This window comes from Trachypithecus francoisi, unplaced genomic scaffold (assembly GCF_009764315.1).
Source record: "Trachypithecus francoisi isolate TF-2019V2 unplaced genomic scaffold, Tfra_2.0 Lachesis_group21, whole genome shotgun sequence".
Classification (NCBI taxonomy): domain Eukaryota; kingdom Metazoa; phylum Chordata; class Mammalia; order Primates; family Cercopithecidae; genus Trachypithecus; species Trachypithecus francoisi.
The window spans coordinates 1,122,785-1,192,419 of record NW_022681467.1 but is presented as its reverse complement, the minus strand read 5'-3'; the positions used below and the strand labels follow the sequence as shown (position 1 = coordinate 1,192,419).

Sequence of the window (69,635 nt, the reverse complement as noted above, 5' to 3'; positions counted from 1 at the left end):
ATTATCTGCTGAAAGGGAAATGTCCATACTAGGGCATTGTTCTGACTTTTCTGGACGTCCTCAACCCAAAATGCCTTGAAGAAAAAAAAAAAAAGACACTGAGGGTTAGGGGAGGGTCTTACTCTGTCTCCAGGCTGGAGTGCAGTGGCACGATCATAGCTCACCGCAACCTCTACCTCCTGGGCTCAAGTGATCCTCCCACTTCAGTCTCCTGTGTTGCTAGGATTACAGCGTGAACCACTGCCCCAGCTACTTCCAACTCTTAAGAGTTCACCCCAGGCTGGCTGCCCTTTTCCTCTCTTTCCATCATGAGTGACACACGGGCATCCCCTTCGGCCAGTGTGGCTGACCTGTGCCTGCCTGGGCGCTCAGCTCGGCACCCATGTGAGTTCACAGCCTGAAATTTTAAGCGGAGGAGTTTCTGTGCTTTTCTGCCCTGGTCCCTCTTACTGACCCTCTAAGTCACCAGCCGTGGTCGTCTCCTCTTTGACCCCTGATCTCAACCCGGGCTTTGAAATGTGTTTGTTCACATAATTGTCTGTTACCCACCCTTCCTGTCATTGCAGAATCTGTTGTCTCATACTGACATTTTAGGACTTTTATTCACTTTCTTCTGTTGAAGATTGCCTACTAAAAAGGAGTACTTCCTCCTTTTCATTCTTTCTTTATAAGACTTACATTTTAATAGATAAGTTAAAATTGTATATATTTATGGTGTAAGACATAATGTTTTGGAATGTGTATACATTGTGGAAGGATTAAATCCAGGTAATTAACATAGCATTACCTCACATAATTTTTTTTTTTTTGGTGGTGTGAACACTTAAAATGTACCCCTTTAGTGATTTCGAGTACCTAATACATTGTTAGTAACTATAGTCACTGTGTATACAGAACTTAAACTCATTCCTCCTGCAGAACTGAAATGTTTTGTTCTTTGAAAAGCCAGGTTGCCTCTTTTCTATTTCCCTCTTTAACACAGTCAATTTTGTGCAGTAACTAAACTGGAAAGCGGAGGAGATTCTGGGATCTCCTTCACTGTCCCATTAGAGAGCCCTTGGAGGGCCAGGGATTCCATAACAATGACCAAGGTGAAGCCCAATATTGCACAGGAGTGTGTGTGTGCAGGGGGTTGGGGGGCGGCATTCCTTTTCCCAAGTAATGCAATGAGTCTTGCAAGAAATTCCTGCATGGTACACTTCTCTGCCCCGGATCACATCTCCTCAAATATCTCTTACTCCGGCCATTGCCACAGCAACTGGTCTTGCTTCCTGCTGTTAAATTCAGTTTAGTCTAAAGCTGCCTCCTTACATATTTAAGTCTGGCCAACAGGTTTCTTTGTACATAGTAAACTATAACCTAACTGGATGTGTAAACAGGCTGTAACCTACTCTCGTGCTAATCACTGAGTTTTGGCCAATCACAGTGGGCCAACTGTTCAAACCATGTTCAAATAAGACAACATCAAGCTGTAACCAGTCTAACTGTTTCTGTACCTCACTTCCATTTTCTGTGTGTGACTTTCCTTTTTCTGTTCGTGAATCTTCTTTGGCCATGTGGCAGCACTGGTGTCTCTCTGAACCTATTCCGGTTCAGGGCTGCCCAATTCACAAATCAACCTTTACTCAATTAAACTCTGTTACATTTAGTTTGCCTAAGATTTTTCTTTTAACACTGCCCTGGGGCTTCTCTGACTTTGAGATGTGGACGTCTTAGGTACCCCTGCTTGGTACTTCCACCTGTGGACCCTGAAGGGCTTCCTAGAAGAAGTCCATAGCACACACAAGGCAGCCCGTGACCAGTCAGGGGAGTTCTTGTGATTAATTCTCCTCTTTTGCCTTTGTGATGGAGACCTCTGAAGTCATTCTATGCAGCAACATGAAGATCCTGGTGGCACCCAGCCCTGGTTGCCCTTGGCGTTACAGACTGGAGAAGGAATACTTGCTGGGCATTCTGCCCATCCCCTCTCCCACTCCTCAGTCCTGCATCCTCTCCCAAGTCAAGGCACCTGCCCACAGGCCCACAAGACTGGGAGCAGGAGTGGGACAGGATGCCAGGGCCAACAACCCCAGCCATGACTGAATGCATCACAGAATCTGAAAGAACTATTGTGACCTAAAGTTCCATCTGTACACACAAACTCGTTTTACCTAGTTCCGTTTTGTAAACAAAGTTTGAATCCAGTGAAATAGCCACTTTTGTGGATTTAGATGATATACAGTTACTGCCCCAATTAAAAAAATGATTTCAGGATTTCTTATACATGGCCTGAAAATACTATGACGATCAATTTTTCAGTTTCCCTTTGTATTTCCATCAATCTTTGCTCATATTTTTGGAGTTGTATTATTAGGTGTCTGTAAGTTAAGAACTTCTAGATCTTCCTGGTGAACATTTATCATACAAAGTTTCCCCTTTTAACTTTCTTGCATTTTGTCTTACTGTGCATTTTGTCTGATATTTAATTCATATTTATTTGGTAAACATTTTCTATACTTTTACTATCAACATTTCTAAATATGTTTTAGGTTTAGGTTTGTCTCTTGAGGAGTATATACTTGAGATTTTGAAAATCCGTTCCAAAAATCTTTTCTTTAACTAGAGAATTTACTCCATTTATATCAATTATAATTGTTGATATTTAAATTTTATTTTAACAAATTTATTTCTTGTATTTGCAAATGTTTTTTACCCTTTCTTTTAAGTCTATCTCTCCTTTTTTTTCATTTTTTAAACTGCTCAGTTTTCTTGCCTCTTGTCCCCCTCTACTAGATTAGAAGGTATATATTCTGCTTCTATTTGTGGTTAATCTAGAAAATTTGACATGCATATTGATGTAAATGTAAAACTGTCCTGAACATTCGAGGAATTATAGGATGCTACTTTTGATTTCTTAATTACTTTCTACACTCTTGTTCAGGACTTTTCTTTTACCTTGTTTTTTTCTTAACTCCATGATGCAGGCGTTATTGCTATAATTTCATATCACTAATGTTTCTTTAGATTTACCCACAAGTGTAACAATTTCCTTGCTCACTGTCCTTCCATTGCAGGCACACCACCCTTATTATCCTCATTTGGGGGATAATTTTTCTTCTTCTGGAAGTAATCCTGAAGTAATAGGGTGAAAAGCCTATTAGTTTTTGTTTGTCTGAAAACGTATTTTGTGCTTGTTTTTGAAAGATGATTTCGCTATTCAAAGTTGACAATTATTTTCCTGAAATACCTTAAAGATTTTACTCAGCTGTCAGCTGTCAGTCTAAACACCATTCCTTTGTAGGTAATCTGTCTTCACTCTCTGACTTTTTAAAGACTTGCTGCTTATCTTTGGTTTGTGACAGTTTCGCAATCATGTGTTGAGGTGCTGCTTTCATTTTTATTTAGGTCAACTGGAATTTGTGTACTTCCTGAGTCCGAGTATTGTCTTTCATTAATTCTAGAAGTGTTGCAGCTTTTAATTCATTGAATATTTCCTCTCCCCATTCTCTCCTTCTAAAACTCCAAATGTTCGTATCTTTGTGTGCGCGCGCATGTGCATGTGTGTGGTGTGCGTGCGTGTGGTGTGTGCGTGTGGTATATGTGTGGTGTGTGCGTGTGTTTAGTGTGTGTGTGGTGTAGTGTGTGTGCACACGTGTGTGTGGTGTGCACGTGGGCATATGTAATGTGTGTGAGTGCGTGCGTGTGTGTGCACATGTTTGCTCACAAGTGTGTGTGTGGTGTATGTGAGCACGTGTGTGTGTGAGCATGCCCGTGTGTGGTGTGTGTTTGCTGTGTACGTGCGTGTTGTGTGTGCACGTGCGTATGTGTGGTGGTGTGTGTGGGTGTGTGCCTGTGTGTGGTTTGTGTGCATATGGTGTAGTTGTGTGGGAGTGTGTGGTGTGTGCATATTTGTGTGTTGTATGTGTGTGCGGTCGCATGTGTGGTATGTGTGAGTGCATGTGTGGTGTGTGTGAAGTGTGTGTGTGGTATGTGTAATCTGTGTGTGGTGTTTGTGCATGTGTGTGTTAGTGGTGTGTGCAGGTGCATGTGGTATTTGTGACCACGTGTGTGTGTTGTGTTGTGTGTGTGTGCTGTGTGTATGTGGTATGTGGGGGGTGTGTGTGTTGTGTGTCTGTGTGTGCATGTATGTGGTGTGTGTGTCTGCAAGTGTGTGGTGTGTGTTAGTGATGTGTGCGTGTGTGTGGTGTGTGTGTGCGAGTGTGTGCGGTGTGGTTGTGTAGGTTTGTGTGTGGTGTGTGTGCATGCTGTGTGGTTGTGTGTGGTGTGTGCGTGATGTGTGCGTGTGTGTGGTGTGTGTGTGGTGTGGTGCCTGTGTGTGGTGTGTGCGTGGTGTGGTGCCTGTGTGTGGTGTGTGCGTGTGTATGACGTGTGTAGTGTGTGTGTGTGGTGTGTGTGTGGTGTGGTGCCTGTGTGTGGTGTGTGCGTGTGTATGACGTGTGTAGTGTGTGTGTGGTGTGGGGGAGTGTGAGGATGTGTTTCTGGTGTGTATGGTGTGGTGTGTGGTGTGTGCGTGTGGTGTCTATGCATGTAGTGTGTGTGGTGTGTGCATGTGTGTGGTTGTGTAGTGTGTGTGCGTGCATGTGTGTGTGTGTGGTGTGTGCATGTGTGGTGTGTGTAGTGTCTTTGTATGTGCGCACGTGTGTGTGTGTGGTGTGTGTGGTGTGGTGCCTGTGTGTGTGTGTGCGTGTGTATGACGTGTGTAGTGTGTGTGTGGTGTGGGGGAGTGTGAGGATGTGTTTCTGGTGTGTATGGTGTGGTGTGTGGTGTGTGCGTGTGGTGTCTATGCATGTAGTGTGTGTGGTGTGTGCATGTGTGTGGTTGTGTAGTGTGTGTGCGTGCATGTGTGTGTGTGTGGTGTGTGCATGTGTGGTGTGTGTAGTGTCTTTGTATGTGCGCACGTGTGTGTGTGGTGTGTGCGTGTGTGTGGTGTATTTGGTGTGTGCGTGTGTGTGGTGTGTGATGGGTGTCTGTGTGTGGTGTGTGCGTGTGTGTGTGGTGTGCATGTGTGTGGTGTGTCTGTGTGTGGTGTATGTGTGGTGTGTGCGTGTGTCTGGTGTATGTATGGTGTGTTTGGTGTGTGCGTGGTGTGTGTCTCTATGTGTGTGTGGTGTGTGTGTGGTGTGTGTGGTGTGTGTGTGGTGTGTGCGTGTGGTGTCTATGCATGTAGTGTGTGTGGTGTGTGCATGTGTGTGGTTGTGTAGTGTGTGTGCGTGCATGTGTGTGTGTGTGGTGTGTGCATGTGTGGTGTGTGTAGTGTCTTTGTATGTGCGCACGTGTGTGTGTTGTGTGTGGTGTGTGCGTGTGTGTGGTGTATTTGGTGTGTGCGTGTGTGTGGTGTGTGATGGGTGTCTGTGTGTGGTGTGTGCGTGTGTGTGTGGTGTGCATGTGTGTGGTGTGTCTGTGTGTGGTGTATGTGTGGTGTGTGCGTGTGTCTGGTGTATGTATGGTGTGTTTGGTGTGTGCGTGGTGTGTGTCTCTATGTGTGTGTGGTGTGTGTGTGGTGTGTGTGGTGTGTGTGTGGTGTGTCCGTGTGTGTGTGGTGTGTGTGTATGTGTGTCTATCCCATGCCCCATGTCTTGCATCCTCTTTTCTAAATTTTCTTTCTTTTTTACTCTATGCTACAATTTCTATTTAATGGGAAAATTTAATTAATTCAGTTATTACTGATATGATGTATGGACATATCTCTTTATCTTATTTTATATTTCCCAACTTGCCCTCCTTGCTTGTTCCTTCCCCACTCCACCCTTTCCTATTTTGTTTCTTTAAAACTGACCAATTTTTGTTCCATTTCTTTCACCAATGGTTTGGAAATCACATACTCCTTTTAGTTGTCTAAGAATTATACATAAAATTTAAACATACCAAATAAACATATGTTTCTACCACTATGTAGAGTTAGCCTGCATTATATCATTCCTCCACCCAGACAAAAACTTTTGCATGGCTTTACTTTACTTTACTTCTACTTCTGCCTGGTCCCCAGCCAAAAATCCTGACAGTTTCCCCAGAGCACCTTCCCAGTGCTCCCAGCTGCCCTCTCAAGCCACTTCCCAGGTCTGGCTGCCATTGTCAGAAGCTACTGGACGGGAAATCTACCAAAACATCAATGCCTGCTTGCACAGTAAGTCCAGGGTAAAGTTAATTCTAGTTAAACTAATATGAAAAGAAAACCACAAACGGTGTTTCTGACTATATCCGTCAGTTATAGTTTCTGCCTTGAATTCCAAACTATTTGCCTGCTACCTGCCAGGGGCTCCTCCTCAGAATTTCTCTTCCACCAAGGGATTTGCGTTTTTCCAATTTATTAGACCTTTAAAGGAATCTATTATCTATCTATCTATCTATCTATCTATCTATCAATACACTTTCCATACCCCGTCCTCCGTCTTGATGCAGTAGGTATCTTTGCCAGGGCGAAGAGATTTCTCATGTCCTCATCCGGAATTCCCCTAGCTCAGGACTATCACACTGCCCTGGCCATAGTCAATCTGTGTTGATTCATTTACTAAGGAGACACAGGCTATTCTGAGAGGGCTCATTATTAGGGAAATGCTCCTGGGCTTCCTTTGATGGCGGTATGATCTTAAGGAATGCGTGAGTTCTTCTGGTTGGCTTGTCCTGTGGAAGACTTGACAGATTGCTTAGACAGGCTGGAAAGCAGCATCAGTGACAGCGCCAGGGGGCAGTGTTGGCCAGCTTTACAATTTCTCACCATTCAGCCCGGTGAGAAATTTGACTAATGCTGTTAGTTCCTCATCAATAGATACACATCCTCTTGGGTCCCCGCTGATGTTTTCAGGGCTGGGGCCATGTTTCATCTCTCTTTGGGACCCACAGAAACTGGTCCCTGAGAAAGCCATGTCCAGCCCTAGCGATCAGCACCTTTGCAGACAAATTCCTCCCCTGCCTGTGATCTCTGCTCAAAGCTGTAATTGCATCATAAAGCTTCACCCTTGAGTTTGAGCTGAGAGGCTGGGAAGCCCAAGAAGTTCCTGAGGGCGTAGGCAGAGATGCGATGACAGTTTTAGTGGCCTTTGCCTTCTCAGGACGGGGCAAAGGGGCCAACAGCTCACATCTAGCCAAAGGCTATTCCCTGGTTTCCCTCTCCCCCTTGTAGCCTCTTATCATGGAGGGGTCAAGGAACCAGGTGATTGCTGCAAAACAAGCACCTGGGCAATATCTGCGTGACCGCTCAGGCAGTGCATCTGGCTCCAAGATCACTCAGGGGACAGGGTGGGCCACCAGCAGACAGCAGGACCCCTGGCCCTGCGTGTGTGTGGGGACGGGTTCAGGCTTCTGCTGGTCAATGAAACCACAGGACAAAGCCATGAGGGCAGGGAGCCCCTGGTCTTTCTGGTGCAGTGGAAACCCTGCTGCTGCCGTGCCTCTGCCTGGGTGTGGGAGTCTGTTTCTCCGAGCACAGTGTTGAACTTGGGACTATCCCTTTTGTCCTCTGGACTATAAGCCTCCTCCTCTAAGCTCCACACTCTAGTTGTCACTCAAATTCAAACTAAAGCAAACGCCGAGTTCTAGCTGAGGATATATTTCCTAGCTTCACCTCTCAATTTTTAGTTTTATGCAAGTCAAAATCCAAACCTTCCCAGCCAGAGCTGGCTGTCATTCTCAGAAGCTAGCTTACTGGAAATCTACCAAAATGTCAATGCCTGCTTACACTGAAGTCCAGGATAAAGTTAATCCTAGTTGAACCAACATGAAAAGAAAATCACAAAGGGTGTTCCTGTGTATATCGCTCAGACATGGGCTTGGGTGGCTATGTCTCTGCTCCAGCCCTAAAGTAGTGTAAGAAACAGTGGTTGTCCCTGGCCCAGAGTGACAGCTCCCCCTTGATGAGGGTGGGACAGTTGTGAGCCAAAGAAGACATTGAACGGAAGGAAGGAAGGCAGGAGTTCTCCAGAGCCAGAGTCTGGTAGTCCTTAGGCAAATCTGTGGAGGGCCCCACACTGGCAGAGGCTGTGATTTTAGGAAAGGAGAAGAAACTCTGGCTATTAAGTCTGGCATGTCCTTAATGGGACTCACACACCTCTTGGAATTTTAGAGCTCAAGGATTCAGAATTTGGATATCACTGGTTCATTTTGCAGATGAGAAAACTGAGGCCTAGAGATGTCAGGGGCCTTGCCACATGGCAGGTTGGAGGCAGAACAGAGGATAGAAGCCAGGAGGGGATCTAGGCCTCTCTCTTGGCTCCCTGTCTAGTGCTATCTGTACACTCAGGGGGTCCATGAAGGAGGAAGCCATTTTTGATCCACACAGGAGGCAGGATGGTGGCCACAGCTCAAAGTTCTGAGAGCTTTGCCCTTGGAGTGACCCCAAGATGTCCCTGTGATCTCAGAGACTTATGGCTCTCAAGTAGCACTAAAAGTGACACCTGGTCTTGAGTGACAGCAGGCAGTATAGCTATGGCAGTGGGGGACCCCCAGGAGAGGCAGCTTGGGAACGGGGAAGGGGACATTGGCATGTAGGGGGTCTTGCTATGCCCCTCTTGGCCCTGCAGACCTGGCAGTTAGGAGACTGGTTCTCCCAGGTGTAAGATTCTCATGGTATCTTCCTTGACCACTGAGGGCTGCAAGGGGTCTTGTGGGGAAGTCCTTTCTATGGGTGGATGGATAATGTCTCCAGCCTTGCATGCTCATGGATGGCTGGGGTGAGTGATTAAGAGTTACCATGATTTGGTGCTGCTGGAACTGAGTTACCATGTTGCTTGTGCTGACCAGGAGCTGGCCCCACCACAGAGCCCAACTGTTCTGCCTCCTGCACCGCCCTCAGAGCATCACACAGCATAGCTGCCTGGCCGGGCATCCCGCAGCCCCAGGAAGGATGCTGGAGAGTTGCTGGATTGCGCTTTCACTTCCCAGCCCCTTTTGTGCTTGTGGCCACCCTCTCTTGTCCTGTGCTTCACTGTGTGTTGTTGGGTTGACACTGCAGGGTCGGGGGCACACTGCACATCTGCAGGGCTGGGTGCGTGGTGCCACAGTGCATGAGGTTATGGTGTGTTGCAGCCATATGGGATCCTCTAGCCCCCTGCTGAAGCAGATGTATGCGCAGACTCCACATACCTCATGATCACCTGGAACTCGTGGGCACATTGAGAAACATGAGCCCGAAGGAAGGGAGCCCTGTCACCTTGTGAAGCTGCTACCAGGGCAGCCCTGGAGATATAGCTGAGAAAGCTCCTTATTTTTTATTATGCAATTTTTTTTCTAATCCCCTTATCTATAGGCAAGCTTGCTTAAAAGAACTGCGGATGGCCTGGGAACTTCAGGACGTTTCACCAATGACCAGAGGAAGATAAGGCCTGCACAAAACCAGAGCAAAACAGAACCAGTGGCCCCTGCTACCTTTAGATCATTGGCATGCCATTATAATGCTAAAGTCCCCACTCACAGAAGAGAATCGCTGCCACTTTCTGCACACGTGTTGTATGAAGAGCATGTTCATGATCTGCACCTGCGTGTCTGCAGTTCCTCCCCACACAAGCTGACATAGCCCCTGCTCCATATCTAACCCTGTAACATTCCCCAGCTTCCCACTGCTCTGGAAGAAGCTGTCTTTAGAGCAAGCGCTCGCTCCTTCTCCATGCCTGGCTGAGAATAAAACCTGCTTGCCCTTTTCCCCAATCTGGTGATCTTTCTTTGTAGCCGATGCAGAGTTGAGAAAGAACTCAGTGTACTGGTGATGAAGCCAATTCCAGACTCCCAGCATTTGCGCCCTGTACTTGCTCTGAGCTCTGTCATGCTCTTCTAAATTCTGTGTTTTGGTTTTACTATGCATTTCAGCTGTTTGAACAGTGTCTGTCCCTCCCCAATTTGAATTGTGACCTGCTTGCTTGCAGGGACCATAACTGGACCATCCTTTTCCAACTGACAGCCCTCAGCTCTTGGTGGTGCACGTGGGAGAAGTTCACAGTTTCTTCTGAGTGTCATTGGAAAGAGGTGTGTGTGTGGGGTCACAGAGACAAATGAAGAGAACAGGAAGAGGGAGAGATGGAGGAAAGAAGAGGAAGGGAGGGCTTTACCAGCTCTTTGGAGACCACAGAGTGCACAGGGAATGGGTGGGGATCCGTTATCAGCCAAGACTGTTTCTCAAGCACCCGAGCACTGCGACTCTGGAGTAATGGGCATGGCAGGAGCTATGAAGGCAAATGGCGAAGGTGGTGTTGGTGGGCTCTCCCCTAAACCTGTTAAGTTAAGATGCTCTGGAGGCTATGGCTCTGCTACCTGCTAGCTGGTGGTCTCGGGTGAGCTCCTGTCCTCCTGCTCATTTTCACACATGTACAGTGAGGGCAAGAGCATTCACTGCTGTGGGTCGTAGGGTCAGTAGTCACAGCTGTGCTGGCATTTCTGGCCTAAACATCAGTCTCAAGACAGAAGCGAAGCCCGGATTCCCAAGACCCTACCTCCCAAGCCCTTCATGTGTCTGCAGCCCCAGCCTGACAGCATCCAGTGTTCCAAGGTGAGCTCTCCTGAAGTTGAGGCCACGGGCTTCTTGGGGAGAATATGTGACCAGCACTGCCCTGATAGCCTGTTGCCCTCTCAACACCTCTGAGGGCCTTCCGGGATGCAGGGCCAGGAGTGGGTGCAGTGGGGTGGAGTTCAACCTTGTGCTTGTTCTGTGAGAGTTGATGACTGGCTGCCAGGAGGGAGGCAATGGGGACGACCTTGGCCTGGGCTGTGACACTCAGAAGGAAGGTCTCAAGGCCACCTCTAGGTAACTCAGGAAGCAAGAAGTGCAGTTCTGCACCCCCTGGTTGGTTCTGACATGTTTGGTTCTGAAATGATCACTTCCTCTTATCCAACCAGAAAGAATGAGGTAGTATTTATTTTAAAACAGAGTTAGTTCTATGTACTTTTTTTTTCATTGCAGTTGTAGAAGACTTTAGAAATGAAGGTAGTGGGAAAAAGGAGCCATCGCCGTGCACTCTCCACGGAGTGGCTGTCGGTGCCGGGCCCAGTCACAAGCAGCGTAGCTGGTGTCTCTTCTCTCACAGAGCTCTCTCCTGGTAGGAGGACTGGGAAGATAAACACAGAGCTAATAAGTAAGAGCCATGGAGAAAAATCAAGTCAGGGGTTGGGACTAGGGAATGAGGGCAGAGGTATAACTTTATGTAGGTGACAGGGAAGGAAGGGCTCTTGGATGAATGGATGTTTGAAGACACCTGAAGGAGGTGAGGGGGAGTCTCTGTGGACGTCTGGGTGGAGCATTCCAGGCAGAAGGGACAGCGTGTGGTGGTCATGAGGTGGAAGCCTGCCTGGTGACGGGAAGGACAGGAGGAGGTCAATGTGCTGGAGCCCCAGTGAGTGAGGGAGAGCAGAGGAAGAGGGGACGCTGGATCAGGAAGGGCAGCGCTTCTCTAACTTGAATGCACATGTGGCTCCCCTGGGGGCTTAAGGTGCAGATTCTGAGGCAGCAGGTCTGAGATGGAGCCTGGCATTCTGCATTTCTGCAAAGTGTCCAAGTGATGCTGCTGGCCCATGGACCACACATTGAGTAGTAAGGCTATGGCCTGTGGGCCAGGGAATGATGTGGCCTTTGTTTTAAGGAGACTGGGGAGCCCTTGGATTGCTCTAAGCTCCAGAGCAAGTTCCTCTGACTTTTGTTTAAAAGGAATTGCACTGCTGCTGGTTAGGCTGTCAGGGGCAAGGGTGAAAGCAATTTGAAGCCTACTGAGTAATCCTAAAAAGAGATGGGTGTGATTGGGATGGTGGCAGGAGAGGATGGTGATAGGGGAAGAGGTTAGTGCTGCAGGTGTTCTGAAGGTGAGCCACAGGATTTGCTGACAGGCTGCATGTGGAGTGTGAAGGGGAGGAATCTAGGATGACAAGGGTATGAGCCCAAACAGCAGGAAAATGCCATTTCCATTCACTGACACGGAAGATCCGTGTTGGGGGGAAGAATCCCAGGACTTGGTATGTTTCAGATGTGAATGAGACATTTGAATACAGGACTGAGATGTGGAGGAAAGGTCCAGGTGGGAGGTGTCAATATGAAAGTCAGAGATTAGAGAGCTGGTTGCTGTTTCCTAGGGGGCAGGGGAGAAAGGGGGATTTGAGGGCTGAGCGCCTGGGCACTTCAACACTTGGAGGGCAGAGAGAGGAAAGGCACCCAGTACGGGGCACTGAGAGGCAGAGGTCAGTGTGAAAGAACCATGCATTTTTCAGCCTCAATTGTTGTATCAGTTACCTACTACTGAGTTACAAACCACCCCAAAATTTAGTGACTTAAAACAACAATGTATTCCTTCTACAATTCTGTAAGTGGACTGGGAGGTTCCTTTGCATCCTGGGCGTTATCTGGGGTGACTCATGAGGCTGCCTTGGCTGGAGCGGGAGCCTCCACACTGGCCTCGTTCCTGTCTGGGATTTGGTCCTGGCTGTGAATGCGGCAGCTTCATCCTCTCCCTTGGTCCCTTCCTCTGGAAGGCCAGCCCTGCTTCCTCACAGCTTGCAGCTGGGTTCCATGGGAGGACAAGCTGGGGCTGCAGGGTCTCTCAGGGCCTCCACATGGAACTGTCAGAGCATCCCTCCCACCAGGTTGTACTGGCCAAAGCAATACAGCCAGCCAGGGTCCTCCTCTGGACAGAGCAGCATGCTATCACGTGCAGGTATGGGAAGGAAGAGTTGGTAGCCATCTATGTGACCACCTGCCACAGTTAAGAGCTTTCTCAATTTACAATTATCACTACTTACTGACCACTGCCTCTCAGTGCCCTGTACTGGGTGTCTTTAATATTCTATTCAAATGGGAATTTAGGCCAAAGAGCTCCCCACTGGGGGCACTGGGTATTAGTCTTGCTCTTCCCTTAGCCAGTCGAATGCTCTTTAGTAAGCCCTTTTATTTGTTTGGGTTCAGTTTCCTCTTTTGTTCCACCTGGAGTTTGACAGTCGGTGGGGGTGGACAGCACTAGATAAGTTTTAAATTAAGTAGACTAGCCGGATGTCGTGGCACACGCTTGTAGTTCCAGATACTCAGGAGGCTGAGTCAGGAGGATCGCTTGAGCTCAGGAGTTCCAGGCTGTAGTGAGCTACGATGGGAACCACTGCACTCCAGCCTGGGCTACAGACCCTATCTCAAAAAAAGTATCATAAATAAATAAACAAAGGAGAAAATGCAGGTCAAGTGCGAGCACTGTGCAGGGCATGTGTTATGCTAGTAGATGTCACTGATTCTCTAGCCCTTAGGTACACTCCTGTCTTCTCTGGCAGACAGCAGCATTCCCCAGCAGGGGCTGGTGGCTGGCCCACGCAGAGGCTCCTCTAATGGCAGGCTCCTCTCCTCTGCAAGCCCTACAGCTCAAGGGAAGGAAACTTTCCCATCAGAAAGAACTCAAGAAACCAGTTTTCCAAAACCCCTCTTCCCCTGTGTTTACCCCTTTGTTATGAATTTACTTCTTGGGTGTCGAAATATTTAAGAACTCGGTGGAGACCAGTTTTATACGTTTCCTTTTGTCCTTCCTGGCTCCACAGCTGCAAAAACATCACCCCCACTACTGAGCTTACTATGGGGCCACGCAAGGGTAGACGCTTGACAGACATTGTCTGATGTATTCCTTACTGCAGCTCCCCACCCCCGCCGTCCCCGCCCCCCAGGGAGGCATTACTTCCGTTTTCCCCAAAAGGAAAACGAGGCACCGAGAAGTTAAGGAACTTGCTCAAGGTGACATAATTTGAACTCAGGCCACAGATGCTGGAGCAACTGGAGAAAGTCCTCATCGCCCCATATCACCCACCACCGACCCCCAGCAGAACGTGACCCCCGCCAGGACGGAGGCCGGCAGCTGGGGGGCTGGAGCATGGGACCTCAGACCAAGGACTCAGGCCTGCGCAGCTTCCCGACTTCTGGGCTCCCCGCCAACCTCCTTCGTGGGCCGCTGAGAAGCCAGGGGAGGGGTTCACTCTCAGGGGCGCACAAAGTCATGAAAACCTTACTTCAGCCTCTGAGATGCGGCACTGACCGACCTATCGTCTTGGGACCCAACAGTGCGCTTGGGTGCACCAGCCTCCTTAACGTTGGTGCCAGCTCCCTCCCGCCTCCTTCCCATCCCAGAGGGGCCCCTCGCCCTGGGCCGCACGTGCCTCTGGCAGCTCGAAGAAGCTGTCGGGGCTTGCAGGAGAGCGCGCAAACTGAAACCAAAATAGGCCGACGCGAGGAACGTCCGGGTGGGACTGCAGACCCGCGGGAGCACAGCGCCTGGGCCAGTGCCTGGGAGCCTGGGCTCCGCCCCGCGCTCCCCTGCACCCCTTCCCCACGCTGCTCCCCTCTTCCTAAGCGTCCCCCCCTCTCCCGGGGAGGAGAAGAAGGGGTGGGACCGGGCGGGCTCCGGGAAGGGGCCCTGGAGGAATGGATGGTGGCCGAAGGGCGGAGCAGGGGCGGGGCTCGCGGAGACTCCAAGGGGCGCCCCGGGCGTGAGGCACCCACTCTGGGAGAACAGAGAACTCAGGTAGTCGGGCTAGATGGCGGCGCGCAGCCTGGGCCGCGGCGTCGGGAGGCTGTTGGGCAGCCTGCGAGGGCTCTCGGGGCAGCCCGCGCGGCCGCTGTGTCGGGTGAGCGCGCCGCGCAGGGCGGCCTCGGGACCCTGGGGCAGCGCCCCCGCAGTTGCTGCAGCCTCACAGGCCGGCTCGTACCCCGCGCTGAGTGCACAGGCAGCCCGGGAGCCGGCCGCCTTCTGGGGGCCTCTGGCGCGGGACACTCTAGTGTGGGACACCCCCTACCACACCATCTGGGACTGCGACTTCAGCACTGGCAAGATCGGCTGGTTCCTGGGAGGCCAGTTAAACGTCTCTGGTGAGTGGGCTTCGGGAGACCCAGGACGCCCCCAACTCTTGCGTCCAGAGGGAACTGGGAGCCTCTCGCCTGCGGCAGCCGTCCCTGGGCTGCGCGGATCGCACCCCTGCAGGGGCCCCTCCTCCGGTATTCCGTCAGCCCCAACAGCTCTAAGCAGTGGCTCCACGTCACCCCGTCCCTCATCCCATCCGGCCCCAGATCCACGTGCCCAGCTCAGGCCGGTGCCCGGCGGCCGCATGGGACGCCCCGCTGCTGGCCTTGCTCGGCGCGGCTCCTCGCTCTGCTGACTCCACAGTTGCGTTAACCGGGTGCATAGCGCCGCTGAGCCAGAGCCGGCGGGGAGCCGCGGGCTACACCCGAACGCCCTGGAGTCGGGACTTTCCCGTTGCTATACCTGGGTGGACGGAAAAACAAAGCGGTGGCGGTTGTCACTGGGGGCTGCGGTGCCCGGGGATCAGCCTGAGGACAAGCCCTGCCCACATAAACAAACAGAGCTGTGGCGGGAGACCTGGGGAGGAGGAAACCCGGCGTGGCAGCTGGAACCAGTTATTTCCTCGCTGCCGGCCTGGGGCCTGTGGGCGGGAAGGAAGTAACAGCGGCCTCCCGGTTCTCGTTCTCGGCCTCAGAGAACTGCACCCCAGCGACCCAGGGCCTGCTTTGGACCCGCAGGGTCTGAGGTTCCGGGAAACCGGCCCCAGCAGCCGCGGGTGGTCAGTGGTCTGAAACTTGCTGAGTTGAGCAGAGGCCGCTGGGCTGGGGGTCGTACACCGCACCCTCACCCCCACCTAAGGCGCTGACTGGGCAGTGAGGGGGAAGCCCTGAACTGCAGGCAGGGCTGGCCACGCAGGGTGGGTGCCAAGTGCAGGGTGGGCCCTGGATGCAGGGTGGGCCTGGGTGTGGGGCCTGCGGGGAGGGCCTGGCAGACACGGTGTTGATCAGAGGGATACAGGTCAGAAGGGTGGCCATAACCAGCTTGCTGGATTTGGGAGTGTTTAAGAAAGGACTTGAGGGTCTTTATGGCAGGGTCACCAGGGCCCCATTTTCTCCAGCTCCTCCCTCAGTTATCCCTGTTGTTCTGCCCTGCTAGCCCTCAGTGTCCACATTGTGAGGATGGGGGCAGTCATGCTCAGAGGTTAGGCTGAGTGCTGCAAGGTATGCAGCAGACCCAGCTCTTACTGGTGACCCATAGGCAGTAGCGATTTTAGTTTAACTTCAGATATAGCCATACAGTTGTAGGTAGTGTCTTGTAGTTATTTTTCAAAGAAATTGAAAGGAACTTTGGACCTCCCCCCAATATTGTATATTACTTTGCTGGTTTAATTAAAATGAGTCACTTACTAGATAAGTGTTTTCTTTAACCTTGAGTCAGCAGCAAGTGCCCTCTAACTACTGGGAAAAAAAACCAAACCCTTTGGTTTGCAGAGCTGGTGCAATGTGCCCTTGAAGGGGACTAGAGCAGCTTGCCCAAGGACAGAAATGGAAAGTGACCTGCTCTGGACTTGTGAGGCCAAGGTCATGGGGAACATTCACAGTTGGCCTGTGCACAGTTGCAGCCCCACTGAGATAAGAGAGTGGGGCGGACCTCCTGGGGCCAACAGCAAGGACCTTCTGAACCTCCCTGGGTCAGGATCAGGGTGTGGTCAGCAAGCACTCTTCTGTCTCCTTTTCCTTCACTTATTTCTCCTGATAATATGGCCTTTACGGCTACCTTAGCCAGGAATTGAGCTTCAGAGAACTAACTTGAAAAACAGCTTTTCAGCAACTTTCTCCCCGGGATGTGCATGCCCACCTGTTCATGGGTCAGCAATATCTCTTTCCTCTGCCGGTGTCTTCAAACCATAGTGGGGACAGTATGAAAAAGGGCCAGGCCAGGCCATGACTCCTCTGGGAGCCCCTAGAAAGTCATGGGATAGGTGAGAACACTTTGGCCTGATCTGTCAGCTGTGTGTGATAAAGTCAGATGCCTTGTTCCAAAGGAATATCACTCTTGAAGAAAACTTCACCTCACCCCTTCAAGAATACCAGTGGTTCTCCACGCATGGTCCTCAGACCAGCAGCATCAGCATTACCTGAGAACTTTTGAGAAACACAAATTCTGGAGCCCATCCTGGATATCAGCAATGAGAAACCCTGGGTGGGACCTGACACCTGTGTTTATAACGAGCCTTTCAGGTGCTCTAGAGGACACTCGGGCTTGAGAACCACTGGTCTGTAGGCCTCAAAACAGGGCAGATGAAGGCACTTCTGAAACAGAATTGGGATTAGTGCCCGGCCATGGCCCTGTTAAACAAGCAGCAGGCAAACAATGGGCTGTGGATGGTGCAACACCGTTTCGTGGCTCCAGGTTCTTCAGAATCAGGACTCGGGTTGATTTCTTGCTTTGCCTGTACTGCACTTTGCATGTTTCCTCATCTGTAAAACAAGGGCAGTATGTAACTTAATTATGTCCTAGTTACTATCGATGCACATCAAACTACCCCTAAACTTAGTGGTACAAGATAACAACAATTTTATATTCCTCGCAGAGTCTGTGGGTCAGGACTTTGGACAGGGGCCAGATGGGGATGACTTGTGTCAAAGGGCGAAATTCCGACAAATTTAGTTTAAAGATCTTACTTCACTTTTTTCGTGATTATAGAATTGGGAAACACCTAATTCCATAAAACAGAATGAATGTTTGATGAGTTGAGCAGAGGAGGATGGTTTTATAGACAGAAGGGTCTGAAGAATGCGGACACAGAGAACAAAAAGTGGACTGGTTATTTCAAAGCTACTTTTGCTGTAAAGGTGAAAGTGGAAGGAGCTCCCTTATCACGCCAGCTTGTTTGGAGATTTAGCTATCTCTCACTTTCCTTGTTTCTTAGAAGGCTGGATAAACAACTTAGTTTCCATTTGGTGACACGGCACTTTAGCAAGAGTGACTCCATTTTTATGTGATCTATTGGGCCTGATGCGGCTTAGTCCAGATAAGTGGCCTCCTATACATTTTATTTAACACTTGCTTCTGCTCCTCAGTGTCTGAGGTTGGTGTCATCTGCCTGTTTCGCACTCCCAAGTCTGGGGCCTGGTTTGGGACAACTTGCAGGCTGACTTCAGCCAGACCTGTGACCCAAAGCACCTCCTGGGGCTTGTCACAGTGTGGTGGCTGGGCCCAGGCAATGTCCGGCAACCAGAGGTCCAAGAGACCAGCACAGACACTATTAGGCATCTTCTGACCTGGGGAAGGGGACCTGACTGTTTGCACCTGTTTTGTTATCCATTGGAGTATCTATCAGCACACATATCCCAGGGCTGTTAGAATGAAATAAGAAAACGCTTGTAAGGCACTCAGCACTTTCTTAACACGTTATACATCCCCAATCACTGGCCATTTGTTATTTATTAATGAAGCATGTGGGGAGGCTGTGACCTTGTGCTTGGCCTTCAGCAGTGCTGCTGAGAGAGCTGAGCTCCATTTGAACTGGACCACATGAGCTTGCATCTGATCAGCCTGGGATAGGTGGGGAATAGGCTTCGGAGAGCATGCAGGTGGCTGAGGTGGCTTTCAAAACACCACAGTATCCTGCCCATCCCGCAACTCTAATAGCCAGACGAGGTTATGGTGTCTGAGGCCCACCGGGCAGGGTAGACAGAGTGTCTGTGCCCTTCCGTGACTTACTTCTGTTGTGTAAAACTGCCTTGCAGAAGGTTCTTTGGGGAGCCAGGTTCTAAAAGGGATTCTTTCCCACCTGTGAAATTTGGCTCTGTCCTTTCTAGGGCTCTGCAGCTGTTTTTGCCCTGTGGCATATCAACTCAAGATGTCAGGAAGTTGTAAATGCAGAACCAGAGGGTAATCACATGTGTTACTTTCAAAACACACAGCTAAGCTCTATTTTTTAAACCCCCAATTTTAAGTGATGTTTTTCAGTGTGTGTACTCTTAAGCAAGAGTGTAAAAATCCTCTTTGTAACCAAGCATTGAGCACTGGGAAATTTCTTGGATGCTTTTTGGAGATGAATTGCAGGAATAGAGGCCCTTTTGCTGTAGTTCCTCTCTGTTGGCTGTAGTTTCCTCTCTGTGGCATGCCTCCAATAGTTCAGAAGGCAGGACACTGACGGCAGCAAGACGCTGTGTGCCTGTGCTTCATTTTCCTCCTAGTCACTCCAGTGATTCAAGTAACTTTTTAAAGGTTTTTCAGGTAACTCTACATGAAAAAGGAACCCTAATCTTAGGAGGAGGGTCCTCCCAAGGAATCCAAGTCCTCCCCAGCTGTCAGGGGCACAACTTATTTTAAATAACAGATGCTTTGGGAAAATTTTCCAAAACAATTTTTGTGACTGACGTAATATCTCAAAGCGTGCCAGGGAAGATTGCTATTAAAAGAAAGTCCATTGTGGGCCAGGGGCCGGGGCTCATGCCTGGAATCCCAGTACTTTGGGAGGCTGAGGTGAGCAGATCGCTTGAGCTCAGGAGTTTGAGACCAGCCTCGCAACATAGTGAGACCCCCATCTCTTAAAAAAAAAAAAATTAGCCAAGCATGGTGGTGCACACCTGTAGTCCCAATTACTTGGAAGGCTGAGGTGAGAGGATCCCTTGAGCCCAGGAGGTGGAGGTTGCAGTGAGCTGAGATCACGCCACTGCACTCCAGCCTGGGCAACAGAGTGAGACCCTGTCTCCAAAAAGAAAAAGCCCATTGTGAATAGTAACTCCCTATTCAAATTGAATTTCCGTATGCTGGGTTCCACTTTCAGTTAGGGTGTGTGAGTGTGAGGGATGTATTTCAATAACCAACAAGAGTACTTGAAGATTCCTACGTGTGTGTCAGGTTTATAATGGAAATGCCAATACTCTTGTAATGCTTTTTAAACAAAATACCAAACCCCTGCTCCAGCCACGGGCATTGGCTGACTGCCTCCAGCTGTGTGAGGCCCTGGGCGGGGCCTTGGGCGTCTGTGAGCGCGGTGGAGCGCCATGGCGGGACGGCCCTCTGCTCTGCATGGCTTGTCGCATCCTCATGACACCAACGTGAAGCGGTTGGTGGTCCCATTGCACAGCTGTGGAAATAAAGGCTCTAGTTCATGTACAGCAATGAATAATCCAGAAAATGCTCAATACCATAAAGCCCACATTCTAATGAGGAGGTGAACCATAGGTCAGTAAATGAGTAAGTCCACACTGGGCTGGGCAGGGAATTGTGATGTAATTCCCAGCCCTGGTCCCCATGATAAAGGAATCTTAGGGACACGGTCCCTGCCCTTAGGGAGTGGCGTTGTGTCCCATAGTGGAGACCACTGGACAGCATGGGGCAGTGTGAAATGGTGTGGGCCACTGACAGGGGAAGTACAGGTCATCATGTGCTGGGAAACATGGGAAAGACTGGAAATAGGAAGTGGAGTTTCAGCTATACCTTAAATTGCCATAGGTCCTTGCCCGTCTCTTTTTGGAAATGCTGAGAAATGGAATTTTCTTGTTCCACTGCCCAGTTCTTTGGGCAGATTTTTAAAAAATTTTCTTTTCCTCCTTCCTCTCTTCCCCCCTTCCTTCCTCCTTTCCGTCCTTCCTCACCTTCTTACCTTCTTCCTCCCCCTCCCTTCCGCCTTTTCATCCTGAAATTGAAGCACCAGCAGGAACCATAACTATGTGCGAAGAGCTATGTGCACATGGGTGTTAGTGCCACTGTCCCCCCAAACCCCGCATGGAGCTTTCTCCAGGTGCTTGTGTGGTCTGGGCATCAGCCATGGTGGCTAGAACAAAGACGGGGGAAGGGTTATTCTGTTTGTCTTCCTGGGGACACCTTGACTCCATCAGACCTACAGTCAGCAATAATCCAGTGGCACCTAATCCTTCCAGTCCCACCCGGACCAAGGATCATTATACCCACTCCAAGGATTAGGAAATGGGGTTGGATTAAATGATACATGCATTGTCTGTGGTTAGTGAGTGGCTGGACAGGGGCTGGACTTTGGACCCTGAGTTTTTAGTGATGACTCCAGGCTGCTAGCCAGTGGCTCACGAGGCTGGCAAGTGTGTGTAATCACCCCTGTCCTAGAGGAAAAAGAAAACCACTGGAAATCTGGCATCTGCATAGAAAGTGGACGTGCATGTAGGTCCACGTGCACACATCGTCAGTTGGGTCCCAGGACCAGCAGCGGTTGCATCACTAGGATCTTGTTAGAAATGCAGATGTGCAGAGCGGGGGCGGGGCACACCAGCTGCAGCTAACACACCCTCTGGGGATATCTGATGCCACTCAAGGTTGAGAAGTGCCAATTTGGGCCCAAAAAGAGAGCGTCTTCTATTTGAGGGATGAAGCCACAAAGACAAGGAGAGGTCTGCTCCCTCCCTTGGGTGTGAGGGGACCACCTGTCGCCAGTTACACCCCAATAGGAACCTTTGGCTCGAGGACGCAAGTGGTCTGTTTCTCGGCTCTGTGCTCTGGACTAGGCTACCTAAACCTAGACCTGAGCAGGACACTCGGCCGGCGCCCTAGGGAGCGCAGCAGGCAGCGAGCATCTGGAAGAGTTGGGGGGTGCACAGGGTCCCGGACAGTGAGGTGCTCGGGAGAGTGAGTGCGTTGGGCTGAGACCTGCAGTGTGGGTGTGAGCAGGGCACAGCGCCCCAGGCAGGGAGAAGCCACAGCAAAGGCCCCAGGGCAGGGGAGCTCACCAGATGTGGCCTGGCCTGCAGGGACAGGCAGTCACTGGGGCCTTGGCGGCCACTTTTTGAGCACCTTCTGCATGTGGTGAGGCACCTGGGGGACACTGTGTTTGGGGCTCCGTTCTGATCTGCCACCTCTCAGTCCTGGAAAGAGAGGGACACGTGGCTTATCTCACGGGCCACCCAGCCGCACCTGGGTGCTGTCCATCCTGGGGCTGGCCTGCCCCTCTCCACCTTCCTTAGCTCTGCCTTCCTGCTTGGTATAAAATGGTGCAGGATGTCATGCTGGGCTGGGAGGCTGTGAGGGCCTGTTTGAAGTCGGGCAGTCACTCTCTCTGAGAGAAGTGTCCTGGTGCCCTGGCTGCTGTGGGAGCAGGTGAAGCGATGAGATGAATGCCAAGGCGAAGTGTCCAGCGTGGTTCCAGCCCTTCCTGCTTAGTCCTGGCTGGGGCCTTGGGCAGGTCACTGTGCCATTCAGAGGCATTTTCTCATCTACGCCTGGGCAGGCCACTCTTCTGGGGGGCTCCAGGGTCAAATTTGGAGTGGAGCAAGTGTGTCAGGCAGAGCTTTTCAGATGTGAGAGTGGGTTCACATCTCCTGGGGCTTCTTATGAGGCTGGTCGGGACACAGCAGGTCTGGGTGGGACTGACGGTTTGCATTTGTGACCAGCTGCCAGGGGGTATGGCGGGTGCAGACAATGTCTAACCTCAGCGGGGCATTCCCAGGCTTGTCATAGCTGCCCAGAGTCACTGGAGGTGACAGGCAGGCAGCGGGGTATAGGACCCTCTATGGAGGGATGATCTGCTGATTGTTCAGAAGCCGGAAGTCCATCGCTTTCATGTGAAATCTCTTGATTTGTAAATATCGGACTGGATTCGCACACACACGCCCGCACACCCTGGTCAGGGTGCTTAGCATATCTGTATGCTGGACTCAGCCTAGGGACCACGTTGGCTAATATCTGCTGTACCTGTGTTTTAATTTTCTCCCTGGCAGTTGTGTTGTTTTTCCATCTCCTTCAGGGTTTACATGTTCCTCTTGCCTGCCTGAATTGGCCTCACTATTCTTATCAATTGTTCTGTCTCCCCCCGTCTGTAAGACCAAGCCTGATTCTTCCCTCCTCCCCTCTTCCCCCACTACTGGCAAAGCTTGCTTCCCTCCCACTTGTTGCATAGAGCAGTTCTCCACTGCCTGGTGAAGAACTGGACTGTTATCAGGTGACTTTGGAGGGTAGGATGGTGGGACAGACTGGGGAGCCAATCTGCCTGCGTTGAATCCAGCTCCGCCTCTGTGTGACCTTGGGAGGGCAGGTTAACTTCTCAGGACCTCTGTTTTCCCATCCGTAATGGGAGATGCTGGTGGTGCCGGCGCGCTGTCTCCGTGGAGGCTCTTGCAGTAATTATTGTTTCAGCCCCAGGCTGCTCTTAACTTCCTAGGGTTTGCCTCCCCAGGGTAAATTCAGCTCCATTTCCCTGTTTGGACAAGTGTTATGAGCCTGCCACCACCGACCTTGTGTGTTTGGTCACTTTGCATGTTTCTTACGTTTGCATCTGTCTCCTGCACCCATGACAGGGGTTTCGAATCTGCCCTGGTATTTCCCTCAGTGCTCAGCATGGTGCCTTGATCAGGATTGGCGCCCAGGACTGGTTGGATTAAACCATCTCAGGGTTGTATGCTCCTTCTCTTTGCTCCTAAGAGACTACCCAACACCCAGCAAAACATTGTGGGGTTAATGTTGCACTTGGCGTGACCACAGTGAACAGAGGTTAGTGTGCCCACTCCCCCAACACACACAGAGATGTCGGGTTCCTTGTGTAAATTCCGGTCTGCCACTGAGCCCCTTCTTAGTTTGTCTTCTTGTTTTCATTTTCTTCTATTTTGGGGGCATTTCTTCTCTTTTATTTTTCTGTTAATAGTAGTTCAAAGAACTTTCCTGTGTCTGTTACTAGTATTAATAATTTTTTCCTGGCATCTGTCTTCATTTATTACATTTTTTGAGGTGTAATTTACAAACAGGATACAGGGGTGACCCTGAGAGACCAGGTGGGCAGGTGCTGCTGCCCCCAAAGCCAATCATGGGGCTCGTGTCCCTGCATACCCGGGGACCCACCGATGGACCAGTGAGTGAAGAGAGCTGACTTGAGGGTTGTCAGAAGGGGCTCAGCTTTGGAATCTAGTGAGTAGTGACCAGCCTGCGGGCGGAGGAGCCCGTGCTGCTAATCCTCAGTCTCACAGTGTGCCGGTGTGCCGCAGAGCTGACTGTTTCTGCCGGAGGGTCATGTGTGGGAGCTTGAGTAATGGAGAGGGAGGGAGCTGAGCCTTCTGCAAAACCAGGAGGACATTTCCCCATCATGAGCCACTTCTTGGAACAAGGCTGGTTTACTGGGTACTGGTGGAACACATGAGGGATTTGGGTCCTCATCCCTTCCTGCACCTTTAACCTTAGGGGCAAGACAGCACTGGGCAGATGGGAACTGCAGGAGCCAAGCCCTGAAACAGGAATGACCTGTTTGCACTGAGTGTTCTTTCCAACAGCTCAGGCTGCACTGCCCCAGCCCTGGCTGCACATCAGAACCAGCCATGGTGTCTTTGAGGCTTTGAAGGCCCAGGGCCCATTGGGTAGGGTCTCTAGGGGTGGCCCAGGAGATGCCAATATGCAGCCAGGGTTGGGTCCACTGGTGTGAAGCAACCACTTCAGAATATTTGCAGGACATCACCTTAGACCTCTGAGATGATGTTTGCTCACCGTTCTCCTTGCAAGGGGGTAGAAACATCATCACTGATGAGGACAGGGTCCCTGTCAGTGGGAGAAGAGAGAACCACAGCAAACTAGACGTCCACTCCAATCCCTCACCCTGGCCAAATTCTCACTCCAAAAGCACCAAGTGTAACATCTGCAAACCCTCTTTTTGTACAGTCAACTGCTTGGACCAGCATGTTCGGAAGTCCCCCGAGAGCGTTGCGTTGATCTGGGAGCGCGATGAGCCTGGAACGGAAGTGAGGATCACCTACAGGTACTGTGTGCCCTCGAATGTTCAAGGTGCAAGGGAGGCACCCAGCCCGGTCCTGTGTACTGAGTCTGGCTGTCAGGGAGGGGCTGTGTGTCTCAAGGAGTGCATTTTGGCTTCGCAAATGCTCTCTTATCCAGGAAAAGTAAACATGAACGCAAGCAGAATGAAACATAGTAAAAGCCGGTCTAGCCTGCCTGGCCACACTCTCAGTGCCTTGTGAGGGTGGGACAATAAATAAAATTGTCTTTAGAAGAGTTATTTTGTTTTTAAGCTGATCTTTTTAGTCTCTGATTCCTTAAGCAGATTCTATGTGCCCAGCGTGTTTCGGATGCTGTGTGCGTTGGGGGGTTTGCACTGGTCTTCCCCAAGCTGCTTCCTGTAGGAGCTGCTATGTCGGTGCAGCACCTTTGCTCTCCATGCAAACCCCCTTTGCCTGAGGCTTACCTTACCCTTACACAGATGCCTCAGGCCCACTGTGCCCCTAAACTGTGAGTTCCTAAGTTCCCATCACACACAATCATCCAGCGTGATACTCTCCTGGGGGCAGCTCCAGGGTCTTCTTGTCCAATTACTTAGCAGGTCTTCACTGGGTGCCTTCGTGTCGATATGGGCTGGGGTATGTTGCAGTAACAAACAATCCCCAGGCACATGGCAGAGCATGGCTGGGTGGCCACTGTGAGCTGAATAGTCTGGAAGGCCTCTTGGAGGAGGCAATGTGTCAGCTGAGGTCCTATGGGCCAAGAGGAGCAGTCCTGAGGAGACAGGGGCAGACCTGGTCCAGGGGTCCCAGAAGTAGAAGGAAGGTGCATGTGGCTGGGACACGGGAGCGAGGGAACGTGGAGGAGGAGCATTCCGACAGGCAGGTCCACACTGGGCAGCCTGAGAGCAGTAGTCACTGCCCTGCCACTCGGGTGACCTGGGGGCGAAGGGGCACTTGTAGTTTCCTGTTTGTTTCTTGAACTCCAATTTTATCACAAACCTGCTAAAACTGCACTCATGCCAACTATTGGATGCAGACAAGTGATGCTAGTGGATCTGCTGCGGCTCCCAGTGGGCCCTGTCCTGCTTGTTCCTCCCCTCAGCCCCCAGGAGCCCTCAGGCATAGCCTCCACCAGCCTTGGCCAGGGCTCCTTTGCTGACCTGTCTCCCCACCGGTCAGACTTACAGCCTATATAGCATGCATTTCTTATCTCTAGTCCCTGGTTGCAGATGCCATGTGGCCCACAGGCCAGCAGCATTCTGCTGCCCGGGAGCCTCGGGCCCCAGTGGACAACTGAGCGGCCCCCGAGGTGGCCCCTGCACACTGGAGTGCAGGGGCTCTGAAGACCCAAGCTGCTGCAGCTGCCCCTCGCCATGGTGGGCCCAGCTCCATTTGCCTGTGAACAAATCCCCTTCTGAGAAGGAACTTGAGGCTGCTGCCCCGGCAGTTGCTCTTCAGTAAAAGATGAAATCCTTCTGTTGGGGGTCGGGGGCTAAGGAGCTGCGCCTGGAGGTCCGGCAGGGCGGGCCCAGCCATGGCACTCCCCGAAGGGTTGGTTTCCCTCCATCAGTCTCTCAGGTGTGCCTGATCCCTGGGGCAGGCGGGCCGTGTGCGATGCCCCCTCAGCTGGATGCCCGTGGGTGCACTGAGTGCATGCTAAGCAGCAGTTCGGTCTGTGAGTGGGGCTGGAGCCCTGTGGAGATGTGTGGTTAAACATAAACCATGTGAGAATTCTCAGGACTGCAGCCAGCCTGTGAAAACTAAGGACAGCTTCAGGTCCATGGCACTGAAATGGCCCTGGCAAAGTACTTATTACCCTGTCTCCAAAAATAAACAGGGGCCGGTCGCAGTGGCTCACGCCTATAATCCCAGCACTTTGGGACGGTGAGGTGGGCGGATCACTTGAGGTCAAGAGTTTGAGACCAACTTGGCCAACATGGTGAAACCCCGTCTGTACTAAAAATACCAAAATTAGTTGGGTGTGGTGATGTGCGCCTGTAGTCCCAGCTACTTGGGAGGCTGAAGCAGGAGAACCGTTTGAACCCGGGAGGTGGATGTTGCAGTGAGCCAAGACTGTGCCACTGCACTCCATCCTGGGTGACAGAGCCAGACTCCATCTCAAAAAATAAATAAAAAAATAAAAATAAACAGACTTCTTCCAAAATGGTTTTGCAGACTTTAGGCAGGCTTAATACGAGGTGACCATTTCTGTTTACTGTTTGAGTGAAAAGTGTTACCTGTAATTGCAGCTAGTATTTGAGGGATGTGAGTTCCTTATTGTCCTGGTCATGTTAAGTTTCTGATGTGAGGTTTTCTTCTTCCTTTCTCTGAGGGAAGCCCCCAGACATTGGTGCTGGTTGTCCTCCCAGCAGACATATCACTGCCACCGAACACAGTGCTTTCCTGCCCACGGGCCTCGTGCCACAGCCCTTAAGGTGCATAGGAGGGTTGCAGGCCTCTTCGGCTGGAAGATCAATGTACAGACTAGCAGCCTGGGCCTGTTAAAGAAACTCCTTGGGACTGGTAGAGATTGGGATGCCGGTGGCAATGCAGGAAGCTTGCAGGCAGTGAGGAAGTCTGTGTGTTACAATCCCAGGTGAGCTGGCAAAGGAAACCTCCTGACTCTGACCCCCACCGTGACCTTAGGCACAGGTGACGCTGGGTCAGCACAGGCAGATGCAGCCCTGGGACGGGTGCCCATGGCCTTTACCCTGCAGGATTTGCAGTCCCTGCTTCCCCAGGTCCTCGGGGGTGCAGGGTCTGCAGAAAGAGGCACAATCTAGCTCTAGTTCAGTACCATCTTGCTGCTGGCCTGTGCCCTTGTGTGGCTCCCTAATCTCCCCGGGTGTGACTTTCCCATCTGTACACCCAGGGTAATTGTCACAGTGGAGATGACTGTAAAGTAGGCATAGGGAGATGACAGCTTGAACGCACTAGCAAGTAAGAATAGCCGTGATGATGATGTAGCTGCTATTTATTGAGTACTCACTGGATTCCAGAGCTGTTTTCAGCATTGTAACTGGGCAGCGACATTGGGCCTCGTGCTAGCTGGCTGCAGGGCTCTGGAAGGAGGAGCCCCTCCCCTGCCGCGGGTTTACCCCGCTTCCTCCTTCATAACTGCAGCACTCACTTCCCACTGGGAGGTGAAGGGCTCAGCCTGGGACATCTGCACCCATCTCCCAGGGTAGTCTGCCACCCAATTCCAGGTCCCAGCTCCATTTCCAGCCTTCCTCTGCCCAGCGCTAGCTGAGGCAGCCCTTCTTCCCTGGTGAAGCAGCAGGCTGAAAGCCCAGAGCGGCCTGCCAGAGGCTGTGGGCTTTGTGGCCCTGAGGCTGTGGGGCCAGGCGGCACTCTGGGAGGGCAGCGGCTCTTTTTGGCGGTTTACCTGCACTTCTCCAGCAGGTGCCCATTTTATTTTATTTTTATTTATTTATTTATTTATTTTTGAGACAGGGGCTCAAAAATGTCACCCAGGCTGGAGTGTAGTGGTGCTGTCACGACTCGCTGTAGCCTCAATCTCCTGAGCTCAAGTGATTCTTCTGCCTCAGCCTCCCGGTAGCTGGGACTACAGGGTGTGCCACCAAGCCTGGCTAAGCTTTTAATTTTTTGTAGAGATGGGATCTCGCTATGCTGCCCAGGTGGGTCTGGAACTCCTGGGTTGGAGTGATCTGCCCACCATGGCCTCCCAAGTGCTGGGATTCCAGGCATGAGCCAACGCACCCAGCCGGTGCCTGTTTAGAAGACTGTCTTTCACACTGAAGTTCGCGTGGGCAGGTTCTAGAGACCCTTGGGGGTGGCCATGTGGAGAAATGCAAATTCCTCTCTTTCGGGAAAGCGGTGGCCCAGGTAGATGAATGAGGCTTTGAGATGGCTGCTGCCTAGCTGGTGTGTTTCTCCCTGCCTGGAGCCTGGAGTCTGGGGTCTGGGCCAGGAATTTCCAGGCTAGGGCTGGATTCCAGGTGCAGGAAGCAGCCTGAGGCCCTGTGCAGGTCCAGATCTTCTCAGCCAGCAGGGTGTGCCCCCACACAGAGGAGAGACCGGACTGTGGGTGCCAGGCTGGGGATGCCTGCAGAGGCTCCAAATCAGTGAACCTCTTCTCTGAGGGTCTCTGTAGGGGCGTGTGAACTTGAACTTGAATTTAAATGAGAGCATCTTAAGCCAGAGGACCAGGTTTTAGCTCTGGCTTGTCCTATGGCCTCAGACCCATCCCTCTGGGCTTTAGTGTCCTCATCTGTAAAAGGAGGGATTCGATGGCCCCAGTATTCCAGCCCTGGCAGGCGTGCATGAAACACGGAGGGGCAGAACTGGGCCCCGAGTCTGCGAGGAAGCACAGTCATTGTGTGCCACTCCGGGAGCTGTTGCCCTGTGGAAAATCCCGCTGGTGGGGGTAATTTCTGTGACTGTTATTTCCCGGCCTTTTTATTGGGCAGGGTCCTGCAGAGTGAGAAACCCCTGACCAGAGGAGCAGAGGGGATGTCAGGCCTCCCCCAACCCCAGCTGCCTCAGAGTCCCAGGGGATTGAGGGAAGGCTTTCTCCGTGGGTGTGCTGGGCTGGGCATGGGGCTTTACTGCGAATCTGTGCAACCTGGCACCTGACATGGAGGCCCGCAGGGCTGTGCATGACAGGGCCTGTCTGTTCACCCTAGGGAGAGGGAGCTGCCACACACTACAGCTGAGGTGGGCAGGGACTGCGCCTGGGGCCATCTCTCTGAGAGGCTTGTTTCTGTTGTCTGCCCTGGATATCTTCAAACACAGCCATTTGGGGGGTCACAGAAGTGGCTGGTCCCTTGGGGGGAGCAGGAAGCAGGAAGTCCTGTCACAGACACTTAGTTGGAGAAGGCTTTGTGGAGGGTTGAGTTTTGAGAGGCAGAGGAAGGGGAAGTGGGATGAGAGCAGGAGTCGGGGACTGGTGAGGACATGGCAGGGGGAGGGGCCAAGGTCTGGGAACTGTGGAGGCGGGAGGCTGTGCCCTGCCTGCCTTGACCCTGGCAGGGGGAGGGGCCAGAGCCTTGGACCTGGTGGAGGCAGGAGGCTGTGCTCTACCCACCCTGACCCTGGCTGTGGACCTAGAGCCTGTCGTTCCACCTCTCCCACCCTTGGTTTTCACATTTGCAAAGTGCAGTCACACTTCTCCTCCACTGGGCTGCTGGGGGTGGAGAGGGACACGTGGGATGAAAACCAGAGGGGTGTCTGGAAGATGAGGGTCCGTTGCAGCTGCAGGTCGGGGCCAGGTGAAGGAAGGCCAGCAGAGGGTTTCAGATTTGAAGAAGGGCAAGACATGGGTGGCCCCGTGGCTGCTGGGGCTGAGAGTGGGTGGGTGGTGATTTCAGGGGTGACGGTACTCAGTGGGACTTTGCCTGGGAGGACACGTGCATCAGCTAAAATGTGCCCCTTCCCTATGTCGCTAGTGGGTGACCCTCGCCCTTTGCTCTTCTGCTCACCCCCCAAGTTAATTACCCTAGTGAGCACATTCCCTTATGAAAACATCAGGGCAGCTGGGGGAGGATCCTAACTCACGGGAGGCTGTTCGGGAACAGCCTCACTGACCCGTGTGTGACACAGCGGCTGTCGTGGAAGGCAAACTCCGTGTGGTCTGTGGGGCTCCCAGGGCGGGTGAGGTGTGGAGTCCCGGCCTAGCTGCCCCACCTGAGAGGAGGGAGCCCAGGCAGCCTCTGAGACTTGGGCTGGGACGCTTGGTCTGGGATCTGCATGCTAGAGCCAGAATCTGATAGGAACCCATGTTACTTGGGACGGACTGTTTTTAAAGCAGCATCCACCTTTCCTCCAGCCCCGGGCTGCAGCTGCTGCTGCTGGAATATTTGGGGTCTTCCTATGCACGCTGTCTGTGCTCCCTTGCGTTCTCCTGGGTGCTGAGATCCTGGCACTTCGTAGTTTAGAAAGGCCCCATCTTCAGACTGCAGTGCAGTAACCCACACTGAGGGAGTTTATCTTTATGTCCACACGCGAGCAAATGCCTGTGGTGGAGCTGGATCCTGGCTTTTGTGACCCCCTGCTACCACGCAGGCTGGATCCCGGCTTCTGTGACCCCCCTGCTACCATGCAGGGGCTGTTGGGGTTGGCCCAGTTCTGGAAAGGGGCAGAGGGGAGGGGTGGGAGCTAGCAGGTGATGGTGAGAAGGTGAGGACGGGCGTGGGCTGGTGGGGGCACAGCCTCCCTAGGGGGAGGGTCACGCCTGGAGATGAGTCTGTGAGGACCAGGACACAGCTTTGTGGCTCCTGTTTTGTGTTTTCCCTCCTGTTTCTGCAGGCACTAGGCAGGGGGTAAGTGACTCGCAGCTTTGCTATGGGCTGCATTGTGGGGTCCCTCAGTGCTGCCCATGTCCAGTCCCCACAAGCACAGTGTGGGCAGCACAGGGGCCAGTGGATGAAACCTTCTCACCTGTCCAGAACTGCAGCTCAGCTCAGCTCATCCCCATCCCTTCCCCATGGAGGGGCTATATCTTCATTCCCAAGTTCCTGCCCTTGACACTGCCTCCTCCCCTGCTAGGCAGACACAGAGTGAAGGTGTCACCGTGGGTTAGATGTGGGGTCCAGTGCATGGAATGGAAACCAAAGCTCATTCAGTAGTGAGTGTGCCCCTGTGGCAGGGTGCCCAGTGCAGCCCCAGGTGGGGTACGACAGTGGGGTAAGGATGGACTAGACCTCCCAGCTGGCCCAGGAATCCCTAACTCCTGGCAACAGGCCTGCACACAAGGCCTTGGATGGATGGGGCACCAGCCCTCCATCCTCCTCAAGTCACCTGGTATCTCCTCGGTGTCCAGTCTGGCCTTGCCACCCTTACACTGCCTCTGTGGGTCTGGCCTTGGGCAGGAGCTGACACCAAGGATCTCAGTTCATATTGATGTTTTCCTGGGACCCTGATTTTTAAAGCTCGGGACTCTGGTATCCACAGAGCTTTAGGAACTTGGGAGTTCATGCAGCTGAAAAGGTCCCCCAGCTTTGACTGTGGTAGATGTACTGAGGAGTCTATAGTCCCATCAGAAGTGGAGTTCAGGTCTCAATGGGACCCCTGGGCTCTGCAGCGGAGGCTTCTGGCCCTCCACACACCTCTAAATAAACATCGTCCTGGTGTGCCCAGGCCGAACTCCGCTGCATGCAGACAGGATGCCCTGTTGCTGGCCAGGGCCATGTCTTCCAGGTGTCTGGGGCCTCAGAGGACCAGTAGACACTCATCAGGCACTGACACCAGCTGGGGTTTAGGGGGCTCATGCCAGAGGACTCCAGGACCCCTTGTGCAGGGTTCAGAGACTGAGGGTCGGCTGCTAGAGGAGGTAGGATCAAAGGCTGTGGAGTTACTGGTGCCAGGACAGGAGGTGGTGGCACGGTGCTGCTGGCCTCTTGCAACAGGGGCCTCCCCTGTCATTCTTTCTCCTGACCCTCCCTGTGGCTGTCTTGACCTCATCTGAACATTGTGACAGTAGGGGGTCAGGATGGGTGGGGACTTGACAATTTCCCATCAACAAATCCAGTCTAGTTCCCCTGAGAAGCCTGGAGAGAGGTTTCAGGGCCGCTTGCAGATATGGTGAATGTGTCTGCCCCCTGTTCGGGCCAGCACAGTCCCACTCTCCCTGCTGCTTCTGCGTGGATGAAGCCTTTAGGGGAACGGCCTCGACCAAGGGAGACAGGCCATGTGGACAGGGACTTTAGAAGTGGTCATGTGGGATCTTCTCAGACATGAATGTCTTCAGGAATCCCTCATGGTCTCCAAACACGCCAGGGAAATTGCCAGGCAGCTTTAACAACTGTGTCACTCTGGCTGGAATTTATAGCAGTGATTTCCAGCTGCAGGCCATGCCTCAGAGTCCCCTGGGGAGGGTTTCTAGTGAGACAGTACCCAGGCTTTGCTTGGGCCATTCTGAGTTTCTGGGAAGGTCATGGGACTCTGTATTTGAAAATGCATCCCTGGGAATGCCGCAGCAATGGCTTGTCAGAAATCTGTCAGGATTCAGTTGTAGAAAAGGGAAGTCACTGCTGTTCTTTTAAGTGGAAAGGGAGTTTAGGCAGGGTGCTTCCAAATCCCCGGGAGGTAGGAAGAGCAGCCTCTTGGGGGACCTTCAGCCTCGACCTCTGGCACAATCAGAAGGGCCTCCAGAGACCTCACTGGCACTGCTGAGTTTCCAAACATACTCCTGCAGCTTGGGTCCAGGACTTAGGAAACCACCATTGCTGCTGGTTCACCTGTGTCTCGGCACCCTCACAGTGAGCGGGACTGCCCCAGGAAACCCAGCATCCTCTAGCCACTCTGCGCAGCAGCAGAGCAGCAGCATGCCTTGCAGGCACTCCCATGCGCAGCTGTCTGATGCTGATTCACAGGGAGAACCTTGGGAGCAAGGGGGACTCTGGTGGAGGATGCCAGGCTGGCGTGGATGTGGAGGGAGAAGATGCTGTGGTGACCACAGGCAATTCTAGGCCAGCGGGTGGGCTGTGGAACCTGACTGGGCTGATACCTGGGCTCCACAACCCACTGTTAGGACAGAAGGATCCCCCCGTACCTTCTCAGATCCCAGGCCACTCAAATGGAGCCTGGCAGTCCTTCCTCCTCATGCAGGTGACCAAACCCTCAAAGTCACTCCAGTGTGCAAAGGCCTTTGGCCACCACAGCTGTTCAAAATCTGCTGTCACTAACAGACTCTGGTCTTCACCTTGATGTATTCATTCTACCCATGGTGGCCCATCTCACGTGGATTCCCTGCAGGCCAGCCCGTTTTCAACAAGAACAGTCTTCTATCTTCACATTAGAAACCCATTAGTTTTTTGGACTTCACAACTAAATTGTGGGACAGTTTTCCAGGCTAACATTTAGTATGGTTTCTGGCATGTTTTCCCAGTGCAAATGGGGCCACTTTTGTGGAAGGGCTCCCCTCCCAATAGGGTAGTCAGCCTGGTGCAGATTCCAGCATCCCTGGGGTAGTGCCTTTGAACAGGGATGAGCTGCAAGGCCATGTGAGGTGGCCTGGGGACAAGGGCTGCCATGGAGAGAGTGTGGGTGTGCTCTCAGCCCTTGGCCTTATGCCCAGGACTACAGTGCCCTCTGTGGAAGCCCAGCCCTGAGCTTATGCAGACCCTCCATGTCATCTTCAACCCAGGATCAGAGGGACTGTGGACTTGAGGTCACAAGGGGTGGACTAAAAAAAGCTGCATGCTTTTGCTCCTCCCCTTCCTTCCAAATTAAGTTTTTTTTTTTCTTGAGACAGAGTCTTGCTCTGTTGCCCAGGCTGGAGTGCAGTGGCACGATCTCAGCTGACTGAAAGTTCCGCCTCCCGGGTTCATGCCATTCTCCTGCCTCAGCCTCCCAAGTAGCTGGGACTACAGGCGCCTGCCACCACGCCCGGCTAATTTTTTGTACTTTTAACAGAGACGGGGTTTCACCGTGTTAGCCAGGATGGTCTCGATCTCCTGACCTCGTGATCCGCCCTCCTTGGCCTCCCAAAGTGCTGGGATTACAGGCGTGAGCCACCACGCCTGGCCAAATTAACAGGGTTTATTAGCAATTACTTATCTTATTAGCAATTACTTATCTTATTAAATGAATAATCATTAAATAAAAGGAATGAAATCATCAATTATTAACAATTATTGTTTTATAAAGGGGAAAATTAGTTCCAGTGAACTTTAAGGGTGGCCTGGGGTGGAGTATCTGGGCAGCTTCTGGGTTGTGGCTGCAAAGAAAGAGGAGGAGGCTGCCCCTGGGGCTGGGTGGTTTGGGCACTCGGGCTGCAGGCTCCCAGGCCGGGGCTAGTGTTGAACGGGCTCCGCAGAGTAGTTGTGTGTGCATATCTTCCCAACGCCTTGTCCAGTCAGTCCTACCAGGAGCTGAAAATCAGTGGTGGAAATATCTGGCACAGTGGTCACTGGCAAATGTTGTAAGTCAGGGCTTCTTTTGCTGAGAAACTGGTTATTCTCCAGCACGGCACTGGGGAGCAGGAGCCTCCTGTTCTTTGCAGGAGTTTGATGCTTCTCCAGGCTGCTGCTGAGAAGCAGGGAAAGTCGCTGGGCCTGAGGCAGGTATGCCAAGCGGCTGTGCTCTCTGGATTTCCACCTGTGTGGCTGTGTCTGCGAACTTCCCCTCCAGGGCTTATTCTCCTCTAGGTGTTAATCCGGAATGTTCTGTGGACTCCCAGGAAGGCCTGATAAATAGAAGGACCCCCAACCTGCGTCCAGGCTCTGCAGCGTTCTGTGTGAAGTTGGCTGCCCTGTGTTGTGCTGTGTCTGTGGCAGCCGAATGGGCTCTGGTAGAGCCATTCAGAGAGATGGAACAGAGGGCATGCGGGGCGTGCAAACCTGGAGTGGGACCTGCAAAATCTCCTGTGGTTTTTTTTTCCAACCACAGGGGAAAGTGAATGTTTACAGAATATTAAAACCTACATCCCTTTCCCAATTCCACTAGGGAAAGGACTCACTTCTGTGGCTTTCTCCCAGGAGGTAAACAAGTCTGTCCAGCCAGGGGTGAATGTTCTGCCAGGGAACCAGCTATTCTCAGGGCTGGCTTCCAGGACCCGAGTCCCCCAGTGTGCTCTTGTCCTGGGCTGCCAGCCTGCAGGAGCCTCTAAAGTTCTTCAGGCATTGACACCTGATTCCTGCAGTCATGTGAGCTGGGCTTTGTATCTGGAAAAAGAACTTCCTTTCCAGACACAAGACTTGGGCCAAAAGCCAAGTGCTGAGGTCGAAGGGAAAACTAGGCGTTAACAGGAATGAGGACAGAGCGTCTCTGGAGTCTGGCCTGGTACTTCTATCCTACAAGGCTTTCTTAGAAGCTGACTGCATCCTGGGCTCTGGTCAGAGGAGAAAAGAAAAACTAAGGATGTGGGATTTGACCTGACTGTGCCTGGGGAGGTGTGCCCTGGGAATACCTGGGAATACCTGCTGGATGTTGAAGAGGTAGGAGGCCATGGGCCTGGAGAGGAGGTTTCCTGAGCGAGGAGCCAGACACTGAATGATGAAGGAAAACGCCATTGCACAGCCACCCTCAGCCCTGTCCTCCACTCTGGTGACAAGAAGAAAGGCTTCGGTTGCACCCCCATGAGTGTGAGGGCTTTGGGCACTTTTCTTGCGAACTTTCCCTTTTGAACAGAGACTCAGCCTCCGGTTCAGAGCCTTTGGTTCATTCTTAGAATAAATTTATATTAAAAAAGTAAACTAACTCAAGAAAAATGTTAAATGAATAATTATAAAATTCGCAGATGGCAAATCTTTTGAAGTTTGGGAGTCTTTGCAATAGGAGTGGTTCTAATACTGAGGAGCTGGCTGACAGCAAGGCCCCTGGAGCTGGGCCTGGGTTTGAATCCAGCCCTGACTCCTTCAGCTGAATAGCCTTGAGGAAGTGGCTCAACTTCTCTGTGCCTCAGTTTCCTCATCAGGAAAGTGAAGAAGGGAATGGGAGCTCAGGGCCTGTGGGCTTTTGTGAGAGTTAAGTGGGTTCTCCATGGGAACCTGCTCCATGGGAGCAGCCCCGGGTACAGGATACTTGCTTGGTAGCTGTTCTGTCCTCATTCCATAGGATGGGGCTGTGAACTAGGGGTGGGGTGAGGGCAGGTGGGAGGGGAGGCAGGGGAGGGAATACCCGCTAGATGTTGAAGAGGTAGGAGGCCATGGGCCTGGAGAGGAGGTTTCCTGCGCTCACAGTGGCAGGCAAACATGGCTAGAGAAGCTTGGGTAGCCAGCAGGGTAGCAGTGACAGGATGACATGGCAGATGGTGGTAGGCTGTGCAGAGCATGTGGGGCGGACCTGCCTTCCCTCTGGCCTTTTGGAAGCACAGGCCTCGGGCTGAGTGCCTGGAACCCCCAGACTGGCAGCAACCCCAACTGTAGGAGGCTCTGCATCCTTCTCAGATCTACTCCTGCCCTCAGCACCCGCCTTGGGGGCATGCAATAGGCAGGCTGTGCAGGTGAGGGCTTCCTGCAAGGCATTCACACAGCTGAGGCGCATGTGCCCTGAGTTGGTGACACGGAGACTGTAGCTTCCATAAGGCAAACCAGCATTTTGCACCTGCCCTCCTGAGAAGGCAGCACCTGAGGTGCCCACCTTTCTTAAAGGTCCATCAGTGTTCAACAATGCTCTTTTTCCCATGTCTTGTTGTATTTTCTGCAGTCATTATGGCCGCTGTTTACAGGTCACCTTCAAAGGTGTCTGCAACTTCATATTTGGTCTCCACGACCACCTTGGTAGTGGGTCCTATTATTAGGCCATTTCACAGATTAGACAATTCAGGCCCCAATGGTGTGGGGTGCTGCACTGGGAACCCTGTTCTCTGATCAGTCATTGTTTGGCCTCCTATGAGACTCCTGAGTGATCAACTTGCAGATTCAGTACTTTCCGCAGAGTCTATAGCAAATCCTCAGGGAAGAGACTTTCATTTTCCATAAAGAATTTAGAACACACACAGCTTTAGTGATCTTGTTACTGGCTGAGCTGACATCACTACTGGCAACTCAGCTCATGTCCCCTGGGGGCCCTCGCTGTGCCTGGGCTCACCTTGGCCCAGGGGACCATTCACGTTCAAGTGCGGCTGCCACTTTGTTTTCACGGCAGCTTCTCTTTGCTAAATGTCATGGCCATGACATCAAATAATGACGTGAGACATTTTATACTTGGTTTATGAGCCCTGCTAGCTGACTTCCTGGTCTTCTGTTCTCTCAGTGGTAGTAAAGAGCAGAGTGAGCAAATCTTACCACCATTGAATGAGAGTCAGTGGCTACAGTAATGTCAGGGCCAGAGGAGTCTGCCAAGTGGGAAGGAGTCTGTTCCCCAACCCTGGGTCCATGAGACACGAGCTGGCCATCCATGATTTGCATAGCCCTCCACGGCTCCTCCTGTGTGAGAAGGGGTCTGCCTCGCCAGGCTTCCCTTCCCTAAGGCTGATCCTTTTTTCTCTTACTACCTCTATCTTCCTGACACAGCATGCAGAAGAAAATATCAAATTCTAGAGACAGCATAGGAATGTCCCTTCAAGTTTTGAATCTAGACCATGGAGTTGACCTCCCCCAGCCCCCGTCAGCACCAGTGCTTGGAGAGAAGTGACTGAGCCCCGGGAAATGCTTTGTGTCTTTCAGAGGCCTTCACATATCAAGACAATTACCTGGGTTTACTTCCCTTATTGGCAGAAGAAAATGAAAAGTATCTGTAGGCTGGTTTCTCAGAGGGGGGTCCTTCCCATTTGCTTCTCAGAGCAGCAGCACATTTTCATGCCAGCGTGATGCAAGGTGACAACACAGGGTGTCTACAGGGTGGGTGTTGCTCTTGGCTGAGGTCCTTCCCACTTCAGGCTCACCTGCTGTGCCCATTTGCTCAACAAATGTTTATTGAGTACTTTACACGAGCTAGGTGGATGCTGGGACGAAGGCAATAAGCAAAACCCAAATCTCTACCCAAGCAGACCTTGTACCTGATGGACAACAAAGAAGTCTGTTAGCTAGTGTTTATTTCATGAATACTGAGTGCCAGAATAATTGTAAGCAGTAAGCAATCATGCATTCTCAATGTTTCTTTCTCTTTCTCTTTCTCTTTCCCTCCCTCTCGCTCCCTCCCTCTCTCTCTCTTTTTCTTTTCTTGACAGAGTTTAGCTCTGTCACCCAGGCTGCAGTGCAGTGGTGGGATATCAGCTCACTGCAACCTCCACCTCCCAGGTTCAAGCGATTTTCCTGCCTCAGCCTCCCAAGTAGCTGGGATTCAGACGTGCAGTACCACGCCCAGCTAACTTCTGTATTTTTAGTAGATACAGGGTTTTGCTATGGTTGGCCAGATTGGTCTTGAACTCCTGACCTCAAGTCATCTGCCTGCCTTAGCCTCCCAAAGTGCTGGGATTACAGGTATGAGCCACTATGCCCAGCCTCAATTTGTTTATTTCTTAAACACGACAGCACACACAGGACTTACTTACCCTGGGCCCTCATCAGGAAATGTCTAGGAGAAAAAGATACTTTCAATATTAACCGTGAGGAGGCTAGCTCTGATTGAAAGATAGATGAAAAAATAAATACCAGTGCATTTCTTCTCTTTTCTCTGAACTCTGTTTCCAGCTGTTTCCTGTTTTGGACTAATTTTAAATTCTGAGGCGGGGGGTGGGGGGCAGTGGTGCATTTGTATCGCCTGAGTTCAGGCAGTTATCATGTTGGTCATAATTACTTGCAGTCAGATTATATCTTTAGCTTAGTTATTCCCAGTTGATGTTAAGAGTTGGTAATAAGTCTTCTTCCTACCCCAAGGCCAGTCAGCATTTTCCTAGTGTTGAGCACCAGGAATACAAGGCCAAATTTGTGTTTTTCTGCACATCATTTGCATACATCCACACCAAAAGCTTGACCCGGCAGAATCTACATTGCAGACAAACTTAAATATCCTGCTCAGTACCTGAACAACAAGTGTTATAGTTCTTCTTGGACTTAAAAGTAAAACTCTAACTCATTTTAGTGACTTAGAAAGCTGCACATCCCCGTGCTTTGGAAACCTGCTAGGGTGCTACAAAAGAGGATCCTGCAGGTAGTGAGGAAGCCACTGTTTCCTGCAACTGTAACCCAAGGCATCAGTCACTGAGTGGCTGTGTTATCTTTCTGATACAGAAACAGTAATATTTCGGTTTGTGGCAGTCTGAGAAATTATGAATATCCAAAAACGTGCTTTCAAATAGTTGCTGAGTACTTGGAATGGCAGGATCACTTACTTGAACAACATTTATTTTTTGATGATTTGAAGACCTAGGTTTGCTGACCATATTTTCCAATAATATATGTCTGGAGGATATTGCTAATGAAAAAAATGAGAGTTTAAACTTAAAAATCCAGGCTTCAAAAATTGGCTGGGTGTGGTGGCTCATGCCTGTAATTCCAGCATTTTGAGAGGCCAAGGCTGGTGGATCACTTGAGGTCAGGAGTTCCGGACCAGCCTGGCCAACATGGTAAAACCTGTCTCTACTAAAAATACAAAAATTAGCTGGGTGTGGTGGTGCATGCCTGTAGTCCCAGCTACTCAGGAGGCTGAGGCAGGAGAATCCCTTGAACCTGGGAGGTGGAGGTTGCAGTGAGCGGAGATGGTACCACTGCACTCCAGCCTGGGTGACAGAGGGAGACTCCATCTCAAAAAAAAAAAAAGTCATCCGGAGAGATGGGGAGAAATTGAGATAGAATTAGATTGGGATAAATGGAAAGCCTACTTTAAAAAAACACAAAACATTTCCATGGCCATAATATGAGAAAGCCCTAGTTAAAGGGCATCTGTTACACGTATTAGGAGTTGGGAGGGTACAGGTTAGTGATCTCATGTTGAATTTGAGCCACCTGTCAGGTATTTTAAAAATCCATATGGTTGGCCTGGCGCAGTGGCTTATGCCTGTAATCCCAGACTTTGGGAGGCTGAGGTGGGTGGATCACCTGAGGTGGGGAGTTCGAGACCAGCTTGATCAACATGGAGAAACCACATCTGTATTAAAAATACAAAATTAGCCAGGTGTGGTGGTGCGTGCCTGTAATCCCAACTACTCGGGAGGCTGAGGCAGGAGAATCATTTGAACCTGGGAGGTGGAGGTTGCGGTGAGCTGAGATCGAGCCATTGCACTCCAGCCTGGGCAACAAGAGCAAAACTCCACCTCAGAAAAAAAAAACAAAAAAAAAAACAAAAAATAAAAACATGGCTAAATATAGAATTGAGGTCAAGGGTCTGGGTACTCATATTCAGCTCTGGGCAGGCACCATGAGATTGTGGGGGTTCACTTGGAAGTCTGGGGGTGTCTACTGAGATTGAGTGCCATCATGGAGGGCTGAACCAGAGAACCTGGGGGAGGAAAAGCTTCCAAGAGGATGAGGGGTGGGGAGTATTCAGGAATTTGAAAGGCTGTCATTGAGAAATTAGATTTATTCTGGGAAGCTTTAAAGGTCTGAGGTAGGACTAAGGGGTAGAGTTTGAAGAGTTGCAAATCTTGGTTCAACTTTTGGTAGACTGTTTCCCTATCAAAGTGACAGAGACGTGGCCCCATGAGGTGAGCTCTGGCAGTGTGATGTTTACTGTGGGCCAAAATGTGGCTGCCAGATTTCAGAACCCCAAGGAGGCTACACCGCCTGACGTCCAAGGATCCTTTCCACTTCAAGGATCCTTTCCACTTCTCTGCCAAGGTATTTCTCTTAGTAGAGAAAATAGGAAGGGAGAGAGCTCTGAGATTTACCTGGATCAAATCCTTTATCAGAAGCCTCTCCTCTGGACTCAGCAGCAAGAGTGTGGGACTCACCAGACCCTGCTTCAGCTCTTGGGCCCATGTTGAGGCCTCAGTCTTCCAGGGAAACCTCGTCTCTAGACCCTCCCTGGAGGCTGTCGTTTAGCTGTCCAGCTCCAATGACTGGGTGACGTCTGCCCCTATAGGGAAAATCCACTCTTCTTTCTGCCCCAGTCCTCCTCCCAACAGCTAATCTACCCAGAAAGCTCTCCCTGCTGCCCTTCCCTGCCACCCCCAGTGGCTATACCACCAAGCTGAGCTGCTCAGTGCCCTGCACACCTTCACATGTGCTGTCATTTCCTCATCGGAGCTGTGCTCCTGGAGGACACTTTCCCTGTCAATTTCTTTCTCCAATGCAAACACCCCACTCACTCCCAAGGTGCCTAGAATGGGATTTTTAACATCTTAGGAATTCACTGAAGTGAGTTAGCTGATTTTTGTCATTTTAGAAAACGATTTCACACAAAGATTTCTGAGTTTCCATCTGATGGGAAAGACGATTCCTACTGAATGTTTGGCAGAGTTCCAAGTCGGTCTTGCTTCTTTTTAATACTTGTGACAGCTGTACAAGGTGGAGGGTGCTTGCTGTTTCTCAGATAGTCACATGGCAGCTCAGAAAGATAAGCTCCCATGCCTAGGCAGTTACTACAGAAAGCTACCCCAGGCCTTTCTGTTGGGACAGTCTGGTGTCCTTTCTTGGCTTCAGATTGCTGCCCTCCATCTGCAGAACAGGGACTGAATTTCATCGCCATTTACTGTTGAGCATACATTCAAGCCTTCATCCCTCGTAGCAGTGAGGCTTAAGCTCTCAGAGCTATGGAAACGGAATCCGGCCGAGGATGTTGAGTGACTCTTCCCTGCTATTGACCACGGCTCCCTCTTCAGCCGGTCACAGGCCACCCCAGCCTCCTCCCCGGAGTAGCAGGAGTGTTGCTGAGCCCTAGATTCTGTAGAGCTTGGTGCTGGGGGTTTTCCTGGGGACTGTTCTGTCTTTTATCACAAACCTTGGCAAGGGGTGGATGGGGCGCCACTGAATGGCGCCTTTGTCCTCCTTCTGAAAGCCTGAAGGAAAAACGATGAAATCCCACAGAAGAGGCCGCTGGAGCCTGGCTGGGCAGGCGTGCTGGCTGCTGGGAGAACTGCGGGCTGGTTCTCATGTGGTCCCCTCTGCAGATGGCCTTGGGAAGAAACAAAGGCCTCCTTGAGGCCCCTGCCTGTGATGCGGAGAGCTCATTTTCATTCTGCTGTGGTTTCCCGGGTGGCCTCGTTGAGCTTCACTGTTCTCGGGAGCCCTTTCCTTGACTACCCTTTGAACAGAGGAGAGCTATGCAAACACGCTGCGAGGGGCCTTGCAAGTCCGAGGAGGGTCTGCTTTCTGGGCCTCTGCAGAGGGCAGGGGTTGCGGGCTGGTGGCCTGCCCCGCCCAGAGAGAAGGGGCCTTAGCTTCCCCTCATTCTTCCTTATGTGTTAGCTCTTTTTATTGCAAATAATTAATTAAAGTCAGTACAGCAAGAGTGGGAAAGTGGGTAATGCAATTGCCAGGTCCAGATTCAGAGGGATGAGGAGGCCGGGAAAGGAAAGACAACCTTGGGATGGCTTCCGTTTCCTCCACTTCCCGCTGCATGGTGGGCAAGTGGGCAACTCTCGCGTGCTCCAGGTTTTCCCGGAGTTGAGTATGGTTGACTCTGACTGGACCAGGTTGGGTCACGTGTCAGCCCTGAACCAATCAGCTTGTCCAGAGAGATGCTGCACCCTGATTGGCAGGTAAACCTGGTGCTAGGCCCCAGAGTGGCCAGAGAGGAAGGGCAGGCACACCCCGTAGAGGTAGGAGACGTGGGGGATGACATGGGGCCCGGGCAGGTGCCCAGTGCTTTCCCTTCCGCTCGTCCATGGCCCCCTAGCTTGAGGAGAAAGCAGGGTGCTTGCTCTACCTGCCCGTGCTGTCTCGGGGCAGCAGGGAGATGTGGCTGCCCTGCGTGCGGCCTTCACTCCTGACTCACTGTGGCTTTGCAGAGCTGGGGTCCACCCTCTCTGGACCTGGGGGCCTCTCGGCTGAGGGCGTTGTTTGGTGCCCCTCGACTGTGTTGATTCAGAAATCTGGGACCTGTCGTTTCTCGACTAAATGTCTTATGAGATCAGTCTTTCTTTTGGAGGCAAACATTTTCAGAAGTTTTGGAACCATGATGATCTATGCCTCAGACACTTGTGGTCCCTGAGAAGCTGCTGCTGGAAAAAGGGGTCCCCATCCAGATCCCAGAAGAAGGTTCTTGGATCTTGCCAGGAAGGAAAATCCAAGGCGAGTGGCTGAGCTCAGTGAAAAGAGATAGTTTATTGAAAGCTTCTCAGTTACATAGTAGGGCCTCCTCAGCAAGAGGAGGAATGCCTCTGTTTATTTCTTATATAGGGGTCTTATCTATGTAAAAGCAAAGCTATGTCTCCCTGCGGGTAGGCTGACAAAGTGACATTTATTACTTTGTTGATTGAAAGAAAGCTATCCTTGGCATTTTAGTGCATAAGTACATCAAAGCATGCCTATAATCATCTTAAAAGTATATGTTATGCAATATTGGGGCATCTGGACATTCTGTTGTTGCAAGAGTTTGCCTTTGCAGGTATTAAGCTGCTTCCTCAGCTGTAAACATCTTAGGACTGTGGGTCGTGACTGGCAAAGAATGTGCCTTGCTAGTTTTTTTTTTTTTTTTTGAGACGGAGTCTCGCTCTGTCGCCCAGGCTGGAGTGCAGTGGCGCGATCTCGGCTCACTGCAAGCTCCGCCTCCCGGGTTCCCGCCATTCTCCCGCCTCAGCCTCCGAGTAGCTGGGACTACAGGCGCCCGCCACCGCGCCCCGCTAATTTTTTGTATTTTTAGTAGAGACGGGGTTTCACCGTGATCTCGATCTCCTGACCTTGTGATCCGCCCGCCTCGGCCTCCCAAAGTGCTGGGATTACAGGCCTGAGCCACCCCGCCCGGCGCCTTGCTAGTTTTAAGATGGAATTGATTCTAAAATGGTGTCACCATGGCTGTCCTATGCTCCTGTCCCCCTAACAAAACCCTGCCATAAGTGGACTTAAGGATAGCCTTGTCACCCTAGCAATGTGCCAATGAATCTCTGCCAATAGCAATCTACAAATGTTAAAAACTTTTCTTTTTCTGGAAAAGTACTTTCCATGCATTAAGTATTCAAGTGCCTGTTATCCTGGCACTGGGCTGGGTGTATATGACATAACATTTGCAGTATTGCTCCAACCCAAACTGCTCTGCGTTTTGGCCCCCCTCAATCTCTGATGGCTTTCTCTTCCCTGTGCTGCAGGGAACTGCTGGAGACCACGTGCCGCCTGGCCAACACGCTGAAGAGGCATGGAGTCTGCCGTGGGGACTGTGTTGCCATCTACATGCCCGTGTCCCCTCTGGCTGTGGCAGCAATGCTGGCCTGTGCCAGGATCGGAGCTATCCACACAGTCATCTTTGCTGGCTTCAGTGCAGTGTCCTTGGCTGGGAGGATCAATGATGGTGAGAAGGTGGGCGTGGGGAGGGAGGAATCCTGGAGTTCCCTGATTGTTGTTCCTAGGGGCCTGGCCATCAGTGTAGAGACCATCAGAGTGCAGACATTAATAAAATGTCACACAGACAAATGACAGATCCCACTAGGGACAGGCACATGGCCAAATGAGAATTTGTTCTGTGGGCTGAGATCTGAGTGCATTGAATTTAGCCAGGTGAAAAAGGGAGAGTTCCAGGTGGAGGGAACAGCAGAGGTACAGGCTGAGTGGAGGAGGAGTGCAGCATGAGGGCCTAGTGGAGGCGGGTGTAGTGCAGCAGGAAGGAAGTGTGGAGGTGGGATGAGGCTGGAGACACAGAGGGAAGGTCCTGCAGGTCAACAACTGGAAGCCTTCTATCCTGAGGAGCGAAGGGGTGGACCATCTTTGGGGATCTGGAGTCAGGTGAAGGGGGTCTTTTTGTCTGCATGTGGGTCAGTGTGTTTTGGACACTGTGCAGAACAGTAACTTCCTTGTTTTGCTGTTGTCAAAGGACTGAGTGTCGGGATGGTGGCCCTATGCCTATGTCCATGCAGTCTGATCTCTGCTCCCTGCTGTCTCCTGGAGGGAGTGCCCTGAGCTGGTTTTGCAAGGCAGGTGCCAGGTTCTAGGGGCCATTGAGAACTCTTGTGTCTCATAGAAAATAGAACTAGTGGGTAGAGTTCTCAGACCCCTGTTGACCTCCCTCTGTGTAAAAGTCTGGGAAGCCCTTCCACTTCCTTTCAGGGTTTCCTCCCCCATGTTCATGGGTGATGCTGCTACCTCTTTCTCTTTTTCTTCCTCTCTCTAGAACTGTGTAATACCAACTGTCTACCAGGCACTGTTCTAAGCACTCTACAAAGGTTATGTCTTTTAATTTACCTTAGTCTTCATAAGTATTTTATGCAATAACACTATTATTATTCCCCTCCCCTAAAATTACTGTTGTAACCATCTTAAAGTGTACAAGTCAGTCACATTAAGTACATTCACGTGTTATGTGGTCATCATCACTATCTAATACCTAAAGTTTTTCATCACTCAAAATGTACACTTTACACCCATTAAGCAGACATTCTCCATTCATCCATGTTGTGGCACGTGTATTTCATTTTTTTAATAGGTGAGTAATATCCATTCATTAATTGATGGCCATTTGGGTTGTTTCTATTTTTTGGCTATTGTGAATAGAGCTGTTATGAATGTTCATTTATAGGAACACCTGCTTTTAATTTTGGGGGTATGTACCTATGAGTGGGCTTGCTGACTCATGTGGTAATTCCATGTTTAACTTATCGAAGAACTGCAAAACTGTTGTGCTAAGGAGATGCACTATTTTACATTTCCACCAATAGTATATGTGGGCTCCACTTTCTCTGCATCTTGTTTTTCACTTAAAAAAATTATAGCTGTCGTGGTGAGAATGAAGTGGTGGTTCATTGTGGTTTTGATTTGCATTTCCCTAATGACTAATAATATTGAACATCTTTTATGTACTTGTTGTCCATTTGTATGTTTTCAGTGGAAAAAGTCCACTTAAGCTGTTTGCCCATATTTTAATTGCTTGTTTGTCTTTTTGTTGTTGAGTATGTAAGTTACTATATATTATGAATATTAGACCTCTATCAGATATATGATTTGCAAATATTCTCCCATTCTGTGGGTTGTCTTTTCACTTTCTCAGTAGTAAACTTTGGTGTATAAAAGTTCTAAATTTTAATGAAGTCTAATTTATCGATTTTTTATTTTGCTGCTTGTGTCTTTGCTGTATTATTTGAGAAAACATAGCCAAATCCAATGCTGTGAAGATTTTTTCCTATGTTTTCTTTTTCTTTCTTTTTCTTTTCTTGAGATGGAATCTCGCTGTGTCACCAGGCTGAAGTGCAGTGGCATGATCTCAGCTCACTGCAACCTCCACCTCCTGGGTTGAAGTGATTCTTCTGCCTCAGCCTCCCGAGTAGCTGGGATTACAGGTGCGTGCCACTGCACCCAGCTAATTTTTGTAGTTTTAGTAGAGACGGGCTGTCATCATGTTGGCCAGGATGGTCTCGATCTCTTAACCTCGTGATCCACCCGCCTCGGCCTCCCTGTTCATATGTTTTCTTCAAAGAGTTTAAGTTTTACCTTTTTACGTTTAGGTCTTTACTTTTGAGCTGATTTTTGTACAGGGTGTGAGGTAAGGGTCCAGTTTCATTCTTTGTCCTATGGCTATCCATTGGTCCCAGTGCCGTTTGCTGAAGAGGCTATTCTTTTCCCTGTTAAGTGGACTTGGTACTCTTGTTGAAAATAATTTGACCACATATGGAAGGTATTATTTCTGGGCTCTCTATTCTATTCCATTTATTCATATGATTATCTATCTATTGTTATCTCAGTACCAAACTGTTTTGGCACTGTAGCTTTGTAAGTTTTGAAACCAGAAGTGTGAGTCTCCCAACTTTGTTCTTCTTTTTTCAAGATCGTTTTGGCTCTTCTGGGTTTCTTGTATTTTCATAGGAATTTTAGGATTAGCTTTTCCACTTCTGCAAGAAAAGATGTTGGGATTTTAATTGCTTTCAATCTGTAGAAAAATTGGAGGGTATCGCCATGTCGACAATATTGATCCACAAACATGGAATATCTTTCCATTTACTTAGGTATTTTTAAATTTCTTTAAGCAGTATTTTGTAGTATTCAGTGTCCAAGTCTTGCATATCCTAGGCTAAATTTATTCCTAAGTATTTTATTCTTTTATGAATTTTTATAAATGGAATTGTTTTCCTAATTTCCTTTATGTATTGTTCATTGCTAATATATAGAGATACAGCTAATTTTTGCATAGTGATCTTGTATCTTGCAAATTTACTGATTTATTAGCTCTAATAAATAGTTTTTTGTGGATTCATTAGGATTTATACATATTAGATCATGTCATCTGTGAATAGAGATAGTTTTACTTTTTCTTTTCCAATTTGGATGTCTTTTATTTCTTTTTTTTTGGCCTAATCACTCTGGCAACAACTTCTTTTATAATGTTCAATTGCAGTGGTAAAAAGTGGGCATCCTTGTTTTGTTCCTGATCTTAGGGGGAAGGCTTCAGCCTTTTACCATTGATACGATGTTAGTTGTGGGTTTTCAGATGCCGTTTATCAATTAAGTTCCCTTCTATTCCTGATTTTAAGTTTTTGATCATCTAAGGGTATTGGATTTTGTCAAAAGCTTGTTCTGCATCAATTGAGATGTGTTTTTTCCTTCATTGGAGTAGTGTGATGTATTACAGTGATTGATTGCTGCATGTTGAATCACCCTTCTTTTCCTAGGGTAAGTCCTGATTGGTCATGGTTATATTCTGTTAATATACTGCTAGGTACAGTTTGCTAGCATTTTGTGCAAGAGTTTTGCATCATTGTTTATATGAGATATTTGTCTGTAGTTTTCTTTTTTTGTAGTAATCTTTGTCTGGCTTTAGTATCAGGGCAATGCTGGCCTCATAAAATGAATTTGAAAGTATCTCCTCTTCAGTTTTTTGGAAGAGTTTGAGAAGGATTGGTTGCTAATTCTTTAAATATTTGATAGACTTCACCAGTGAAGTCATTTGGTTCTGGTCTTTTCTTTGTTGGTAGGTTACTATTCCCTTTCTAAAGATGAGTAAACTGAGATGCAGAGAGTTTAAGTGACTTATCTAAGGTCACATACCTAGTAAGTGACAGAGCCAGGAGTTGAACACAGACATTCTGCCGCCATAGTTCATGCTTTCAGCATTATGCTAAGCTGCCCCTTTCCTCTCTTGCTGGTGTGGCCATGGTCACCCAGTGCTTCTGTTAAGATTGTTTGAAACAAGCAATAGCAGTTGACTGTTGGTGACTTCAGCATATGAGGATTTAGTAGCTGGATGCTGGGGTGCTCCCAGAACCTCAGAATTACTCAACAACCAAGCATGAGAGGGCAGGGACCAGGACTCTGTTCTGAAGAGGACTCTGCCCTGATATCCTTCAGCCTCCTTGTGCAGCTCTGCAGGTGCCAGGTTCCTGGGGACAAGATTCTATTAAGATGGGTATCTGTGTCCTCTTGGGTCAATGAGGGGCTGTTTTGGTTTTCTATTGCTGTGTCACAAACTACTCCAAAACTTAGTGCTTAAAACAACTGAAAACTATAAATTTTATTATTCTATTTCATGGGTCTGTGGAGCAGGAATCAGATGGGGACGGGGAATGGCTATTCTCTGCTCCATGTCATCTGGGACATTAGTCAGGTTGACTTGAAGGGTTGGGGACTGGCAGGCCTCTCTTTCTCTCCATGTGGCCTCTACACGTGGCTGACTTGGGCTTCCTCATAGCCTTGCAGCCTCAGCAGTCAGGCTTGTCACATGGCAGCACATGGCTCCAAGAGGAAAGAAATAGCAACTGCCAGTGTCCTACAGGCCAGGCTGCCACAGGCCTGGCATCACTCTTGTCTTACTAGATTGGCCAAACCAGTCTGTGGCCATTCCAGATTCAAGGGGAGGAGACCTGGATCCGGCTTCTCTATAAGAGCAGGTGAAAGAATGTGCAGCCATCTTCAGTTGGTCACTGGGAGGTGGGTGCATATTGTGAGTCTGACCACCAGGGTATCACATGTCTGGGCAGCCACCTCAGTCAGCAGGCGCAGTTCTAGAGTCCAGCCCCTGGCCTGGCTTCCAGGCTTGGACCATCTCTCTTCATTTGTCTTCCCTCTTGCTTTAGGCTGCTTGAGGAGTAGAGAGTGTTGGAGGGGAGGGTAGAGGTCAGGAGAATGGCTTTGAGAGAGGCTGTGGGGGCAGAATAATGACCCACTCAGATGGCCACACTGTAATCCCCCAGAAGCTATGCCATGTCACTTGCATGGTGAAAGGACTTTGCAGATGTAAGACAATGGGATATCCAGGTGGGCTCCATCTAATCCCATAGCCCTTAAACGCACAGAACTTGCTCCCAGTAGAGGCAGAGGAAGTGAAGCAGAAGGGAGATCAGAGAGATTCAAAGCAACTTTACCTGCCATTGTTGGCTTTGAAGATAAACAGGGCATGAACCAGGGCAGGTGCTGGCTGTAGTCACTGAGAATGACCCCTGGCTGACAGTAAGCAAGGAAAGGGCGATCTTAATCCCACAGTCGCGTGGAACTGAGTTCTGCCAACCACTGAATGAGCCTGGAGGTGGATGTTTCCCCAGAGCCACCACATAGGAGCCAGCCCTGTCCTTGACTTTGGCCTTGTGAGACTCTAAGCAGAGAACCCCACCAAGCCTGTCCAGACAACAGAACTGTGAGCTAAAAATGAGTGTTCCGAGCCACTGAATTTGTGGTCATTTGTTATGGAAGCAGCAGAAAATGAACGCAGATGCTGGTGCCTGCTCAAATCCAGGGAGGGAAAATCAAATCCTCCCAGACTGGCACGTGGTTCCTGCCAGCACCCATGGAGGGCACCAGTGGGCCAGACATGCTTATGGTGCTCAGAAGCTTCTGGGTACCTCCTGGAGGCCTCTCACGGAGAGCCTGTTGGGCAGGGAGGCCCTGGACAGGTGCGAGTCAGGAGCGAGGTGTGTGCCTTGGGAGGCAGGGAAGGAACTGCCTGCTGTGTAGTGTGATTTCAGCATGTTGCACGGGCTGGGTTCACTGTTTCATGAAAGATCCTCATCCTCATGAGCTTTCTTTGTCTCCCATCCCCTTGAGAAAGGTTCATTCCTTCCTGCTGGACCATCTCCCTTCCTCGCCCATAGGGGGCTTGCCTGGACCAACCCCTGCTCGGGGATGTAGGTCTGGAAAGTCTCTGATAGGCTCCACCCAACTGACTTGGTTTCCCCAGGTGAGCTATTGCTGAAGCTTGAAGGGCAAAGAGTGTGTGTAGCCATGGCTCTTGGTGCCAGGCAGGGGTGGCTGCACCAGGGCAGCCTAGAGTATCTCTCTGACCCCTGGATGGTCCTGTGTGTGCTGCAAAATTCTCAGGGAACCTTCATGGCCATGACATCTCCAGGGCTCTCAGGAGGAGAAAGGGTGGGCATGTTGCGCAAAAGTGCTTTCAGATTTGTTTAGGTAGGACTCTCCCAAAGGGAACGTTGAGACCAGAGTCTGTCTTGGAAGTGTGGTAGGGCAGTGGTGAGTGAGGCCACAGGGAGTGACCAGAGATTCATCTGCAGAGAGGCTCTGGACAGGAATGTGGCACACATGCCTCAAATGGCTCCATGCAAAAGGTAGGGAGTTGTAGGATTTGTACCCCAACTATTGAGAGTCATTGGTCGAGGGTTCCCAAGCACTTCTGCCCATAGCTCTGCAAGAGACCTTTGGTGCAAAATGACTGAAAGGCCTGAGGGATGTGGGTGAGGCCCTGCCAGTCAGGGTCACAGCTGGACATTTGTCCCAGGCTCTTCCTGAGGGGCTGTGTAGTAACCCCCTGCAGCTGTGATCCCTCTGGGTCATCCTGCACTGGGGAACAGCATGGAAGACACCTCCTTTTCCTGGGGTCTCGAGGCCCATTGTGTGTGCACCCCTCTTCCCTGCTCTGGGCCTCCCCCTAGGTTAACCATGGAAGCTAGGGTCCTCTTGGCTTCCCCCTGGGCCTGGCTGAGCACCATTGGTCATTGAAGAGCAGGTGTGGGATCAGGAGGGCCTTCTCCTGGAGGTGAGGAGGGCAGGCTCATCCACTGGGGTGTAGTTTCTGATCTCTGGACAGTGAAGGCTCTTGGCCCACACAAGTCACTCTAGACAGGGCCTGGCCACATGGGACACCTTCGGGCTTGGCCTCTGTTTGTCCAGCTTTCTTGGTCTCTGCCTCTCGGTGTTTCTATGTCACCTTGATTGCTGCAGGTGGCATGATGGCCCCTTTTCTGGGATTTGCTCCTGGGCAGACAGGAGAGAAAGGTGGAAGTCTGGCTGGCAAATTGTCTTTATGCTGCTGACTCAAGGAGGAAGAGTTGAGCTTCAAAGTAATTTATCTCTGGTTCCTTTCCCTTAGCCTCAGAACTGGACAAAGGCCTGGTGCTTCTTCATGGCACACAAAGGCTGGAGAACAGACAGCCCCTCACTTTTTCCATCGAGTCTTTTACTCAAGATTGGACTGAGTTTCTCACAGTCCTAGGCCTGGATGTCCTATGTGAGTCAGAGCTATGAGGGCCAAAGTCGGGAGGAGACTGATCAGAAATGTCTGTGTTGTCTCTGTTAGCCAAGTGCAAGGTGGTTATCACCTTCAACCAAGGACTCCGGGGTGGGCGCGTGATGGAGCTGAAGAAAATAGTGGACGAGGCTGTGAAGCACTGCCCCACCGTGCAGCGTGTCCTGGTGGCTCACAGGACAGACAACAAGGTCCACATGGGGGATCTGGACGTCCCGCTGGAGCAGGTGGGTTACCTCACTTTGCACAGTTTGAGGAGAGGTCATATCAAGTTAGCTGGCTCTGAGACTTCTTGGGTTGTAGTTCTCAATTTGGGCTCCCTAGAGGTGCCCAGGATTACTCTGTGGTATTTGGTGAGCTTGAGTACTGTCTGGGAAGATAAAACTCCAATACGACAAGGATGTTGGAACACTTACTGTAACACAAATGATTGCACCCACCCTTTTGTTTTGTGTCCTTTCCACATTTGAAATTGAACTTGGACAGGTCAGAGCAGGTGAATTCTGAATCCCGTGTGCGGACTCCTGCTGCGGAGGGGGAGTGGTGCTCTCAGAGAGGCTGAGTGCCCTTGGTGGACTCTTTGTTTCTCGTCCCTTCTAGGAAATGGCCAAGGAGGATCCTGTATGCGCCCCAGAGAGCATGGGCAGCGAGGACATGCTCTTCATGCTGTACACCTCAGGGAGCACTGGAATGCCCAAGGGCATCGTCCATACCCAGGCAGGCTACCTGCTCTATGCCGCCCTAACCCACAAGGTACAGGCCTGTGCGGGGCGGTGCTGGGCCCTCGGCAGGGCTCCAGGCAGGGGCAGGGCCAGAAGTCCTCCTGCTGCAGAGCGAGGCCTGTAGGTGTGAGAGGTCAGTGTTTCTTCCTGGCCTATTTGGGGCAGGGCCCCTTGAGTCTCCCCACCCCACAGCTCCTCAGGGCCCTGGCTGCCTTGAGCCCCCACTGCACTGTCTAGAAACTCCCAGAGAATCTGACCATGTAATGTGGCAGCAGGACACTAAGGGCCAATCGCCCAAAGATTTTTTAAAACTCTTTTTAGGACAGATACAGAAAACCACCCAAATTAAATGTGTAGCTTAATGAATTATTATAAGGCAAATGCCACTTTGATCAAGAAGTGGAAGGCCCCCAATTTCTCAGAAGCCCCTTCCAGGCCCATGTGCCTGCAGCCCCATCCAACATGTCTTGATGCGTCTTGTGCCCCTGACTTGTGTTTTTCTTTTGATATTTTGTGACCCATATGTGTGTCCATGGGCACTGTAGCTTACTGTTGCCCATTAAAATATGTATTTTTTCTTCACGGAGTCTCACTCTGTTGTGCAGGTTGGAGGGCAGTGGTGTGATCTCAGCTCACTGCAACCTTCATTTCCTGGGTTCAAGTGACTCTCCTGTCTCAGCTTTCTGAGTAGCTGGAATTACAGGCACCTGCCACCACACCCTGCTACATTTTTTTTGTATTTTTAGTAGAGACAGTGTTTTGCCATGTTGGCCAGGCTGGTCTCGAACTCCTGACCTCAAGTGATCCACCCGCCTTGGCCTCTCCAAGTGTTGGAATTACAGGTGTGAGCCACTGCGCCTGGCCTAAAATATTGTTGATATGTCTTTTAAGTCCTTTTAAGCCTATGCTCCCCCATTTCCTTACACTTGGCCATTGTTGCGTCCAGCCATTTTTCTCTGGTGTCCTTTGGTCTGGGTTGTGCCTGTTGTCCCTCTGCCCTCTGTGTTTCCTGCATATGGGCAGTTGGATCCTGAGATGGGATCAGGCTCCAGTGAGCTGCTGTGGAAGAATAAAGGGGATTCGAATGTCTGTCCTCTCATGCTCCTCGAAGCTGATGATGCTTGATGCCATTCTTGGCCTTTTTGACTTTTATTTTTTGTAGTTCTTAAGGGGTTTAAAAAATCGTGGCGTAAGGCAGTGCAAAAAGGTATCCATGTGTTAAACATACAACTAGACGGACTCTGCAGTGTTCCCACCTGTCCTGCTGCTGGAGGCCATTTGAGGAGCCCGCTGCCTCTCACAGCTGTGGACTGCAGCATATGCATGCCCATTTCCTAGTGACCTGGTGAACATGGTGGAGTGGGGGGACAATCTCCTGATGCTCCCTTCCTGTCTCTGCAGCTTGTGTTCGACCACCGGCCAGGTGACGTCTTCGGCTGTGTGGCTGACATTGGCTGGATTACAGGACACAGCTACGTGGTGTATGGGCCTCTCTGCAATGGTGCCACCAGTGTCCTTTTTGAGAGCACCCCAGTTTACCCCAATGCTGGTAAGGATGGTGAACCCTGTTTGGGACCCCATGCTGGTGTCGGGGAGAGAGCCTGAGGCTCGAGGCTTGTGGAGAGGTTCGTGTAAGGGGGACGCCTGGGCTCTGGTGAGGGTGTGGCTCTCCAGGTCCTGCTGTCGAGATGCCCGGTGGGGCCAGGCACCGGGTCTTCAGAAAGATCCGATGGGCAGCAGCAGGGAGTCTGACTTGGCGCTGGAGGAAACCTCAAGATCCCTGCTCCTGCAGTCCTGCCCTCTGACTTAAACTGCCGGCCTCGGGCCATCACTTTGGTATCCTTCTCACCTCTAGGCCGCCTGCCCAGATCCAGCCCTTTCTCGAGGCTAGGACCAGCTGCCCACCTCTTCTGTTTCCCAAGCCCTGCCCCCTGAACCTTCAGGGCCATCCCTCAGACCATGTTATGCATGGCCTAGAACCATCTCCATTACTTTGAGATCACTTTGAAAACAAGGTGAAGTCTGGCTCCCTTGGGCATCGTCCTCCCACACAGCAGTGCCTTCAAATATTTGCTTTAATGTAAGCAGACCATGGTGGCTCTGCCCAAAGGCTGCTGCCACAGTGTTCCATGGCGCTGACAACTGTGCATGAACTGTGTTATCACCTCCCAGTGCTCCATCCCTGCTTTTGGGGTCTGGGTGTGCTCAAGGAAGAAGTTGTAGGGGCAAGACCAGGGATTAAGGGCCATGGCCCAGGTGCTGTCTCAGGCCACCACTTCAGCCCCTGGAAGCTCAGTGTCCCATGTGGAGGGGATGGTGTGGGTGGTGGGTTTATAGGAATCAGGGGTGTGCATGCTGGGCACATGACCCTGCTCCCTGGGACACACACAGTGGCAGCTCTGCTGTCACGAGGGGAAGCCCCAGTCACCACTTTAGAGCCCATGTAAGTGTGACCGAGTGAAAGCTCTGTGTTAATGCTCCACGGGTTATTAAATCCACGTAGTATCGCCTTGAACTAGGCCATCACCCTAAGCTAGGTGAAGACTGTTCCTGAATGTGCCACCCATGGATCTGGTGAGTGCTGGGAGGAGAGCGGCCACTGGGGATTTGTCCCATGGGACTTCTTTCCGTCTTTCACTGGTGAAGGGGTTGGGAGGGATCCTTTTTATATGGATATATGCACGTCTGCACATGCCCAGCACTCAGGAAGTCTTGGCTGATCTCTAAGTTTAAGTCATGTCAGCTCTCCTGCTGACAGTGAATTTCGGCCTTTCTGTAGGTCGGTACTGGGAGACAGTAGAGAGGTTGAAGATCAATCAGTTCTATGGTGCTCCAACGGCTGTCCGGCTGTTGCTGAAATACGGTGATGCTTGGGTGAAGAAGTACGATCGCTCCTCCCTGCGGACCCTGGGGTCAGGTGAGTGGCCTGCCCTGCAGCAGGAGAGGGTGCGCTTGCCCTAGACCCTCAGAGCCAATACGGACTTCAGCAGGACTTCAGTCATGAAGCTGCCCAGCTTTGTATGTGTGAATTCACGCAACGCCAGACTGGATCTGGTAGAAAGCACCTGTTCCCACCTATAAGCCTCTCCCCAGAGCTGGCAGCAGTTACCAGTCTGGGGAAAAACATTCCAGACATTTTCTGTGCCATTGTTTCTGTGCCCAATTTCTGTAGCTTAATCTTCATTAGGAATACTTACCCACTCAATAAGTTAAGGGCCAAGTCATTTATTTAGTGGCTGCATGGGATTTAGTTGTGTAACTTAGCTGGGTGTGGTGGCAAAGGCTGAGGTGGGAGGATTGCTTGAGCCCAGGAGTTTCAGGCTGCAGTGAACTAGGATTGCACCACTGCGCTGCAGCCTGGTGACAGAGTGAGACTCAGTCTTCTAAATAGTAATAATAATAATAGTAGTATAACTACAGTTTGCTAAACACTGCCCCATTGTTGGACCTTTTGATTGTCTCCAAGTCCGTGGAGTGGATACCATCCTGCGCTTTTGCCCTGCTGCTACTGTAGATGTTTCCAGGCAGACAGTTCAAAGCTTAGGCCTATTGGTAATGTTGATGGATATTGCCAAGTCACGTGGAAACATTTTGGAAAGGTGACGGTGGCATGGTTTCAACAGTATCGGCGGTGTCTGTCCTTCGGGCTGGTGCTGGGAGGGACTGGGTGCCGGTGACTGCTGTTCCCTCTCCTGTCCCTGCCACATTTCATGTCTGCCTTTACATGTGTGGTCACGTGTGGTCAGCCACCTGCTTGGTGGCTTTTCACTGGGGAAGCATGCAGGGCAGTGACCGCGGAAGAGTGTCCCATTCTGCCACATGCATCCTCGGGAAGGGAGTGTGGTGAACATGTGATTCTGCTACTGCTGTGTGACCACGAGGCCATGCGGGCATCTGGGCCACAGGTTGAGAGGCACTGCAGCTGGGGCTGTGCCCTGCAGAGCTCACCACTTATTCCCAAATGTGAGATGGGGATGAGACCTACCTGCAGGGTGGTGAGGATGCCACAGAGGGTCAGATGTGAGCCTTAGTGTAGTGTTTAGCATGGAGATGATTAACGGGGAGAGCTCCTGAGGAATAGCAGGCATCCAATGACTCCTCCTCCTCTTTTCCCTTATTTTCCCCTTAACAGTAAAAACCTTCTTTTCTCAAAGAGCTTTCTAGATTAAAAAGCAGGAGGGGTTTGAATACTATTAATAAGAGCAAATATGTATTAAATGCCTTTATCTTCACATCCTTTGAGCAAAGAGCAGATGTTGCTTCACATTACAGAGGAGGAAGAGGAGGCACAGAGAGGTCAGCGAACCTGCCCGAGGTCACTCACCAAGTAGGGCACCCTGTGCTGAACCCAGTACCTGGTTCTACAGTCAGTAAAACTCACTCTGCCCCCTACCTGATTGATGGCCTCTAGGCACCCACCCTGTACCCTCAGCAGGTCCTAGGGTCCTGGCTCACTCTGCTTCCCTTGCCATACTGTTCGTCCACCTCTCAGAAAGAGCATGGGGCTCCTTTCCAGATGGTGTGTCTTGGTTTGCTTTGTGCTACTGTAATAGAATACCCTGAAACTGGATGATTTGTAATGAACAGAGATTTATTGGTTCACGTTTCTGGAGGCTGGGAAGTCCACATCAAGGTGCTGGCATCTGGTGAGGGCCTTCTTGCTGCATTGTCCCATGGTGGAAGGGCAAAGAGAGGGTGAGAGAGAGCAAGAGGAAGTTGAACTCACCCTTTTATAATGGCACCAATCCCACTCATTAGAGTGGAAGCCTCTTGGCATCATCACCTCATAAAGGTTCCACCTCTAAATACTGTTACAATGGCAATTACATTTCAACATGAGATTTGGAAGGGACAAACACTCAAACCATAGCAAGTGGTGAGTTTGGATGGTCTCTCTTGGCATGCTGGAGCTGGGCTTGAGAGGCCCGTGTGATTTTGACTGCCCGGGCCATACAGTGCTTGGAAACTGGGAGCAAACAGCAGGGTGGTCAGGGCCATAGACACTCTCCCAGCTCCTCTAGGTGTTGTCAGCAGGGCCACCTGAGTGGGCCCTAGGCATTAGGTGGGGACAGGGCTGAAGGCCAAGATTTGGTTTTCCAGATACGCTCATGGGATTTGTCTGCTGAAGGAAGTTTCACGGGGTCCAATGACAAGGGGTACCACACTAAGTGCATTTCAGGAAGGGGTGTGCTCTGGCAGCTGCATGAGAGTGGGATGTGTATCCCAGCAGCGTCTGTCCTCACAGACCTGGAACACCTCTGAGCCAAGGGAGCCAGCCCCCAGCATAGGCTCAGCTGGGTTTTGTGTATTTAGCTGGTCAATAGGCACATTCCTATTCCTGTTGCATAACCGGTTCTAGCTGAAGAACCCTGCGGGAGGCCAGGTGCTAATCACACACCTCGTTGTGCTGTTCTTGGTATACAATGTTGGCAGGCAGCGTGGTGTCCTGTGATGTCTTGCACCTGAGGCTCCCAGCACCTTGGAGCAGTGCTGGGTGTCAGTGTGTTCCACACCTTGGCCAGGGCCAGCACTGTGCTGGCACACTTGTCAGTGCAATTCCAGGGCCCAGGCCCATTCCAGGCAGCTAGGATCAGCCCTCACGACATTTAATCCATTGTGTCGTCCGAATCCCACTTACTCAAGACCTTCCCCCTAGAAGTGTATTTCTCAAAGCTTTTTTAAACTTTCAATTTCATAAGTAATACATGGATAAGCTCTTGTGAAAAGAAGAAATTGGAACATTGAACTTAAAGCTGATGTCCTTAGGAGCTGGGCGTGGGGGTACATGCCTGTAGTCCTGGCTACTTGGGAGACTGAGATGGGAGGAGCCTTGAGACCCGGAGGTCAAGATTGCAGTGAGCCATGATTGTGCCACTGCACTCCAGTCCAGGCAACAGAGCGAGATCCTTGTCTCTCTAAAAAAAAAAAAAATGCTAAGATTTTCCTTGACCTCTGCTCCAGGTGTTACTCCTGCACCTTCGGCCCCGTCTCTGCAATTCAGTTCCTGTAGTGGATTGCGGCTCTGTTAAATGATGTTTTCTTCAACACCAAAGTCACCACACTGTGCTATTATGCTGTAATGTTTGTTTTAAGATCGTAGAATCTGCATTTTTCCACATGGATCTGCCCTGCTGTGGGGATTGCCCTGGCTCGTGTGGTCACATCCCCGTGGCTGGGTGCAGGCTGTCGCAGTCTCCCAGCGTGTCCACTAGTGCTGCAGGGCATCTCCCTGCCCCTTGTGGATGTTCTGAATGCAGGTGTGACACATAAGACACCGAGCCGCCCATGTGGCCAGCACTGATCATGCAGCACTGACGCGGGGGCCGCTGCTGGGACAGGCTGTGGGTTGTGAGTGGTCCTGAGCAAGAGGCAAACACCAGCACGAGAATATTTCAGTGTTTTAGTGATAGCACGTCTAGCCTGGAGAGTTCTGGCTGAGTGCTGGCCTGGTGTGGAAATGTCATAAGGTAGACACTGAGAATGCTAGGGTGTATGTATATCTTTTTCCTTTCTATTGAGATATAATGTATACTAAAGGGTACAGATGTTAAGCGTTCAACTTGAGAGATATTTACATATGTAAGTGCTACAGAAATTTCCAGTCCCCAGAGGCCCCCTTATGGCTCCTGCCAGTCACGGGAGTTACCTGAGCCGTGACCACAGTGTGGCTTGCATCACCACGGACAGATGTGGCTGCACTTGAACCTCAGTTGGGTGGGATCACACAGCACACCCCTCCCTTTCTCAGCATCGTGCCTCAGACTCACCCATGCCACCATGGGTCGTGGAGGTTTGCCATCTTCTTTGCAGTGTGGCGTTCCTCTGCAGAAGTGTGCCATGTTGTATTTAGCCACCTACTCCTGAGGGATGTGTGTGGTTTCTGGCATGAGCAGAGCTGCTGAGGACACCCTTTACGTGGCCACTTCTGGTGGCATCTGCAGTCATTTCTTTGGGGTGTACGTCAGGGGTCATGTTTTGAGGTGTTCCGCCATAGTAGATTCTGCCCCAAGCAGTTGCTCAAAGTAGTTGTATTGGATGTATGGAGTTTTAAACGTTAAGAGAAACATCCAGATTGCTCCCCAAAATTGCTGAACCACACTACCCTCCTATTGGTGTCTGTGAAATCCTGTTTTCCCCACATTCTTGCTGGCTTTTTGATTTTCAACCATCTAATGATAAAAATACGTCACAGTCATGTGCATTTCTTTGATGACCATAAATATGATATATCTCACTGCATTTTCAGGTCTCCTTGTATGTTCTTCAAAAAAAAAAAAAAAATTACAGAGCTGTTTTCTCCTTAAAAATCTCTTCATTTGGCTGGGCTTGGTGGCTCACACCTGTAACCCTAGCACTTTGGGGAGGCCAAGGCTGGCAGATCACCTGAGGTCAGGAGTTCGAGAACAGCCTGGCTAACATGGTGAAACCCCGTCTCTGCTAAAAATACAAAAAATTAGCCGGGTGTGGTGGCAGGCACCTGTAATCCCAGCTACTCAGGAAGCTGAGGCAGGAGAATTGCTTGAACCTGGGAGGTGGAGGTTGCAGTGAGCCAAGATCACACCACTCCACTCCATCCTGGGCGACAGAGCGAGACTCAGTCTCAAAAAACAAAACAAAACAAAACAAAAACCAAAAAAACAAAAACAAAACAAAACAAAAAAGAAAAAAAATACAAAACTTACTTTTGGTTTCAGGTTTATTTGCAGACTGTTAACATCTTTTTCTTTCTTGTACGGTTTCAGTGGGAGAGCCCATCAACTGTGAGGCCTGGGAGTGGCTTTACAGGGTGGTGGGGGACAGCAGGTGCACGCTGGTGGACACCTGGTGGCAGACAGGTGAGGAGGCCTGGGGAACAGGTTCCAGTCTAAGTGCTGGGTCTGCAGGGTCGGGTGTGAGGCTGGGACTGGGGTCCGAGCTCTCAACAGCAGGTGCGATAGAAGACGCGTCAACGCCCGAGACTGCGGAAACCCTGGGGCCTAGAGTGAGGGAACTCAGAGGTTGCCTGGCTGCTATTTCCCAGCTGTGGGACCTCATGTCACGACTTCTCTGAGCCTTGGTTTCCTCCTTTGTGAGGCGGGGGTGCCCCCCACAGGCCCGGGTGAGGGTGAACTGAGGTGACACAGCCCAGCTTGCTGCCCAAGGCCTGGTGTGCAGCAGGAGCTCAAGGGCTGTGTCCCTGCCAAGTGCCCCTTTCTGAACAGGGGAACATCTGATGAGACAGGCCCTCTCTTCTAAGGAAGCGTGAGTCTAAATTTAAATTTTAGTGGGAAAAGGAATTTTTCCTGTGACATTTTGTTTGGATTTGTCCCCCCTTCTCTTGGGTATCTGACTTATTAGGATGCTTGGGGAGAGAGACCACCACAGATGTAATGAATGTAACTATCTGAGGGCTCATCCTCAAGCCAGAAAATGAGATGTTCCCATGGGACAGTCCCATCCATTTGGGAAAACCTGGGGCAGAGATTCTCTAGCTGAGTCTCTGGGGCATTTCCCTGGTAGAGGCGAGTGCCAGAGAAATAATGTGGCAGCAGGATTTGAGGGCATCTTTTGTTGTTGCTGGGTTCGTGTCGAACGGGCGCTGGCCCAGAAGCAATTCTTTTTCCCCATCTTCATGTGCAAGTGGATGGGCTCTGCCCTTTCCTACTTCAAGCAAGGCCCTGACATGGCGAGGGGGCCTGTATCTGGCTGTGGGACGCCAGAGCTCCTGGAGCTGAGGCCATCTTGGGGCTCCTTCTCATATCCCCAGTGGAGGGCACCAGAGTCACATCTGGTTTGCCTCAAAGATCGTTGTGCCCCTGAGGCATTTCCTTGCCCACAACAGGGACAGTCCCACCCACCCCCCACTCTGGATACGCATATCCCTGGGCCCGGGGCCGATCTTTCATTTCCTTCTTGTTGTACCTGCAGAAACGGGTGGCATCTGCATCGCACCACGGCCCTCGGAAGAAGGGGCGGAAATCCTCCCTGGCATGGCGATGAGGCCCTTCTTTGGCATCACCCCGGTCCTCATGGATGAGAAGGTGTGTGTGGACCTTCCCTGCGTGGGGCCACGTGCTTGCCTCCCCCGTCGCTGCCTGCCCAGCCCAGCTCCCTCCTGTGTGCCCGGGTCTGTACCTGGCAGGAGGCTGCTGACCTCACAGCGTTCACTGCACTGGTATCATGCACTGGCTGGCAGCCACACAGGCGGCTTGGGGCCCTCCTCAGGGGCAGAGGGGAGAGCTATGGACAGCTCCCTGGAGGGCAGGGCTTGTCATTTTTTGGCACACTTCTCACCCAGAGCCTGCCCTCTCTCACGCGCATGTCCGGGGTCTACAGGGCAGTGTCGTGGAGGGCAGCAACGTCTCCGGGGCCCTGTGCATCTCTCAGGCCTGGCCAGGCATGGCCAGGACCATCTATGGCGACCACCAGCGATTTGTGGATGCCTACTTCAAGGCCTACCCAGGTGAGCAGGCTCTCAGGGACCCTCTCATTCCTTTTCAGCTGACTGCTAGAATCTTATTCTCAGAAAACATTTTTGATGGGATTTGAGTGCAGCGTAGCACAGTGGCCAGGAACAGGCGCTCCCAAGGCCAGGTTTTGACTCCGACCCCCTCTCCCTTTGCTGTACCTCCCTGGCTTTCCTTATCTTGACAGTGGGCATGATTCCCTGCTCGGGGACTTTCTTGGGGCTACTTAGGTGTGGGTGTGAAGTCCTGCCCTGCAGCCAGGCCCGTGGTAGGATCCTGTTAGCTACTGGGGAGGGAGGGTGGAGAAGTACCCTGGAAGATTGTCACCAAGGCTGGGAGTTTTCTTCCAGTTTACTTTTATTTTTTCCTAGTTTCCCTTTTTGTCATTGGGTTGGAAATTTATATGAATGCTATCTCCTCTGTCTTGTTGGAACCAGTAATTTTCAGTCTCAAGCTTGTAAACAAGACTCAGTGTTTTGGAGAAGCATCTTGGAAGTGCTGCTTGTATACCTTCTGCTCCCCGAAGTCTCGATGTCTTGGAGCCGCCTGCCCATGCTCGAGAACATAGGGAAGCATCGGAGTTGCAAGGAGGGCCAATGGGCAAGACTGCAGCCGTGTGCTGGGCTGCAGAGCTTCATGCTTAGTGAGGTGGGGACATGGGTCCTGGCTCAGGGTTCCTGGTGCTGAATTTCTCTGCTGTGGTACAGGCTATTACTTCACTGGAGATGGGGCTTACCGAACTGAGGGCGGCTATTACCAGATCACAGGGCGGATGGATGATGTCATCAACATCAGTGGCCACCGGCTGGGGACCGCAGAGATTGAGGACGCCATCGTGAGCACAAGCTGGGCCTCCCCCTTCACTCCTGCACTTCCATGATGCCCCTATGGGCCTGCAAGTCAGGGTGGGAGTCCCTGGTCCAAGTCACTTCTAGCACCAGGGGCTGCCACATTTTGTCATTTTGTTCTCTGTTGTACACAGGCCGACCACCCTGCAGTGCCGGAAAGTGCCGTCATTGGCTACCCCCACGACATCAAAGGAGAAGGTGAGTGTCCTGGAGAAGAGCTCCTCCCTGATTCCTGACCCCGCACCCATTATGGGTACCTCTGTACGAGGAGCAGACTCTGGAGAGTGGGGTGATAGGGGACACTGTGGGCCAAGCTCTCGGTGCTCTTCTCTCTGAAGTGGAAACTGCAGGGGAGGAGGCTGAACAGCACTCGTGTTCGGTCAGGTTTCTGAAATGCCCTGGTTCTGCTGTCCTTCCAGGACACACATCTACAGTGGCCGTGACCCACTTGGGCTTGGCTAAGCTTGGGGGGTTTCCCCCTCTGTCCATGGTTTATCTGGTGGAGACATCGCCCAGCCCTGTTACAGGGAGTTTATGAGAAAATGTCCAGCCTCATGTGTCCTCACAGGCTTGGTCATCGCACTCAAGCCAGCTCTGCAGCCACCACGCGTGTGTGCTGGAGTGTGCTCTGGAGCGTGCAGGCTGTGTGCTGCCCTGGGACTCTTTGGACAAATCTGACCTGTGGTTCCCACTGCACAGCGCCATGCCGGGGGAATGCAGAATGAGGGACTAGAATGGTCTTCTTTACCAAGGCCACGCATTGTTTCGAGTCTGCCAGCTTCTTGGTGTCTGGGTCTGGGAAGGGGCGGGAGCACCCAGGTGTTGCAATGCCAGGTCCATCCAGGCACACTGCCTGGCCTGGCGTGACCTGGACACACACTGATCCCATGCCAGGGCACTGCTGGGCAGACTGGCTTCTCCCACCCTGCCCAGTGGCCTGGGGTCCGGCTTGCCCTCCCGCTGAGAGGCCACCCTGTGTCACAGTGTGTCCCAGATGTCACCTGCCTCCCTGTACTTCTATGTGCCGTTGTTCCATTATTTACTTAAATGCTTTCTTTAAGTTGACCCATTGCAAGATTGAGAATTTGTTTCAGTGCTTTACAAACAGCATTTTCAGTTGCCATGAAAAGACTGTGCTGGTAAGGCTGGGATGTGGGAGAGAGCTGGTGGGGACTCCTGCCCGGTGACGTCCACATGTGAGCAGGAGGGTCAGAGAGGACGGAGATGAGGACAGTTTCTCAGTTGTGTCTAGGATCACTTAGTGCTCCCCTGAGGGTACCTCGCTCTGACAGGAGCCTGCGCCACTCCTCTGGGGACTCCTGCATTTCACGTCTCTGGGCTGGGGATCCACAGGGCACTGGTGTGTCCTGAGATTGGAAAGCCCCATCTATGTCTGAGTCCAGTGGCTGAGCCAGTACTCCCTGGGGACACTGAGAGGGGTCCATGCATGGTCCACTGTGTCTGGGGGCTCAGAAGCCCCTGGATTGAACTCCATAAAGTAAGTGCAAGATCAAGGAAAGGACAGTGGAAGTGACCTTTAGACAAACGTTTGGGCATCGCAATCGCTGTCTTTCATGGGGCAGCCTAGCCTTAGGTCTGTTGGGGTGGTGGCGGGGCATGGTCTGCTGTGGACGCTGCTGCCCAGGGCACGTTCTGCGTGTGTGGAGCTATTGCAAGTCTGGTGTTGCCAGGCTTCTTAATGTCTGCCAGATGTGTGAGGAGAATTTGTGTATCACGAGTATGATGATTTTCCTGATTTCTAATGAATTTGAGTATCGATTCTATAATTATGAAGAGCTGACGAACAGCTCTTGGTTGGCTGTAAAGCTGCCTGTGAGTATCGTGTATTTGTCCCCACTCTCTCTGTTTTCCACCAGCTCTGAAAAAGGGCAGCCCCTTGTAGACCCAACAAGCCTCTGGTGCTGCTGGCCAAGCTCTTGTCTCTCTTGTCTCCAGTGTCCTGAGCCTTGCCTGCCTCCTCCTGGCTCTTAACTGGCTCCTCCACCCATGTGGAGGGTTTCCTCCCTCCAGCACCATCCTCAGAACTCAACAGCCCAGGCCCACTTCTGATCCCATATCAATGACCAAGATGAGAAAAACAGTGTTCTTTCCCTCAAAGACCTAACAACCTAGTAGGGTGGCAGCAGGGGGACTGACAGCTGTTCCCGCACAGCATGTGCCATAAACTAGATTCATGGGTAAAGGCTTCACAGAGCAGGAGGTGGCTGAATTGCGTCTTGAGGGATGAATAGGAGTTTGCCACATGGATATGGGAAGGCCTTTCAGGCAAAGGCTGTAGGTCTTTACAGATCACAGCTTGTTCAGAAAACCAATCATCCATTCATGCACTAAACAACCATGTGTTGAGCACCTCCTGTGTTCCAGGCATGGTTCTAGATGCTGCGGACACAGCAGTGAGTGAGAAGGTCTCTGCCCCCATAGAGCTAGCATGCTGGAGGGGTCGAGAGTAGAGGAGAGAGACAGACAAAGAGCAAGAAAGATGATCACTGAGGAAACGACACAGCCAGTTAGGTGCTACATGCCAGGGGAAGAATGGGTGAAGGTGGCATGGTGCTGGGGCAGATGAGCAGTAGGAGAGCCACACATATATAGAAACTTCATGGGAGAGACAGACCTTACAGGCCAGTGGGGACGGGCAGGTTGTCAGGGATGGCGCTGGGACAAGCGACTCTTTATATGGAAAGCAATCAAATTAGATCCCTCTTCACAGTGTGAACCCTTCCTGGAACATGCCAGGGTACTGAAAAACGAAACCTAGTATTTATGCTAAAATGTGGGCTGGCCAGTGCTGCCCAGCAGAACTCTCAGCTGCCCCATGTCTGTGTTGTCCAGGGTGGCAGCCTCTGGCTGTGCATGGTGCTGAATGGCATTTGAAGTGTGGCTCACGCAGCCGGGGAGCTGCTGATTTAATTGAACTGAAATAGCCACCCTGGCCCATGGTACCATGTTGCACACACGCCCCCAAAGGCTGCTGGTGCCCACTTGCTGTGCATCTGTGCACCCTCTCATGGAAGTCTCATTCTATCAAACCACACTATGGGTTATTTCACAGATGAGGACACAGAGGGGAGGTCCCATGTCCCAGGTCACACACAATTAGTCAGCATTAGAGTTGAGATGCCAAGCTCTTAGCCACACATGTGCACTCACCTGGAACATCTGTGGAGCTGTTAGAATTGCTGCCACTTTTCGTGAAACTGAAGTTGCGTCTTTGGGTTTGCAACTAAAGAAACCAGCTGCTACAATGTCACTAACATAGAATTCAAAAGCCCTTTGGATTTCTGGCAGTCTGTGCATAGCACCCTGCTTCGGGAGTTGGCTCATTGTCTAGTATTTAATACATCCCCAAACTTGACTTTATTTTCAGCTGCCTTTGCCTTCATTGTGGTGAAAGATAGTGCAGGTGACTCAGATGTGGTGGTGCAGGAGCTCAAGTCCATGGTGGCCAACAAGATTGCCAAATATGCTGTGCCTGATGAGATCCTGGTGAGTGGGCCTCCCACAAAGGTGGGGCTGTGCTGCTGTGCTTCCTACAGTTGTTAAGTGACAATGGTCTTTTAGGAGCATATTACTCTTTTCCAATTACCATCAAAACTGACACTAGCTGTTTGGTTTTCCTGGCTGGTGGTGAGGCTGGTGGGTCACTGTGTTGTCATAGAGGGAGAGGAGATGGCAGGAGATGTCGCTCCAAGAGCTCAGCAGCTTCAAAAGCTCAGCCAGCTCACTTGTCCAGGAGGTCACCTAGGTAGGTTTCCACGCTCAGTGGGCTCATCTGTCCAGGAGGTTGCCGAGGCAGGCTTCCACGCTTAGTAAGCTCACCTGTCCAGGAGGCCACCTAGGCAGGTTTCCACACTCAGCCAGCTCACCTGTCCAGGAGTTCACCTAGGCTTCCACGCCCAGCCAGCTCACCTGTCCAGGAGTTCACCTAGGCTTCCACGCCCAGCCAGCTCACCTGTCCAGGAGGTCACCTAGGCAGGCTTCCGCTCTCGTATGTTGGCATGTGCAGGCTAGTCACAGAAATGGGGCTGCTGGTGAAGAATCTTAGGGATTTTCATTAGAGACATGAGGACAGTACCAGGGTTCTCCAGCCCCCGTGTGGTTCCTGAGCACTTTTCCTGGTGGCAGTGAGGGAGATCGCAGATCCCCACCCCAGGGGGTCAGAATCGGGGGAGGATTGGGCTGCCTCTTCAGCCCTCGGTTTTTCATTCCCTCCTTTATGAACATTGTGCGCAGTGACTCTGGGTTTGGTGGCCCTCGGAGGCAGCAGGGCCAGGCTCCACTTGGGATTACGAGAGTTGACACATTTGGCCAAGTGACCAGAGTTTCAGGAGACCCGGACTCGCCCTAGGTGAACTGAACTATTTCAAAAGACAGAGTGACTGTCAAAGATCCCAAACAACAGCTCTTAATGTATTGCTGTTTGCAGTGAATGGGCTGTAGTTGTTTGAGCATGCTCCATGTTAGCTTTTCAAACACTAAGACAAAATTCTTCTCTTAAGTAGTTCTCACCTCTTACGTAAGACAAAACCCGCTAAGTCCCAGGCCAGGGAATGGAGATGAGGCACCCAGTGGGTGCTTGGACCTGCTGCCACCGGGGTGCCTGCACGTGGCAAAGTGGCAGGACAGACAGGCGGCAGTATGGGGTGAACCCAGCCTGGGTGGACCCTGCCTGGCAGAGGGCATCGGGGTGGGTTTCAGCTTAGGTCCAGATTGTAGGAGGATAAAGCCAAGACCTCGGGCCTCACCATTCTCTGGGGGTGGAGGCTTAGACATCCACTGTGGACCCCCGGGAGGGCATCCCCCCTGAGCAGAGCCCTTCTCATCTCAATGCAGTCCATACTGGCATGGAGGCTGGGCATCATCCATGCTCTAATACCGTGCCTGTTCCTTGCCAGGTGGTGAAACGTCTTCCAAAAACCAGGTCTGGGAAGGTCATGCGGCGGCTCCTGAGGAAGATCATCACTAGTGAGGCCCAGGAGCTGGGGGACACTACCACTCTGGAGGACCCCAGCATCATCACAGAGATCCTGAGTGCCTACCAGAAGTGCAAGGACAAGCAGGCTGCCGCTAAGTGAGCTGGCACTTTGAGGGTCTCTTAGGATGGGCGGGCACCCAGGCCCTGGCTTGTCCTTCCCAGAGGGTACCCCTGAGGTTGACATCTTCCTAAGTCCCAGAAGCAGCCCCCACCCCACACATGACCCACACCGCCCTCACGTGAAGCTGGGCCGAGAGCCCTTTCTCCCATCCATTGGAGGTCCCAGGAGTATCACCCATGGAGAGGCTATGCAACATGCTAGGGTTGGTTCTGTCATCCTGAGTTTGGTCTCCTGGAATGAAAAGGCATTGCCGCCGGGCGCGGTGGCTCAAGCCTGTAATCCCAGCACTTTGGGAGACCCAGACAGGCAGATCACGAAATCAGGAGATCGAGACCATCCTGGCTAACCCGGTGAAACCCTGTCTCTACTAAAAAATACAAAAAAACTAGCTGGGTGAGGTGGCGGGCGCCTGTAGTCCCAGCTACTCGGGAGGCTGAGGCAGGAGAATGGCGTAAACCAGGGAGGTGGAGCTTGCAGTGAGCTAAGATCCAGCCACTGCACTCCAGCCTGGGCGACAGAGCGAGACTCCGTCTCAAAAAAAAGAAAAGAAAAGGCATTGCCATCTCCATTTCTCTGCCCTCTTGAGCGAGCACAGGAAGGTGAGGCCCTGGGATAGTGCACCCGCTCAGATAACACAGAGCTAGTTAGCTAGTAGCAACCGTGTTTTCTCCAGATGTGTCTAGATACAAAGGGCAGAAATCGTATTTTTATACTTTTATATTGTGGAAGAACAGCATGCAACACTTACATGTAGTGTGTGGATTTACTTGAACATGTTCTTTTTAACATATAGTTATGAAAATCTCCTTTTTTGCCTCTACTAGTGGGAAGCGTGAGGATCAGAGGCCACATTTTTAATTATTGTTAGTGTATTCGGAAGTCTGAATTGGAGATGTTTGTACCTCTGTCTAAACAGCTCCCTTGAGAACTTCCAAGCCTCCAGCATCCTTTCCTGGTGCCTGTTTCTCCTGTGCTTGGTTGTGTATAGTGGAGCTAACTCCTAAGTGATGGGGTGAATGTGGCCACCTTAGTTCTGAAGCTACTCCAATCATGTTCTGTTTCTTCAAGCTGTGATCCAGAAAGATTTTTGTGCCCCCAGATGCCTCTTGATAGGAGAGGCAACACTCTCCAAATAGGTGGGCTCTTCAGGGAAGCTATTAGAAACTCAGGTGACTTGTTAGAGCACTAACTTGGTCAGAGCCAAGTCCTGGTAAATGCTGCCTGACCTTCGCTCTGTGGTTGGGGCAGTGAGAACCACTGAGGTCCACTGATGAGACTTGGAGATCTGAATCCGGTCTCTCTCTGTTTTAATGTGACTTAGGTGCTGTCAACATTAGCAAGATAATGGAAATCATGCCACCAGTTGGTGCTTACCTCCCAGCTAGGCACGCAGGAGCTGGTGGTTGGCAGGGGAAGGAGGCCCAGTGAGCCGGGTCCCTTAGGTCAGGGAGAGTGTGTCCTCTTTGCCCCACAGTCTACCCCTCAGGGCCTTGTGGCAGTGCCGGTGTTGGGGGGGTGTCTGGGCTACTGAGCACCCACTCGGCAATGGCAGTGCTGGCCCCTTGCATGAGTGAGCCTGTGATGCCCAGGAGGTGGTGTTGGCTGCAGCGCACACAAATACTGAGTGGTGCTCTTTTGTTACAGACTTAGCAACAAAGGTCTGTGCCCTGGGCATGGGGGGCTGTAGTGTGGCTATGGCTGTGCATTTGTGAAATGGCTTAGCTTTCCATATTGCTGAGAGGAATCTGGACATGGTCCCGGGCATCTGAATGATCTGTAGGGGAGGGAGTTCAAATAAAGCTTTATTTTGTTCATTTCTGTTTGTGGTGATTTTTTTGGTCCAATAATGCTACTCTTTTTTTTTTCCCCCCGAATATAATCCTACGGACAAAATTGGAAGGGGCCTTTTCTTCTGGAGGGTTCACACTCACAGTGCTGACTGCTCCTTGGTGAGCTCACGTGCCTTACCAAGGATGGCTGACTGCACCGATGCATCAGCCACACGTGGCCATTTAGCTGTAACTTAAACAGAGTAGAAATTTCGTTCCCAGTCTGCAGTAGCTGCATTGCAAGTGCCCAGAGGCCATGCGTAGCAGGTCAGATAGGCGCACTGCCACCATCACTTGGAGGCCGCGGGCGGCACTGGGCTAGAGCACAGGCAAGAGCGAGGGAGCAAACCTGGCTCTGAGTAGCGTGCATGAGGAGCATGGTCCGGTCCCTGGGTCATCCCTCTGCTAGGG

At 51.2% G+C, this 69,635-nt stretch overlaps 2 protein-coding genes across 6 annotated transcripts in view; both read left to right on the top strand.

Annotated features, from left to right (window-relative positions):
- Positions 1–689, top strand: part of VSX1 (visual system homeobox 1) — an 11,515-nt gene extending 10,826 nt beyond the window's left edge. For all 4 annotated transcript variants that reach the window (XR_004431075.1, XR_004431073.1, XM_033185400.1 and 1 more), the window contains one exon: positions 1–689. This exon is cut by the window's left edge and continues 444 nt beyond it. The gene's annotated coding sequence lies outside the window, so the exon portion shown is untranslated.
- A 13,119-nt stretch (positions 690–13,808) lies between these two features.
- On the top strand, positions 13,809–69,209 carry ACSS1 (acyl-CoA synthetase short chain family member 1). Of its 2 annotated transcripts, XM_033185395.1 has the most exons (14): positions 13,809–14,803; positions 24,357–24,453; positions 43,959–44,158; positions 51,314–51,489; positions 51,863–52,015; positions 53,386–53,533; positions 54,764–54,901; positions 59,727–59,819; positions 60,892–61,004; positions 61,300–61,426; positions 62,138–62,265; positions 62,413–62,476; positions 65,667–65,785; positions 67,195–67,770. In XM_033185395.1, exons 1-14 carry the CDS (start codon positions 14,473–14,475, stop codon positions 67,372–67,374), a joined length of 2,067 nt encoding a protein of 688 aa, XP_033041286.1. In that variant the 5' UTR covers positions 13,809–14,472; the 3' UTR covers positions 67,375–67,770. The 2 variants fall into 2 exon arrangements, with proteins under 2 accessions (XP_033041286.1, XP_033041287.1); XM_033185396.1 differs by lacking the exons at positions 62,413–62,476; positions 65,667–65,785; positions 67,195–67,770 and adding an exon at positions 68,514–69,209 and having other exon boundaries at positions 62,138–62,224.
- Positions 69,210–69,635: the final 426 nt, after the last annotated feature.

Excerpts from the sequence above, each read along its gene's own strand:
- ACSS1 (XM_033185395.1), top strand. The coding sequence starts at position 14,473 with ATGGCGGCGCGCAGCCTGGGCCGCGGCGTCGGGAGGCTGTTGGGCAGC. Across the intron at positions 51,490-51,862 it reads TGGACGTCCCGCTGGAGCAG|GAAATGGCCAAGGAGGATCC; the intron begins GTGGGTTACCTC and ends CGTCCCTTCTAG. Across the intron at positions 62,477-65,666 it reads CCACGACATCAAAGGAGAAG|CTGCCTTTGCCTTCATTGTG; the intron begins GTGAGTGTCCTG and ends CTTTATTTTCAG.